Source organism: Ambystoma mexicanum, unplaced genomic scaffold (genome assembly GCF_040938575.1).
Source record: "Ambystoma mexicanum isolate Mex_15411 unplaced genomic scaffold, UKY_AmexF1_1 Mex_scaf5, whole genome shotgun sequence".
Classification (NCBI taxonomy): domain Eukaryota; kingdom Metazoa; phylum Chordata; class Amphibia; order Caudata; family Ambystomatidae; genus Ambystoma; species Ambystoma mexicanum.
This window is the reverse complement of record NW_027182466.1, coordinates 954,810-1,026,898: the sequence shown is the minus strand read 5'-3', so window position 1 is coordinate 1,026,898 and position 72,089 is coordinate 954,810.

Here is a 72,089-nt window from a genome sequence, read left to right as displayed (position 1 = left end):
ATGAGATGGGAATATCCAACTCCTTCCCATTCCAATCCTGAGACCCTTCCGATAGCAGAGATGTGATATCTCAATGCTTATACCAAACCTGAGATCCTTCCTATAACATGAGATGTGATATCCAACTCCTTCCCATTCCAATCCTGAGACACTTCCTATAGCATGAGATGTGATATCTCACTGCTTATACCAAACCTGAGACCCTTCCTATAGCATGAGATGTGATATCTCAATGCTTCTAATATCAAACTTGAGACCCTCCCTATAGCATGAGATGTGATACCCAAGTCCTTCCCATTCCAATCCTGAGACACTTCCTATAGCATGAGATGTGATATCTCAATGCTTCTAATACCAAACCTGAGACTCTTCCTATAACATGAGATGGGATATCCAACTCCTTCCCATTCCAATCCTGATTCCCTTTCGATAGCAGAGATGTGATATCTCAATGTTTATACCAAACCTGAGACCCTCCCTACGGCATGAGATGTCATATACAACTCCTTCCCATTCCAATCCTGAGACCCTTCCTATAGCATGAGATGTGATATCCAACTCCTTCCCATTCCAATCCTGAGACCCTTCCTATAGCATGAGATGTGATGTCTCAATGCTTCTAATACCAAACCTAAGATCCTTCCTATAACATGAGATGTGATATCCAACTCCTTCCATTCCAATCCTGAGACCCTTCCTATAGCATGAGATGTGATATCTCAATGCTTATAACAAAACCTGAGACCCTTCCTATAGCATGAGATGTGATATCCAACTCCTTCCCATTCCAATCCTGAGACCCTTCCTATAGCCTGAGATGTGATATCTCAATGCCTCTAATACCAAACCTGAGATCCTTCCTCTAACATGAAATGTGATATCCAACTCCTTCACTTTCCAAACCTGAGAGCCTATCTATAGCATGAGATGTGATATCCAAGTCCTTCCCATTCCAATCCTTAGACCCTTCCTACAGCATGCAATATGATATCTCAATGATTTTAATAAAAAACCTGAGACCCGTCCTATAACATGAGATGGGATATCCAACTCCTTCCCATTCCAATCCTGAGACACTTCCGATAGCAGAGATGTGATATCTCAATGTTTATACCAAACCTGAGACCCTTCCTATAACGAGATGTGATATCCAACTCCTTCCCGTTCCAAACCTGAGACCCTTCCTTTAGCATGAGATGTGATATCCAGCTCCTTCCCATTCCAATCCTGAGACACTTCCGATAGCATGAGATGTGATATCTCAATGCTTCTAATATCAAAACTGAGACCCTCCCTATAGCATGATATGTGATATCTAAGTCCTTCCCATTCAATCCTGAGACCCTTCCTATAGCATGAGATGTGATATCTCAATGCTTATCCTTGATTCCTGTGGTAAATTGATTTCCTTTGCAGGCCGACTCCTGTCACGAATGCCTTGTCTGCATGCATTCTCTCCTGGCCATTCTCTCACCGTGGCTATTTGCCTACCCCCTTCCTCTCTCAGTGGATGGACTTCTCCATCCTAGCCTCCTACCACTCAACTCCGCCTACTTGGAGAATTCAACATGAACCTGTATGCTTCCTGACCTGGACTTTTACGAGATCTGCAACTCTTCATGTCGCTGGCCCTACACACTGCAGGGAATACTCAGGATTTTCTGATCTCAGACCTCCCCCTCTGTAACCCTCTCAACAATCCTCTCCCGTGGTGATCAAGTTCTCATCTCCAAAGAAGGCTAACTGCCAGCTGTTCCTCCTCAGAGGAGTTCTCCCTTTCTGTCCCTGCTCCCTGCACCGTTTCGCGTTGCAAACACTCGCTTCCCTGCTCTCTGGTTTAGACGCCTTTCCTTCTCAGAGGCCTTCTTCCTTTCTGCCCTTTTCGCGTTGCAAGTACTCGCTTCCCAGCTCTCTGGTTTAGACGCGTGTTCCCTGCCTTCTCTCCTCTTCCCGCTGCCTTCAAATCAAAAAATGAGCTCCAAAAGATACACAGTGCTCAGAATGCTCTATAACACCCATTATTCAACATATAGCCGTAACCCGCTAGACGTATTGAAACGTGCTGTAAACTAGCAAAAACAGCTAGAAAATGTACTTTCCTCGTGTTTTTGTAAATGCTAATTCTGATGGGTTCCCATGTATGTACTGTCCGTGCGTTTGTTGTCGAATCCTGAAGTTTTTAACCACTGTTCTCCCATACAAGGGGGGGTCAACGTCTACTGCTGTTCACAGGCTGAATGTATACGGCTGAAATCTTCAAGGCATTATCAGGTTTCCTGACTGTTTTGGAACGTGTATTTGCCATCTGTTAATGCAGTCGCCCTGTGTTCATCGTCCCTTCTACTTTACAGGCTGCACTCCCCTGGTGATCACATTCTCCTCTCCAGAGCAGGCTGACTACCAGCTGCTCCTCCTCATAGGCGTTCATCCTTTCTGTCCCTGCTCCCTGCACCGTTTCGCGTTGCATGTACTCGCTTCCCAGCTCTCTGGTTTAGATGCGTGTTCCCTGCCTTCTCTCCTCTTCCTACAGCCTTCCAATGAGCTCCACAAGATACAGTGTTCAGAATGCTTTATAACTCCCATTATTCAACATATAGCTGTAACCCGCTAGACGTATTGAAACGTGCTAAAAACGAGCAGAAACAGTTAGAAAATGTACTTTCCTCGCGTTTTGCTAAATGCGAATTCTGGTGGATTCCCATTTTGTACTCTGTTCGTGCGTTTATTCAGTCGAATCCTGGTCTTTTGAACCACTCTTCTCCCATACAAGGGAGGGTCAAAATGTGTTGTTCACAGGCTGAATTTATACTGCTGAAATGCTCGCTTCCCTGCTCTCTGGTTTAGACGCGTGTACCCTGCATTTACCAAAACGCGAGGGAAGTACATTTTCTAGCTGTTTTTGCTAGTTTTTAGCACGTTTCAATACGTCTAGCGGGTTACAGCTATATGTTGAATAATGGGGTTATAAAGCATTCTGAACACTGTATCTTGTGGAGCAAATTGGAAGGCTGTAGCAAGAGGAGAGAAGGCAGGGAACACGCATCTCAACCAGAGAGCTGGGAAGCGAGTACATGCAACGCGAAACGGTGCAGGGAGCAGGGACAGAAAGGATGAACACCTATGAGGAGGAGCAGCTGGTAGTTAGCCTGCATAGGAGAGAAGAATGTGATCACTAGGGGAGTGCAGCCTGTAAACTAGAAGGAACGATGAACAAAGGGCGACTGCATTAACAGATGGCAAATACACGTTCCAAAACAGGAAAGCTGATAATGCCTTGAAGATTTCAGCCGTATACATTCAGCCTGTGAACAGCAGTAGATGTTGACCCCCCCTCCCTAGTATGGGAGAACAGTGGTTAAAAACTTCAGGATTCGACACAAACGCACGGACACAGTACATACAACATGGGAACCCACCAGAATTCGCATTTACAAAAACGCGAGGGAAGTACATTTTCTAGCTATTTTTGCTAGTTTTTAGCACGTTTCAATACGTCTAGCGGGTTACAGCTAAATGTTGAATAATGGGGTTATAAAGCATTCTGAACACTATCTTGTGGAGCTCATTGGAAGGCTGTAGGAAGAGGAGAGAAGGCAGGGAACACGCATCTAAACCAGAGAGCTGGGAAGCGAGTACATGCAACGCGAAACGGTGCAGAGAGCAGGGACAGAAAGGGAGAAAGGTGGAACGCCTCTGAGGAGGAGCAGCTGGTAGTTAGCCTGCTCTGGAGAGGAGAATGTGATCACCACGGGAGTGCAGCCTTGAAACAAGAAGGGACGATGAAAACATGCTGACTGGAATAACAGATGGCAAATACACTTTCCAGAACAGTCGGTTTACCCGATAATGCATTGACGATTTCAGCAGTATACATTCAGCCTGTGAACAGTAGATTTTGATCCCCCCCTTGCATGGGTGACGAGTGGTTAAAAACATCAGGATTCGACTGAACAAATGCACGAACAGAGTACAAAATGGGAATCCACCAGAATTCGTATTTACCAAAACGCGAGGAAAGAACATTTTCTAGCTATTTTTGCTAGTTTTTAGCACTTTTCAATACGTCTAGCGGGTTACAGCTATATCTTGAATAATGGGTGTTATAAAGCATTCTGAGCACCGTGTATCTTTTGAAGCTCATTTGTTGATTTGAAGGCAGCGGGAAGAGAGAAGGCCGGGCACACACGTCAAAACCAGAGAGCTGGGAAGCGAGTTGTTCTCTGCAACGCGAAACGATGCAGAGAACAAGCACAGAAAGGAAGAAGGAAAAGCGTCTAAACCAGAGAGCAGGGAAGCGAGTGTTTGCAACGCGAAACGGTGCAGAGAGCAGGGACAGAAAGGGAGAAAGGGAGAACTCCACTGAGGAGGAACAGCTGGTAGTTAGCCTTCTTTGGAGATGAGAACTTGATCACCACGGGAGAGGATTGTTGAGAGGGTTACATAGGGGGATGTCTGAGATCAGAAAATCCTGAGTATTCCCTGCAGTGTGTAGGGCCAGAGACAGGAAGAGTTGCAGATCTCGTAAAAGTCCTGGTCAGGAAGCATACAGGTTCATTTTGAATTCTCCAAGTAGGCGGAGTTGAGTGGTAGGAGGCTAGGATGGAGAAGTCCATCCACTGAGAGAGGAAGGGGGTAGGCAAATAGCCACGGTGAGAGAATGGCCAGGAAAGAGAGAATGCATGCAGACAAGGCATTCGTGAGAGGAGTCGGCCTGCAAAGGAAAGCAATTTACTACAGGAATCAAGGATACTCCCCCTCAAGAATGGTTGGATCTGGGCATGGAGAGGAACTTGTCATCAGGGAGGAAAGTGTCAGAGCTCGAGACAGCGCTGGCCGTCATCCATGTCTCGGTTAGACCAAGGACATCAAGGTCGGGTTCTTCCAGGAAATGGCAGATGTCAGATGAGTGTTAACTGAGTGAGAGTTGAGAGTGGGGAGGGGTACAAATCAGTAATCCTTCCGGAGGTGTAGAAGGAGCCTGACCTAGGGCACATGAGGAAGGAGAGAGGAAAGGAAGCAGAAGAAGGGAGAGAAGACACAGCAGGAGTGCATTATCAATCCGGGAGCTAGGAGTGGTGAGGTTAGACGGGGAGGTCTGAGTCTCAGGATTTGAATGGGAAGTTCGATATCACATATGCTATAGGAAGAGTCTCAGGATTGGAATGGGAAGGAGTTGGATATGATATCTCTTTTTATAGGGAGGGTCTCAGGTTTGGTATTAGAAGCACTGTGATATCAAATCACATCCTATCGGAAGGGTCTCGGGTTTGGTATTGGAAGAAATGAGATTTCAAATCTCAGGCTGTGGGAATGGTCTCGGGTATGGTATTGGAAGGGGTGAAAAATCACATTTCATGCTACAGGAAGGGTCACAAGTTTGGAATGGGAAGGAGTTGGATTTCACATGTACTACGGGAAGGGCCTCAGGTTTGGTATTAGAAGCATAGAGATATCACATCTCATGTTATAGGAAGGGTCTCGATTGGAATGGGAAGGAGTTGGATATCACATCTCATGTTATAGGGAGGGTCTCAGTTTTGATATTAGAAGCATTGAGATATCACATATGCTATTGGAAGGGTCTCAGTATTGGAATGGGAAGGAGTTGGATATCACATCTCATGTTATAGGGAGGGTCTCAGTTTTGATATCAGAAGCATTGAGATATCACATATGCTATTGGGAGGGTCTCAGTATTGGAATTGGAAGGAGTTGGATATCACATCTCATGCTATCGGACGGGTCTCAGGATTGGAATGGGAAGTAGTTGGATATCACATATGCTAAAGGAAAGGTCTCAGGTTTGGAATGGGAAGGAGTTGGATATCACGTCTCATGTTATAGGAAGGGTCTCAGGATTGGAATGGGAAGGAGTTGAATATCACATCTCATGCTAAAGGAAGGGTCATCAGGTTCGGTATAAGCATTGAGAAATCACATCTCTGCTATCGGAAGGGTCTCAGGATAGGAATGGGAAGGACTTAGATTTCACATCTCATACTATAGGGAGGGTCTCAGTTTTGATATTAGAAGCATTGAGCTATCACATCTCATGCTATCGGAAGGGTCTCAGGATTGGAATGGGATGGAGTTGGATATCACATCTCAAGCTATCTCAGGATTGTAATGGGAAGGAGTTTGATATCACATATCAAGCTATAGGAAGGGTCTCAGGTTTGGAAGGGGAAGGATTTGGATCTCACATCTCAAGCTATCTCAGGATTGGAATGGGAAGGAGTTTGATATTTCATCTCAAGCTATAGGAAGGGTCTAAGGTTTGGAAAGGGAAGGATTTGGATTTCACATCTCATGTTATAGGATGGTTCTCATGTTTGGTTTTAGAAGCATTGAGATATCACATCTCATGCTATGGGAAGGGTCTCAGGTTTGGAATGGGAAGGAGTTGGATATCACATCTGATGCTAAAGGAAAGGTCTCAGGTCTGGAAGGGGAAGGATTTGGATCTCACATCTCATGTTTTAGGACGGGTCTCAGGTTTGGTATTAGAAGCATTGAAATATCACATGTCATGGTATAGGAAGGGTCCCAGGATTGGAATGGGAAGGAGTTGGATATCACATTGAATGGGAAGTAGTTTGATATCACATCTCAAGCTATAGGAAGGGCCTCAGGTTTGGAAAGGGAATGATTTGGATTTCACATCTCATGTTATAGGATGGTTCTCATGTTTGGTTTTAGAAGCATTGATATATCACATCTCATGCTATCGGAAGGGCCTCAGGTTTGGAATGGGAAGGAGTTTGATATCACATCTCATGTTAGAGGTAGGATCTCAGGTTTGGTATTAGAGGCATTGAGATATGACATCTCATGCCATCAGAAGGGTATCAGGATTGGAATGGGAAGGAGTTGGATATCACATCTCATGCTAAACGGAGGGTCTAAGGTTTGGAAGGGGAAGGATTTGGACATCACATCTCATGTTATTGGAAGGATCTGAGGTTTGGTATTAGAAGCATTGAGATATCACATCTCATGCTATCGGAAGGGTCTCAGGTTTGGTATAAGCATTGAGATATCACATCTCTGCTATCGGAAGGGTCTCAGGATTGGAATGGGAAGGATTTGGATATCACATCTCATGTTATAGGAAGGGTCTCAGGTTTGGTATTAGAAGCATTGAGATATCACATCTCATGCTATAGGAAGGGTCTCAGGAATGGAATGGGAAGGACTTGGATATCACATCTCATGATAAAGGAAGGGTCTAAGGTTTGGAAGGGGAAGGATTTGGATATCACATCTCATGTTATTGGACCGGTCTCAGGTTTGGTATTAGAAGCATTGAGATATCAAGTCTCATGGTATAGGACGGGAGTTTGATATCACATCTCATGCCATGGTATGGGTCTCAGGTTTTGTAGAAGCATTGGGATATCACATCTCATGCTATCGGAAGGGTATCAGGATTGGATTTGGAAGGAGTTGGATATCCCATCTCATGCTATAGGAAGGGTCTCAGGTTGGAATAGAAGGAGTTGGATATCACATCTCATGTTATAGGAAGGGTCTCAGGATTGGAATGGGAAGGACTTGGATATCACATCTCATGTTATAGGAAGGATCTCAGGTTTTGTATTAGAAGCATTGAGATATCACATCTCTGCTATCGGAAGGGTCTAAGTATTGGATTGGGAAGGAATTGGATATCCCTTCTCATGCTATAGGAAGGGTCTCAGGTTGGAATGGGTAGGAGTTGGATATCAGATCTCATGTTATAGGAAGGGTCTCAAGATTGAAATGGGAAGGATTTGGATATCACATCTCTTGCTATAGGAAGGGTCTCAGGTTTTCTATTTGAAACATTGTGATATGACATCTCATGCTATAGGAAGGGTTTCAGTATTGGAATGGGAAGGATTTGGATATCACATCTCATGCTAAAGGAAGGGTCTCAGGTTTGGAAGGGGAAGGATTTGGATATCATATCTCATGTTATAGGACGTATCTCATGTTATAGGACGGGTCCCAGGTTTGGTATTAGAAGCATTGAGATATCACATCTCATGGTATAGGAAGGGTCTCAGGATTGGAATGGGAAGGATTTGGATCTCCCTTCTCATGCTACAGGAAGGGTCTCAGGTTGGAATGGGAAGGAGTTGGATATCACATCTCGTTATAGAAAGGGTCTCAGGATTGGAATGGGAAGGAATTGGATATCACATCTCTTGCTATAGGAGGTGTCTCAGGATTGGAATGGGAAGGAGTTGGATATCACATCTCATGTTATAGGAAGGGTCTCAGGATTGGAATGGGAAGGAGTTGAATATCACATGTCATGCTAAAGGAAGGGTATCAGGTTTGATAGAAGCATTGAGATATCACATCTCATGCTATAGGAAGGAACTCAGGATTGGAATGGGAAGGAGTTGGATATCACATCTAATGCCATAGGAAGGGTCATCAGGTTTGATATAAGCATTGAGATATCACATCTCTGCTATCGGAAGGGTCTAAGGATTGGATTGGGAAGGAGTTGGATATCACGTCTCATGTTATAGGAAGGGTCTCAGGTTGGAATAGAAGGAGTTGGATATCACATCTCATGTTATAGGAAGGGTCTCAGGATTGGAATGGGAAGGACTTGGATATCACATCTCATGTTATAGGAAGGATCTCAGGTTTTGTATTAGAAGCATTGAGATATCACATCTCTGCTATCGGAAGGGTCTAAGGATTGGATTGGGAAGGAGTTGGATATCACGTCTCATGTTATAGGAAGGGTCTCAGGTTGGAATAGAAGGAGTTGGATATCACATCTCATGTTATAGGAAGGGTCTCAGGATTGGAATGGGAAGGACTTGGATATCACATCTCATGTTATAGGAAGGATCTCAGGTTTTGTATTAGAAGCATTGAGATATCACATCTCATGCTATAGGAAGGGTCTCAGGATTGGAATGTGAAGGATTTGGATATCACATCTCATGCTAAAGGAAGGGTCTCAGGTTTGGTATAAGCATTGAGATATCACATCTCTGCTATCGGAAGGGTCTAAGGATTGGATTGGGAAGGAATTGGATATCCCTTCTCATGCTATAGGAAGGGTCTCAGGTTGGAATGGGTAGGAGTTGGATATCACATCTCATGTTATAGGAAGGGTCTCAAGATTGAAATGGGAAGGATTTGGATATCACATCTCATGCTAAAGTAAGGGTCTCAGGTCTGGAAGGGGAAGGATTTGGATATCATATCTCATGTTATAGGACGTATCTCCTGTTATTGAGGTATCACATCTCATGCTATAGGAAGGGTCTCAGGATTGGAATGTGAAGGATTTGGATATCACATCTCATGCTAAAGGAAGGGTCTCAGGTTTGGTAGAAGCATTGAGATATCACGTCTCTGCTATCGGAAGGGTCTCAGGATTGGATTGGGAAGGAGTTGGATATCCCTTCTCATGCTATAGGAAGGGTCTCAGGATTTGAATGGCAAGGAGTTGGATATCACATCTCATGCCATAGGAAGGGTCTCAGGTTTGGTATAAGCATTGAGATATCACATCTCTGCTATCGGAAGGGTCTCAGGATTGGAATGGGAAGGAGTTGGATATTCCCATCTCATGTTATAGGAAGGGTCTCAGGTTTGGTATTAGAAGCATTGAGATATCACATCTCATGCTATAGGAAGGGTCTCAGGATTGGAATGGGAAGGACTTGGATATCACATCTCATGCTATAGGGAGGGTCTCAAGTTTGATATTAGAAGCTTTGAGATATCACATCTCATGATATCGGAAGGGTCTCAGGATTGGAATGGGAAGGAGTTGGATATCACATCTCATGATAAAGGAAGGGTCTAAGGTTTGGAAGGGGAAGGATTTGGATATCACATCTCATGTTATATTACGGGTCTCAGGTTTGGTATTAGAAGCATTGAGATATCAAGTCTCAGAGTATAGGAAGGGTCTCAGAATTGGAATGGGAAGGAGTTGGATATCACATCTCAAGCTATAGGAAGGGTCTCAGGATTGGAATGGGAAGGACTTGGATATCACATCTCATGCTATAGGAAGGCTCTCAGGTTTGGAAGGGGAAAGAGTTGGATATCACATTTCATGTTAGAGGTAGGATCTCAGGTTTGGTATTAGAGGCATTGAGATATCACATCTCATGCTATCAGAAGGGTCTCAGGAATGGAATGGGAAGGAGTTGGATATCACATCTCATGCTAAAGGGAGGGTCTCAGGTTTGGAAGGGGAAGGATTTGGATATCACATCTCATGTTATAGGAAGGATCTCAGGTTTGGTATTAGAAGCATTGAGATATCACATCTCATGCTATCGGAAGGATCTCAGGTTTGGTATTAGAAGCATTGAGATATCACATCTCATGCTATCAGAAGGGTCTCAGGATTGGAATGGGAAGGAGTTGGATCTCACATCTCATGCTAAAGGGAGGGTCTCAGGTTTGGAAGGGGAAGGATTTGGATATCACATCTCATGTTATCGGAAGGATCTCACGTTTGGTATTAGAAGTATTGAGATATCATATCTCATGCTATAGGAAGGGTCTCAGGATTGGAATGGGAAGGAGTTGGATATCACATCTCATGTTATAGGAAGGATCTCAGGTTTGGTATTAGAAGCATTGAGATATCACATCTCATGCTATAGGAAGGGTCTCAGGATTGGAATATGAAGGATTTGGATATCACATCTCATGCTAAAGGAAGGGTCTCAGGTTTGGTAGAAGCATTGAGATATCACGTCTCTGCTATCGGAAGGGTCTCAGGATTGGATTGGGAAGGAGTTGGATATCCCTTCTCATGCTATAGGAAGGGTCTCAGGATTTGAATGGCAAGGAGTTGGATATCACATCTCATGCCATAGGAAGGGTCTCAGGCTTGGTATAAGCATTGAGATATCACATCTCTGCTATCGGAAGGGTCTCAGGATTGGAATGGGAAGGAGTTGGTGTGAAGACGGATTTCTGAACTCTGACCTGGTGGCGCAGAAGTTCAGAAGGCCAACCTAATTACTTGGAACAGGGTAACCTCTGGACGAGCCAGACCAATCAAGGTAGCGATCGTGGCGGTCAAGACTAGATCTCAAGAGGGGTGAGGGTGACTGAAAGCCCGCAATGAGCACACAAAGCAAGAGCGCTTGCAAACTACTCCAAACAGTTGTTATATCAAAAATAGATACACATTTATTTTAAGGCCTTTAAAATAATGACCGTAGCGAGAAAATCACAATATCACAATATTAAACCAACACATACCATATCAACACAATATATATACAAATACACAGTCGCAAGCGTTTAAAGCACGAAATATGTAGTCCACCTGAAAGGAAAGGAAAACAGGCAGTGCGATAACGCTTTAGACTCAGTTCGCCTTCAGAGGCACCTGTTCCTGCTATTCCAAAGGTCGAAGCACCAGTACAGGCCTTCTGGTTCGATCCAAGGAGGAAAGGGCTTCACAGGACGACAGCAGTGCACAGGAGGATTCCTTCAGCGGGTCACCAGCGATTCCTCGGTCCAGCCTCTTGGTTGCAGGATACTTGGCTCCTGTATTCCTTCGTTCGGGAGAACTCAGGAGATCGACATGGTAGTGGTGTTTCCAGCTCCCTCTTATCCACGGTTCCCTTCGCGCCAAAACGGAGGGGAGCCAATGGGAGATCCGCTCATCAACACACATACCATACGTGGACCAATCACGGACCACGGTGGTCCCAGGCATTCACACCACCCTAGACTCTCTGGCACCCAGGATGTGTATTGGGACCAGACATCCCAGCCCACACCCTGGAGGCACACAAACGACATGTAGAAGCCCGCGAAAGCAACCACGTTTCGCGGGAAAGTACATGCCCAAATAAGGAAGGCCCCGGGTCGCCCGACCTGGGGAAGGTGAAGGGAGCAAGACGGTCAGCGCACAGGACAAAGGAGCCTCGTGGTCTGGCCATCTGAACCTGCCAGCTACTGAAACTAACGTGGAGAAGCCTGGGTCTGCTTGCTTCGGGGACCGGTGAGTAGTTTAGCTAGGATCTGGTCGCCCTCCTGCAGTATCCCATTGCTTTTCCCTGCTGTGTAAAAACAGCACCCTTTTGGCCGTACTCGCGCTCTGCTTCTGCCCGCTGTGGAGGCTGCGCTTGAGTTGCGGAACCTGTTCTCCTTCTGCTGTGCACTAACCCGAACTGCCTGACTTCCTCCGAAGAGCTTCCCCTTTTGCCCGTTGGCACCGGCGTGGCAGGTACTTTGAGCACAAGGCTCCACTCTTCGCAGGGCTCGGACTTCCATCTAGTTAGGTGCCTCTGAAGGCGAACTGAGTCTAAAGCGTTATCGCACTGCCTGTTTTCCTTTCCTTTCAGGTGGACTACATATTTCGTGCTTTAAACGCTTGCAACTGTGTATTTGTATATATATTGTGTTGATATGGTATGTGTTGGTTTAATATTGTGATATTGTGATTTTCTCGCTACGGTCATTATTTTAAAGGCCTTAAAATAAATGTGTATCTATTTTTGATATAACAACTGTTTGGAGTAGTTTGTAAGCGCTCTTGCTTTGTGTGCTCATTGCGGGCTTTCAGTCACCCTCACCCCTCTTGAGATCTAGTCTTGACTGCCGCGATCGCTACCTTGATTGGTCTGGCTCGTCCAGAGGTTACCCTGTTCCAAGTAATTAGGTTGGCCTTCTGAACTTCTGCGCCACCAAGTCAGAGTTCAGAAATCCGTCTTAACACCAACTCCTTCCCATTCCAATCCTGAGACCCTTCCGATAGCAGAGATGTGATATCTCAATGCTTATACCAAACCTGAGACCCTTCCTATGGCATGAGATGTGATATCCAACTCCTTGCCATTCAAATCCTGAGACCTTTCCTATAGCATGAGAAGGGATATCCAACTCCTTCCCAATCCAATCCTGAGACCCTTCCGATAGCAGAGACGTGATATCTCAATGCTTCTACCAAACCTGAGACCCTTCCTTTAGCATGAGATGTGATATCCAAATCCTTCATATTCCAATCCTGAGACCCTTCCTATAGCATGAGATGTGATATCTCAATGCTTCCAATACCAAACCTGAGATCCTTCCTATAACATGAGATGTGATATCCAACTCCTTCCCATTCCAATCCTGAGACCCTTCCTATAGCATGAGATATGATATCTCAATACTTCTAATACCAAACGTGAGATCCTTCCGATAACATGAGATGTGATATCCAAATCCTTCCCCTTCCAAACCTGAGACCCTCCCTTTAGCATGAGATGTGAGATCCAACTCCTTCCCATTCCAATCCTGAGACCCTTCTGATAGCATGAGATGTGATATCTCAATGCTTCTAATACCAAACCTGAGATCCTTCCGATAGCATGAGATGTGATATCTCAATGCTTCTAATACCAAACCTGAGATCCTTCCTATAACATGAGATGTGATATCCAAATCCTTCCCCTTCCAAACCTGAGACCCTCCCTTTAGCATGAGATGTGATATCCAACTCCTTCCCATTCCATTCCTGAGACCCTTCTGATAGCATGAGATGTGATATCTCAATGCCTCTAATACCAAACCTGAGATCCTACCTCTAACATGAAATGTGATATCCAACTCTTTCCCCTTCCAAACCTGAGAGCCTTCCTATAGCATGAGATGTGATATCCAAGTCCTTCCCATTCCAATCCTGAGACCCTTCCTATAGCTTGAGATGTGATATCCAACTCCTTCCCATTCCAATTCTGAGACCCTTCCTATACTCTGAGACTTGATATCTCAATGCTTCTAATACCAAACCTGAGACCCGTAATATAACATGAGATGTGATATCCAAATCCTTCCCCTTCCAAACCTTAGACCCTTCCTTTATCATGAGATGTGATATCCAACTCCTTCCCATTCCAATCCTGAGACCCTTCCGATATCATGACATGTGATATCTCAAAGCTTCTAATATCAAACTTGAGACCCTCCCTATAGCATGAGATGTGATATCCAAGTCCTTCCCATTCCAATCCTGAGACCCTTCCTATAGCATGAGATGTGATATCTCAATGCTTCTAATACCAAACCTGAGACCCTTCCTATAACATGAGATGGGAATATCCAACTCCTTCCCATTCCAATCCTGAGACCCTTCCGATAGCAGAGATGTGATATCTCAATGCTTATACCAAACCTGAGACCCTTCCTATGGCATGAGATGTGATATCCAACTCCTTGCCATTCAAATCCTGAGACCCTTCCTATAGCATGAGAAGGGATATCCAACTCCTTCCCAATCCAATCCTGAGACCCTTCCGATAGCAGAGACGTGATATCTCAATGCTTCTACCAAACCTGAGACCCTTCCTTTAGCATGAGATGTGATATCCAAATCCTTCACATTCCAATCCTGAGATCCTTCCTATAGCATGAGATGTGATATCTCAATAACAGGAGATACGTCCTATAACATGAGATATGATATCCAAATCCTTCCCCTTCCAAACCTGAGACCCTTCCTTTAGCATGAGACGTGATATCCAAATCCTTCCCATTTCAATCTTGAGACCCTTCCTATAACATGAGATGTGATATCCAACTCCTACCCATTCCAACCTGAGACCCTTCCTATAGCATGAGAAGGGATATCCAATTCCTTCCCAATCCAATCCTTAGACCCTTCCGATAGCAGAGATGTGATATCTCAATGCTTATACCAAACCTGAGACCCTTCCTTTAGCATGAGATGTGATATCCAAATCCTTCACATTCCAATCCTGAGACCCTTCCTATAGCATGAGATGTGATATCTCAATGCTTCTAATAGAAAACCTGAGATCCTTCCTATAACATGAGATGTGATATCCAAGTCCTTCCCATTCCAATCCTGAGACCCTTCCTATAACATGAGATGTGATATCCAACTCCTTCTATTCCAACCTGAGACCCTTCCTATAACATGAGACGTGATATCCAACTCCTTCCCAATCCAATCCTTAGACCCTTCCGATAGCAAAGATGTGATATCTCAATGCTTATACCAAACCTGATGACCCTTCCTATGGCATTAGATGTGATATCCAACTCCTTCCCATTCCAATCCTGAGTTCCTTCCTATAGCATGAGATGTGATATCTCAATGCTTCTATCAAACCTGATACCCTTCCTTTAGCATGAGATGTGATATTCAACTCCTTCCCATTCCAATCCTGAGACCCTTCCTATAACATGAGACGTGATATCCAACTCCTTCCCATTCCAATCCTGAGACACCTCCTATAGCAAGAGATGTGATATCCAATTCCTTCCCATTCCAATCCTGAGACCCTTTCTATAACGAGATGTGATATCCAACTCCTTCCCATTCCAACCTGAGACCCTTCCTGTAGCATGAGAAGGGAGATCCAAATCCTTCCCATTCCAATCCTGAGACCCTTCCTATACCATGAGATGTGATATCTCAATGCTTCTAATACCAAACCTGGGACCCGTCCTATAACATGAGATACGTCCTATAACATGAGATATGATATCCAAATCCTTCCCCTTCCAAACCTGAGACCCTTCCTTTAGCATGAGATGTGATATCCAAATCCTTCCCATTCCAATACTGAAACCCTTCCTATAGCATGAGATGTCATATCACAATGTTTCTAATAGAAAACCTGAGACCCTTCCTATAGCAAGAGATGTGATATCCAAATCCTTCCCATTTCAATCTTGAGACCCTTCCTATAACATGAGATGTGAAATCCAACTCCTACCCATTCCAACCTGAGACCCTTCCTATAGCATGAGAAGGGATATCCAATTCCTTCCCAATCCAATACTTAGACCCTTCCGATAGCAGAGATGTGATATCTCAATGCTTCTAATACAAAACCTGAGATCCTTCCTATAACATGAGATGTGATATCCAAGTCCTTCCCATTCCAATCCTGAGACCCTTCCTATAACATGACATGTGATATCTCAATGCTTCTATCAAACCTGATACCCTTCCTTTAGCATGAGATGTGATATTCAACTCCTTCCCATTCCAATCCTGAGACCCTTCCTATAACATGAGACGTGATATCCAACTCCTTCCCATTCCAATCCTGAGACACCTCCTATAGCAAGAGATGTGATATCCAATTCCTTCCCATTCCAATCCTGAGACCCTTTCTATAACGAGATGTGATATCCAACTCCTTCCCATTCCAACCTGAGACCCTTCCTGTAGCATGAGAAGGGAGATCCAAATCCTTCCCATTCCAATCCTGAGACCCTTCCTATACCATGAGATGTGATATCTCAATGCTTCTAATACCAAACCTGGGACCCGTCCTATAACATGAGATACGTCCTATAACATGAGATATGATATCCAAATCCTTCCCCTTCCAAACCTGAGACCCTTCCTTTAGCATGAGATGTGATATCCAAATCCTTCCCATTCCAATACTGAAACCCTTCCTATAGCATGAGATGTCATATCACAATGTTTCTAATAGAAAACCTGAGACCCTTCCTATAGCAAGAGATGTGATATCCAAATCCTTCCCATTTCAATCTTGAGACCCTTCCTATAACATGAGATGTGATATCCAACTCCTACCCATTCCAACCTGAGACCCTTCCTATAGCATGAGAAGGGATATCCAATTCCTTCCCAATCCAATACTTAGACCCTTCCGATAGCAGAGATGTGATATCTCAATGCTTCTAATACAAAACCTGAGATCCTTCCTATAACATGAGATGTGATATCCAAGTCCTTCCCATTCCAATCCTGAGACCCTTCCTATAACATGACATGTGATATCCAACTCCTTCTATTCCAACCTGAGACCCTTCCTATAGCATGAGATGGGATATCCAACTCCTTCCAAATCCAATCCTGCCACTTTCCAGAGGCTTGTGAATCATGTGTTGAATGGGTTGGACGAATTCTGTCTTGCATATCTGGACGATATAGCAGTTTTCAGTGCCACCTGGGAAGACCATGTGAAACACCTCGGGATTGTGCTCCAGGCTCTTCAGAAAGCCCACTTGACCATAAAGGCTAGTAAATGCCAGATTGGACAAGGCTCAGTGGTTTACCTTGGACATGAAGTAGGTGGAGGGAGGATACAGCCTCTACCCAGTAAAGTACAAGCAGTACAAGACTGGCCTACCCCCACTACGCAAACCCAAGTGAGAGCCTTTTTAGGACTCACGGGGTATTACCGCAATTTTGTGGCAGACTATGGTACCATAGCTGCCCCTCTGACTGCCCTCACAACTCTGAAGAAACCCAAGAAGGTAACTTGGACCGACGAGTGTGAGAAGGCCTTCAAAGGCTTAAAAGACTCCTTGTGCCAGGCCCCTGTCCTAAGGGCCCCTGATTATCAAAGACCTTTTATCGTGCAGACGGATGCCTCTGACACTGGGATAGGAGCTGTACTATCACAAGTAGATGAGAAGGGTAAGGAACACCCTATCGGTTTTATTAGTCGCCAGCTTAAGGACAGAGAGCTCAGATGGTCCACGGTAGAGAAAGAATGTTTCTCTGTTGTGTGGGCCCTAAGGAAGCTGAGGCCCTACCTCTATGGGACCCACTTCACTGTGCAGACTGACCATAAGCCGTTAAAGTGGCTAATGAACATGAAGGGAGAGAATCCAAAGTTGCTCAGGTGGTCCATAAGTCTACAAGGCTTCGACTTCACTATTGAGCATAGGCCAGGTGTCCAACATAGCAATGCTGATGGGTTGTCCAGAATGTTTTACCGACCTGAACAAGAGACTCATCCAGGGGTGGATTAGTTCCCCCTGTCCATAGTCTGGGAGGGGCGAGTGTTAGGAAAGATTTCGTAATTGTAGGGAATTTTCCTTCCATGTGGCAACCCCTAAACTTTTTGCTATTGTTTTTAACCTTATTCCTGACTTTGCCAGAGAAGTGCAGCCTTCTGCCGCACTCCTCTGGGCTTTCGCTCCTTTTCTTACGGGGAAACTGACATGCCCTTAAGACAGCCAGTACCGGGGAACGCTGTTTCCCGTAGTTTCTTTTATCGTGTTGCGGCTTTAGTGCAACATGACACAAGAGGGCACTGTAAGCTAAGTTACAGCTCTCTTGGGTCTCTAGCCTTCTACAGGCCCTAGATACTCTTTTAGGATGGTATTTTGATCGGTACAAGTCATTCAGGGACTGGAATGGTGGCAGCGATCGTTTTGTTTATTTTGAGCTCCTTTTGGCGTTCTGAGCACGTTTTTCGCACTGAACCCAAAATGGTGGCCTGGCTCCCAAAATGGTCAGTCCACGAGGCTCCTTTGTCCTGTCCACTGACCGTCTTGCTCCCTTCACCTTCCCCAGGTCGGGCGACCCGGGGCCTTCCTTATTTGGGCATGTACTTTCCCGCGAAACGTGGTTGCTTTCGCGGGCTTCTACATGTCGTTTGTGTGCCTCCAGGGTGTGGGCTGGGATGTCTGGTCCCAATACACATCCTGGGTGCCAGAGAGTCTAGGGTGGTGTGAATGCCTGGGACCACCGTGGTCCGTGATTGGTCCACGTATGGTATGTGTGTTGATGAGCGGATCTCCCATTGGCTCCCCTCCGTTTTGGCCCGAAGGGAACCGTGGATAAGAGGGAGCTGGAAACACCACTACCATGTCGATCTCCTGAGTTCTCACGAACGAAGGAATACAGGAGCCAAGTATCCTGCAACCAAGAGGCTGGACCGAGGAATCGCTGGTGACCCGCTGAAGGAATCCTCCTTTGCACTGCTGTCGTCCTGTGAAACCCTTTCCTCCTTGGATCGAACCAGAAGGCCTGTACTGGTGCTTCGACCTTTGGAATAGCAGGAACAGCTATTCCCGGCGACTTCATCAACTCCTGCCAAGTAAGCCTTCGGAAGTGTCTCTGGGCCATCCAGTTGACTGACCAGCTTACAAGGGAGTCCTGCTCTGTAACTGCCGCCAGGTTGTGTTGTATTTCGAGCCTTTGTCACTCTCCCACGCTTCGTACGCTTGGCGTCCCCAGGTCTGAAGGGAGGAGTGTACATTTGGCTTGAATACACACGGCCGCTCCGTTGTCCTGCTGCGGCAACAAACTGTGCTGGTTTCGTCGATTGGGACGTCTTTTTGTTCTACACGACTACGAGGCGTTCCCTGCTCTTCTGAACCTGCCAGCTGCTGAATCTACGTGGAGAAGCCTCGGTCTGCTTGCTTCGGGGACCGGTGAGTAGTTTAGCTAGGATCTGGTCGCCCTCCTGCAGTATCCCATTGCTTTTCCCTGCTGTGTAAAAACAGCACCCTTTTGGCCGTACTCGCGCTCTGCTTCTGCCCGCTGTGGAGGCTGCGCTTGAGTTGCGGAACCTGTTCTCCTTCTGCTGTGCACTAACCCGAACTGCCTGACTTCCTACGAAGAGCTTCCCCTTTTGCCCGTTGGCACCGGCGTGGCAGGTACTTTGAGCACAAGGCTCCACTCTTCGCAGGGCTCGGACTTCCATCTAGTTAGGTGCCTCTGAAGGCGAACTGAGTCTAAAGCGTTATCGCACTGCCTGTTTTCCTTTCCTTTCAGGTGGACTACATATTTCGTGCTTTAAACGCTTGCGACTGTGTATTTGTATATATATTGTTTTGATATGGTATGTGTTGGTTTAGTATTGTGATATTGTGATTTTCTCGCTACGGTCATTATTTTAAAGGCCTTAAAATAAATGTGTATCTATTTTTGATATAACAACTGTTTGGAGTAGTTTGTCAACGCTCTTGCTTTGTGTGCTCACTGCGGGCTTTCAGTCACCCTCACCCCTCTTGAGACCTAGTCTTGACCGCCGCGATCGCTACCTTGATTGGTCTGGCTTGTCCAGAGGTTACCCTGTTCCAAGTAATTAGGTTGGCCTTCTGAACTTCTGCGCCACCAGGACAGAGTTCGGAAATCCGTCTTAACACATGAGATGTGATATCCAACTCCTTCCATTCCAATCCTGAGACCCGTCCCATAGCATTAGATGTGATATCTCAATGCTTATACCAAACCTGAGACCCTTCCTATAGCATGAGATGTGATATCCAACTACTTCCCATTCCAATCCTGAGACCCTTCCTATAGCATGAGATGTGATATCTCAATGCTTCTAATACCAAACCTGAGATCCTTCCTCTAACATGAAATGTGATATCCAACTCCTTCCCTTTCCAAACCTAAGAGCATATCTATAGCATGAGATGTGATATCCAAGTCCTTCCCATTTCAACCCTTAGACCCTTCCTACAGCATGCAATATGATATCTCAATGATTCTAATAACAAACCTGAGACCCGTCCTATAACATGAGATGGGATATCCAACTCCTTCCCATTCCAATCCTGAGACACTTCCGATAGCAGAGATGTGATATCTCAATGCTTATACCAAACCTGAGACCCTTCCTATAACATGAGATGTGATATCCAAATCCTTCCCGTTCCAAACCTGAGACCCTTCCTTTAGCATGAGATGTGATATCCAGCTCCTTCCCATTCCAATCCTGAGACACTTCCGATAGCATGAGATGTGATATCTCAATGCTTCTAATATCAAAACTGAGACCCTCCCTATAGCATGATATGTGATATCTAAGTCCTTCCCATTCCAATCCTGAGACACTCCCTATAGCATGAGATGTGATATCCAACTCTTTCCCATTCCAATCCTGAGACCCTTCCTATAGCATGAGATATGATATCTCAATACTTCTAATACCAAACGTGAGATCCTTCCGATAACATGAGATGTGATATCCAAATCCTTCCCCTTCCAAACCTGAGACCCTCCCTTTAGCATGAGATGTGATATCCAACTCCTTCCCATTCCAATCCTGAGACCCTTCTGATAGCATGAGATGTGATATCTCAATGCTTCTAATACCAAACCTGAGATCCTTCCGATAGCATGAGATGTGATATCTCAATGCTTCTAATACCAAACCTGAGATCCTTCCTATAACATTAGATGTGATATCCAAATCCTTCCCCTTCCAAACCTGAGACCTTCCCTTTAGCATGAGATGTGATATCCAACTCCTTCCCATTCCATTCCTGAGACCCTTCTGATAGCATGAGATGTGATATCTCAATGCCTCTAATACCAAACCTGAGATCCTACCTCTAACATGAAATGTGATATCCAACTCTTTCCCCTTCCAAACCTGAGAGCCTTCCTATAGCATGAGATGTGATATCCAACTCCTTCCCATTCCAATCCTGAGACCCTTCCTATACTCTGAGACTTGATATCTCAATGCTTCTAATACCAAACCTGAGACCCGTAATATAACATGAGATGTGATATCCAAATCCTTCCCCTTCCAAACCTTAGACCCTTCCTTTATCATGAGATGTGATATCCAACTCCTTCCCATTCCAATCCTGAGACCCTTCCTATAGCATGAGATGTGATATCTCAATGCTTCTAATACCAAACCTGAGACCCTTCCTATAACATGAGATGGGAATATCCAACTCCTTCCCATTCCAATCCTGAGACCCTTCCGATAGCAGAGATGTGATATCTCAATGCTTATACCAAACCTGACACCCTTCCTATGGCATGAGATGTGATATCCAACTCCTTGCCATTCAAATCCTGAGACCCTTCCTATAGCATGAGAAGGGATATCCAACTCCTTCCCAATCCAATCCTGAGACCCTTCCGATAGCAGAGACGTGATATCTCAATGCTTCTACCAAACCTGAGACCCTTCCTTTAGCATGAGATGTGATATCCAAATCCTTCACATTCCAATCCTGAGACCCTTCCTATAGCATGAGATGTGATGTCTCAATGCTTCTAATACCAAACCTGAGATCCTTCCTATAACATGAGATGTGATATCCAACTCCTTCCATTCCAATCCTGAGACCCGTCCTATAGCATGAGATGTGATATCTCAATGCTTATACCAAACCTGAGACCCTTCCTATAGCATGAGATGTGATATCCAACTACTTCCCATTCCAATCCTGAGACCCTTCCTATAGCATGAGATGTGATATCTCAATGCTTCTAATACCAAACCTGAGATCCTTCCTCTAACATGAAATGTGATATCCAACTCCTTCCCTTTCCAAACCTAAGAGCCTATCTATAGCATGAGATGTGATATCCAAGTCCTTCCCATTCCAATCCTTAGACCCTTCCTACAGCATGCAATATGATATCTCAATGATTCTAATAACAAACCTGAGACCCATCCTATAGCATGAGATATGATATCCAAGTCCTTCCCATTCCAATCCTGAGACCCTTCCTATAACATGAAATGTGATATCCAACTCCTTCCCATTCCAACCTGAGACCCTTCCTATAGCATGAGATGGGATATCCAACTTCTTCCAAATCCAATACTGATACCCTTCCGATAGCATGAGATGTGATATCCCAATGCTTCTACCAAACCTGAGACCCATACTATGGCATGAGATGTGATATCAAACTCCTTCCCATTCCAATCCTGAGACCCTTCCTATAGCTTGAGGTGTGATATCCAACTCCTTCCCATTCCAATTCTGAGACCCTTCTTATACCATGAGACTTGATATCTCAATGCTTCTAATACCAAACCTGAGACCCGTCCTATAACATGAGATGTGATATCCAAATCCTTCCCCTTCCAAACCTTAGACCCTTCCTTTATCATGAGATGTGGTATCCAACTCCTTCCCATTCCAATCCTGAGACCCTTCCGATATCATGAGATTTGTTATCTCAATGCTTCTAATATCAAACTTGAGACCCTCCCTATAGCATGAGATGTGACATCCAAGTCCTTCCCATTCCAATCCTGAGACCCTTCCTATAGCATGAGATGTGATATCTCTATGCTTCTAATACCAAACCTGAGACCCTTCCTATAACATGAGATGGGATATCCAACTCCTTCCCATTCCAATCCTGAGACCCTTCCTATAGCATGAGATGTGATATCTCAATGCTTATACCAAACCTGAGAGCCTACCTATAGCATGAGATGTGATATCCAAGTCCATCCCATTCCAATCCTGAGACCCTTCCTATAGCATGAGATGTGATATCTCAATGCTTATACCAAACCTGAGACCCTTCCTATAACATGAGATGTGATATCCAACTCCTTCCCGTTCCAAACCTGAGACACTAACAATAGCATATGTGATATCCAACTCCTTCCCATTCCAAACATGAGACCCTTCCTATAGCAAGAAAGTAATATCCAACTCCTACCCATTCCAATCCTGAGATCCTTCCTATAGCAAGAGATGTGATATCCAAATCCTTCCCATTCCAATCCTGAGACCCTTCCTATAACATGAGATGTGATATCCAACTCCTTCCCATTCCAACCTGAGACACTTCCTATAGCATGAGAAGGGATATCCAACTACTTCCCAATCCAATCCTGAGACCCTTCCGATAGCAGAGATGTGATATCTCAATGCTTATACCAAACCTGAGACCCTTCCTATGGCATGAGATGTGATATCCAACTCCTTGCCATTCAAATCCTGAGATCCTTCCTATAGCATGAGAAGGGATATCCAACTCCTTCCCAATCCAATCCTGAGACCCTTCCGATAGCAGAGACGTGATATCTCAATGCTTCTACCAAACCTGAGACCCTTCCTTTAGCATGAGATGTGATATCCAAATCCTTCACATTCCAATCCTGAGACCATTCCTATAGCATGAGATGTTATATCTCAATGCTTCTAATACCAAACCTGAGATCCTTCCTATAACATGAGATGTGATATCCAATTCCTTCCCATTCCAAACCTGAGACCCTTCCTATTGGATGAGATGTGATATCCAACTCCTTCCCATTCCAACCCTGAGACCCTTCCTATAGCATGAGATGTGATGTCTCAATGCTTCTAATACCAAACCTGAGATCCTTCCTATAACATGAGATGTGATATCCAACTCCTTCCATTCCAATCCTGAGACCCGTCCTATAGCATGAGATGTGATATCTCAATGCTTATACCAAACCTGAGACCCTTCCTATAGCATGAGATGTGATATCCAACTACTTCAAATTCCAATCCTGAGACCCTTCCTATAGCATGAGATGTGATATCTCAATGCTTCTAATACCAAACCTGAGATCCTTCCTCTAACATGAAATGTGATATCCAACTCCTTCCCTTTCCAAACCTAAGAGCCTATCTATAGCATGAGATGTGATATCCAAGTCCTTCCCATTCCAACCCTTAGACCCTTCCTACAGCATGCAATATGATATCTCAATGATTCTAATAACAAACCTGAGACCCGTCCTATAACATGAGATGGGATATCCAACTCCTTCCCATTCCAATCCTGAGACACTTCCGATAGCAGAGATGTGATATCTCAATGCTTATACCAAACCTGAGACCCTTCCTATAACATGAGATGTGATATCCAAATCCTTCCCGTTCCAAACCTGAGACCCTTCCTTTAGCATGAGATGTGATATCCAACTCCTTCCCGTTCCAAACCTGAGACCCTTCCTTTAGCATGAGATGTGATATCCAGCTCCTTCCCAATCCAATCCTGAGACACTTCCGATAGCATGAGATGTGATATCTCAATGCTTCTAATATCAAAACTGAGACCCTCCCTATAGCATGATATGTGATATCTAAGTCCTTCCCATTCCAATCCTGAGAACACTCCCTATAGCATGAGATGTGATATCCAACTCTTTCCCATTCCAATCCTGAGACCCTTCCTATAGCATGAGATATGATATCTCAATACTTCTAATACCAAACGTGAGATCCTTCCGATAACATGAGATGTGATATCCAAATCCTTCCCCTTCCAAACCTGAGACCCTCCCTTTAGCATGAGATGTGATATCCAACTCCTTCCCATTCCAATCCTGAGAACCTTCTGATAGCATGAGATGTGATATCTCAATGCTTCTATACCAAACCTGAGATCCTTCCGATAGCATGAGATGTGATATCTCAATGCTTCTAATACCAAACCTGAGATCCTTCCTATAACATGAGATGTGATATCCAAATCCTTCCCCTTCCAAACCTGAGACCCTCCCTTTAGCATGAGATGTGATATCCAACTCCTTCCCATTCCAATCCTGAGACTCTTCTGATAGCATGAGATGTGATATCTCAATGCCTCTAATACCAAACCTGAGATCCTACCTCTAACATGAAATGTGATATCCAACTCTTTCCCCTTCCAAACCTGAGAGCCTTCCTATAGCATGAGATGTGATATCCAAGTCCTTCTAATTCCAATCCTGAGACCCTTCCTATAACATGAGATGTGATATCCAACTCCTTCCCATTCCAACCTGAGACCCTTCCTATAGCATGAGATGGGATATCCAACTCCTTCCAAATCCAATCCTGATACCCTTCCGATAGCATGAGATGTGATATCCCAATGCTTCTACCAAACCTGAGACCCATACTATGGCATGCGATGTGATATCAAACTCCTTCCCCTTCCAAACCTTAGACACTTCCTTTATCATGAGATGTGATATCCAACTCCTTCCCATTCCATCCCTGAGACCCTTCCGATATCATGAGATGTGATATCTCAATGCTTCTAATATCAAACTTGAGACCCTCCTTATAGCATGAGATGTGATATCCAAGTCCTTCCCATTCCAATCCTGAGACCCTTCCTATAGCATGAGATGTGATATCTCAATGCTTCTAATACCAAACCTGAGACCCTTCCTATAACATGAGATGGGAATATCCAACTCCTTCCCATTCCAATCCTGAGACCCTTCCGATAGTAGAGATGTGATATCTCAATGCTTATACCAAACCTGAGATCCTTCCTATAACATGAGATGTGATATCCAACTCCTTCCCATTCCAATCCTGAGACACTTCCTATAGCATGAGATGTGATATCTCACTGATTATACCAAACCTGAGACCCTTCCTATAGCATGAGATGTGATATCCAACTCCTTTCCATTCCAATCCTGAGACCCTTCCTATAGCATGAGATATGATATCTCAATGCTTCTAATATCAAACTTGAGACCCTCCCTATAGCATGAGATGTGATATCCAAGTCCTTCCCATTCCAATCCTGAGACCCTTCCGATAGCATGAGATGTGATGTCTCAATGCTTCTAATACCAAACCTGAGATCCTTCCTATAACATGAGATGTGATATCCAACTCCTTCCCATTCCAATCCTGAGACCCTTCCTATAGCATGAGATGTGATATCTCAATGCTTATACCAAACCTGAGACCCTTCCTATAACATGAGATGGGATATCCAACTCCTTCCCATTCCAATCCTTAGACCCTTCCTACAGCATGCAATATGATATCTCAATGATTCTAAAAACAAACCTGAGACCCGTCCTATAACATGAGATGGGATATCCAACACCTTCCCATTCCAATCCTGAGACACTTCCGATAGCAGAGATGTGATATCTCAATGCTTATACCAAACCTGAGACCCTTCCTATAACATGAGATGTGATATCCAACTCCTTCCCGTTCCAAACCTGAGACCCTTCCTATAGCATATGTGATATCCAACACATTCCCATTCCAAACATGAGACCCTTCCTATAGCAGGAATGTAATATCCAACTCCTTCCCATTCCAATCCTGAGACCATTCCTATAGCATGAGATGTGATATCTCAATGCTTCTAATACCAAACCTGAGATCCTTCCTATGACATGAGATGTGATATCCAATTCCTCCCCATTCCAAACCTGAGAACCTTCCTACAGCATGCGATGTGATATCTCAATGCTTCTAATACCAAACCTGAGACCAGTCCTATAACATGAGATTGGATATCCAACTCCTTCCCCTTCCAAACCTGAGACCCTTCCTATAGCATGAGATGTGATATCCAACTTCTTCCCATTCCAATCCTGAGACCCTTCCTATAACATGAGATGTGATGTCTCAATGCTTCTAATACCAAACCTGAGATCTTTCCTATAACATGAGATGTGATATCCAACTCCTTCCCATTCCAATCCTGAGACCCTTCCTATAGCATGAGATGTGCTATCTCAATGCTTATACCAAACCTGAGACCCTTCCTAAAGCTTGAGATGTGATATCCAACTCCTTCCCATTCCAATCCTGAGACCCTTCCTATAACATGAAATGTGATATCCAACTCCTTCCCATTCCAACCTGAGACCCTTCCTATAGCATGAGATGTGATATCTCAAGGCCTCTAATACCAAACCTGAGATCCTTCCTCTAACATGAAATGTGATATCCAACTCCTTCTCCTTCCAAACCTGAGAGCCTTCCTATAGCATGAGATATGATATCCAAGTCCTTCCCATTCCAATCCTGAGACCCTTCCTATAACATGAAATGTGATATCCAACTCCTTCCCATTCCAACCTGAGACCCTTCCTATAGCATGAGATGGGATATCCAACTCCTTCCAAATCCAATACTGATACCCTTCCAATAGCATGAGATGTGATATCCCAATGCTTCTATCAAACCTGAGAACCATACTATGGCATGAGATGTGATATCAAACTCCTTCCCATTCCAATCCTGAGACTCTTCCTATAGCTTGAGATGTGATATCCAACTCCTTCCCATTCCAATTCTGAGACCCTTCCTATACCATGAGACTTGATATCTCAATGCTTCTAATACCAAACCTGAGACCCGTCCTATAACATGAGATGTGATATCCAAATCTTTCCCCTTCCAAACCTTAGACCCTTCCTTTATCATGAGATGTGATATCCAACTCCTTCCCATTCCAATCCTGAGACCCTTCCGATATCATGAGATTTGTTATCTCAATGCTTCTAATATCAAAATTGAGACCCTCCCTATAGCATGAGATGGGATATCCAACTCCTTCCCATTCCAATCCTGAGACCCTTCCGATAGCAGAGATGTGATATCTCAATGCTTATACCAAATCTGAGACCCTTCCTATAGCATGAGATGTGATATCCAACTCCTTCTATTCCAACCTGAGACCCTTCCTATAGCATGAGATGGGATATCCAACTCCTTCCAAATCCAATCCTGCCACTTTCCAGAGGCTTGTGAATCATGTGTTGAATGGGTTGGACGAATTCTGTCTTGCATATCTGGACGATATAGCAGTTTTCAGTGCCACCTGGGAAGACCATGTGAAACACCTCGGGATTGTGCTCCAGGCTCTTCAGAAAGCCCACTTGACCATAAAGGCTAGTAAATGCCAGATTGGACAAGGCTCAGTGGTTTACCTTGGACATGAAGTAGGTGGAGGGAGGATACAGCCTCTACCCAGTAAAGTACAAGCAGTACAAGACTGGCCTACCCCCACTACGCAAACCCAAGTGAGAGCCTTTTTAGGACTCACGGGGTATTACCGCAATTTTGTGGCAGACTATGGTACCATAGCTGCCCCTCTGACTGCCCTCACAACTCTGAAGAAACCCAAGAAGGTAACTTGGACCGACGAGTGTGAGAAGGCCTTCAAAGGCTTAAAAGACTCCTTGTGCCAGGCCCCTGTCCTAAGGGCCCCTGATTATCAAAGACCTTTTATCGTGCAGACGGATGCCTCTGACACTGGGATAGGAGCTGTACTATCACAAGTAGATGAGAAGGGTAAGGAACACCCTATCGGTTTTATTAGTCGCCAGCTTAAGGACAGAGAGCTCAGATGGTCCACGGTAGAGAAAGAATGTTTCTCTGTTGTGTGGGCCCTAAGGAAGCTGAGGCCCTACCTCTATGGGACCCACTTCACTGTGCAGACTGACCATAAGCCGTTAAAGTGGCTAATGAACATGAAGGGAGAGAATCCAAAGTTGCTCAGGTGGTCCATAAGTCTACAAGGCTTCGACTTCACTATTGAGCATAGGCCAGGTGTCCAACATAGCAATGCTGATGGGTTGTCCAGAATGTTTTACCGACCTGAACAAGAGACTCATCCAGGGGTGGATTAGTTCCCCCTGTCCATAGTCTGGGAGGGGCGAGTGTTAGGAAAGATTTCGTAATTGTAGGGAATTTTCCTTCCATGTGGCAACCCCTAAACTTTTTGCTATTGTTTTTAACCTTATTCCTGACTTTGCCAGAGAAGTGCAGCCTTCTGCCGCACTCCTCTGGGCTTTCGCTCCTTTTCTTACGGGGAAACTGACATGCCCTTAAGACAGCCAGTACCGGGGAACGCTGTTTCCCGTAGTTTCTTTTATCGTGTTGCGGCTTTAGTGCAACATGACACAAGAGGGCACTGTAAGCTAAGTTACAGCTCTCTTGGGTCTCTAGCCTTCTACAGGCCCTAGATACTCTTTTAGGATGGTATTTTGATCGGTACAAGTCATTCAGGGACTGGAATGGTGGCAGCGATCGTTTTGTTTATTTTGAGCTCCTTTTGGCGTTCTGAGCACGTTTTTCGCACTGAACCCAAAATGGTGGCCTGGCTCCCAAAATGGTCAGTCCACGAGGCTCCTTTGTCCTGTCCACTGACCGTCTTGCTCCCTTCACCTTCCCCAGGTCGGGCGACCCGGGGCCTTCCTTATTTGGGCATGTACTTTCCCGCGAAACGTGGTTGCTTTCGCGGGCTTCTACATGTCGTTTGTGTGCCTCCAGGGTGTGGGCTGGGATGTCTGGTCCCAATACACATCCTGGGTGCCAGAGAGTCTAGGGTGGTGTGAATGCCTGGGACCACCGTGGTCCGTGATTGGTCCACGTATGGTATGTGTGTTGATGAGCGGATCTCCCATTGGCTCCCCTCCGTTTTGGCCCGAAGGGAACCGTGGATAAGAGGGAGCTGGAAACACCACTACCATGTCGATCTCCTGAGTTCTCACGAACGAAGGAATACAGGAGCCAAGTATCCTGCAACCAAGAGGCTGGACCGAGGAATCGCTGGTGACCCGCTGAAGGAATCCTCCTTTGCACTGCTGTCGTCCTGTGAAACCCTTTCCTCCTTGGATCGAACCAGAAGGCCTGTACTGGTGCTTCGACCTTTGGAATAGCAGGAACAGCTATTCCCGGCGACTTCATCAACTCCTGCCAAGTAAGCCTTCGGAAGTGTCTCTGGGCCATCCAGTTGACTGACCAGCTTACAAGGGAGTCCTGCTCTGTAACTGCCGCCAGGTTGTGTTGTATTTCGAGCCTTTGTCACTCTCCCACGCTTCGTACGCTTGGCGTCCCCAGGTCTGAAGGGAGGAGTGTACATTTGGCTTGAATACACACGGCCGCTCCGTTGTCCTGCTGCGGCAACAAACTGTGCTGGTTTCGTCGATTGGGACGTCTTTTTGTTCTACACGACTACGAGGCGTTCCCTGCTCTTCTGAACCTGCCAGCTGCTGAATCTACGTGGAGAAGCCTCGGTCTGCTTGCTTCGGGGACCGGTGAGTAGTTTAGCTAGGATCTGGTCGCCCTCCTGCAGTATCCCATTGCTTTTCCCTGCTGTGTAAAAACAGCACCCTTTTGGCCGTACTCGCGCTCTGCTTCTGCCCGCTGTGGAGGCTGCGCTTGAGTTGCGGAACCTGTTCTCCTTCTGCTGTGCACTAACCCGAACTGCCTGACTTCCTACGAAGAGCTTCCCCTTTTGCCCGTTGGCACCGGCGTGGCAGGTACTTTGAGCACAAGGCTCCACTCTTCGCAGGGCTCGGACTTCCATCTAGTTAGGTGCCTCTGAAGGCGAACTGAGTCTAAAGCGTTATCGCACTGCCTGTTTTCCTTTCCTTTCAGGTGGACTACATATTTCGTGCTTTAAACGCTTGCGACTGTGTATTTGTATATATATTGTTTTGATATGGTATGTGTTGGTTTAGTATTGTGATATTGTGATTTTCTCGCTACGGTCATTATTTTAAAGGCCTTAAAATAAATGTGTATCTATTTTTGATATAACAACTGTTTGGAGTAGTTTGTCAACGCTCTTGCTTTGTGTGCTCACTGCGGGCTTTCAGTCACCCTCACCCCTCTTGAGACCTAGTCTTGACCGCCGCGATCGCTACCTTGATTGGTCTGGCTTGTCCAGAGGTTACCCTGTTCCAAGTAATTAGGTTGGCCTTCTGAACTTCTGCGCCACCAGGACAGAGTTCGGAAATCCGTCTTAACACATGAGATGTGATATCCAACTCCTTCCATTCCAATCCTGAGACCCGTCCCATAGCATTAGATGTGATATCTCAATGCTTATACCAAACCTGAGACCCTTCCTATAGCATGAGATGTGATATCCAACTACTTCCCATTCCAATCCTGAGACCCTTCCTATAGCATGAGATGTGATATCTCAATGCTTCTAATACCAAACCTGAGATCCTTCCTCTAACATGAAATGTGATATCCAACTCCTTCCCTTTCCAAACCTAAGAGCATATCTATAGCATGAGATGTGATATCCAAGTCCTTCCCATTTCAACCCTTAGACCCTTCCTACAGCATGCAATATGATATCTCAATGATTCTAATAACAAACCTGAGACCCGTCCTATAACATGAGATGGGATATCCAACTCCTTCCCATTCCAATCCTGAGACACTTCCGATAGCAGAGATGTGATATCTCAATGCTTATACCAAACCTGAGACCCTTCCTATAACATGAGATGTGATATCCAAATCCTTCCCGTTCCAAACCTGAGACCCTTCCTTTAGCATGAGATGTGATATCCAGCTCCTTCCCATTCCAATCCTGAGACACTTCCGATAGCATGAGATGTGATATCTCAATGCTTCTAATATCAAAACTGAGACCCTCCCTATAGCATGATATGTGATATCTAAGTCCTTCCCATTCCAATCCTGAGACACTCCCTATAGCATGAGATGTGATATCCAACTCTTTCCCATTCCAATCCTGAGACCCTTCCTATAGCATGAGATATGATATCTCAATACTTCTAATACCAAACGTGAGATCCTTCCGATAACATGAGATGTGATATCCAAATCCTTCCCCTTCCAAACCTGAGACCCTCCCTTTAGCATGAGATGTGATATCCAACTCCTTCCCATTCCAATCCTGAGACCCTTCTGATAGCATGAGATGTGATATCTCAATGCTTCTAATACCAAACCTGAGATCCTTCCGATAGCATGAGATGTGATATCTCAATGCTTCTAATACCAAACCTGAGATCCTTCCTATAACATTAGATGTGATATCCAAATCCTTCCCCTTCCAAACCTGAGACCTTCCCTTTAGCATGAGATGTGATATCCAACTCCTTCCCATTCCATTCCTGAGACCCTTCTGATAGCATGAGATGTGATATCTCAATGCCTCTAATACCAAACCTGAGATCCTACCTCTAACATGAAATGTGATATCCAACTCTTTCCCCTTCCAAACCTGAGAGCCTTCCTATAGCATGAGATGTGATATCCAACTCCTTCCCATTCCAATCCTGAGACCCTTCCTATACTCTGAGACTTGATATCTCAATGCTTCTAATACCAAACCTGAGACCCGTAATATAACATGAGATGTGATATCCAAATCCTTCCCCTTCCAAACCTTAGACCCTTCCTTTATCATGAGATGTGATATCCAACTCCTTCCCATTCCAATCCTGAGACCCTTCCTATAGCATGAGATGTGATATCTCAATGCTTCTAATACCAAACCTGAGACCCTTCCTATAACATGAGATGGGAATATCCAACTCCTTCCCATTCCAATCCTGAGACCCTTCCGATAGCAGAGATGTGATATCTCAATGCTTATACCAAACCTGACACCCTTCCTATGGCATGAGATGTGATATCCAACTCCTTGCCATTCAAATCCTGAGACCCTTCCTATAGCATGAGAAGGGATATCCAACTCCTTCCCAATCCAATCCTGAGACCCTTCCGATAGCAGAGACGTGATATCTCAATGCTTCTACCAAACCTGAGACCCTTCCTTTAGCATGAGATGTGATATCCAAATCCTTCACATTCCAATCCTGAGACCCTTCCTATAGCATGAGATGTGATGTCTCAATGCTTCTAATACCAAACCTGAGATCCTTCCTATAACATGAGATGTGATATCCAACTCCTTCCATTCCAATCCTGAGACCCGTCCTATAGCATGAGATGTGATATCTCAATGCTTATACCAAACCTGAGACCCTTCCTATAGCATGAGATGTGATATCCAACTACTTCCCATTCCAATCCTGAGACCCTTCCTATAGTATGAGATGTGATATCTCAATGCTTCTAATACCAAACCTGAGATCCTTCCTCTAACATGAAATGTGATATCCAACTCCTTCCCTTTCCAAACCTAAGAGCCTATCTATAGCATGAGATGTGATATCCAAGTCCTTCCCATTCCAATCCTTAGACCCTTCCTACAGCATGCAATATGATATCTCAATGATTCTAATAACAAACCTGAGACCCATCCTATAGCATGAGATATGATATCCAAGTCCTTCCCATTCCAATCCTGAGACCCTTCCTATAACATGAAATGTGATATCCAACTCCTTCCCATTCCAACCTGAGACCCTTCCTATAGCATGAGATGGGATATCCAACTTCTTCCAAATCCAATACTGATACCCTTCCGATAGCATGAGATGTGATATCCCAATGCTTCTACCAAACCTGAGACCCATACTATGGCATGAGATGTGATATCAAACTCCTTCCCATTCCAATCCTGAGACCCTTCCTATAGCTTGAGGTGTGATATCCAACTCCTTCCCATTCCAATTCTGAGACCCTTCTTATACCATGAGACTTGATATCTCAATGCTTCTAATACCAAACCTGAGACCCGTCCTATAACATGAGATGTGATATCCAAATCCTTCCCCTTCCAAACCTTAGACCCTTCCTTTATCATGAGATGTGGTATCCAACTCCTTCCCATTCCAATCCTGAGACCCTTCCGATATCATGAGATTTGTTATCTCAATGCTTCTAATATCAAACTTGAGACCCTCCCTATAGCATGAGATGTGACATCCAAGTCCTTCCCATTCCAATCCTGAGACCCTTCCTATAGCATGAGATGTGATATCTCTATGCTTCTAATACCAAACCTGAGACCCTTCCTATAACATGAGATGGGATATCCAACTCCTTCCCATTCCAATCCTGAGACCCTTCCTATAGCATGAGATGTGATATCTCAATGCTTATACCAAACCTGAGAGCCTACCTATAGCATGAGATGTGATATCCAAGTCCATCCCATTCCAATCCTTAGACCCTTCCTACAGCATGCAATGTGATATCTCAATGATTCTAATACCAAACCAGAGACTCTTACTATAACATGAGATGGGATATCCAACTCCTTCTCATTCCAATCCTGAGCCGCTTCCGATAGCAGAGATGTGATATCTCAATGCTTATACCAAACCTGAGACCCTTCCTATAACATGAGATGTGATATCCAACTCCTTCCCGTTCCAAACCTGAGACACTAACAATAGCATATGTGATATCCAACTCCTTCCCATTCCAAACATGAGACCCTTCCTATAGCAAGAAAGTAATATCCAACTCCTACCCATTCCAATCCTGAGATCCTTCCTATAGCAAGAGATGTGATATCCAAATCCTTCCCATTCCAATCCTGAGACCCTTCCTATAACATGAGATGTGATATCCAACTCCGTCCCATTCCAACCTGAGACACTTCCTATAGCATGAGAAGGGATATCCAACTACTTCCCAATCCAATCCTGAGACCCTTCCGATAGCAGAGATGTGATATCTCAATTCTTATACCAAACCTGAGACCCTTCCTATGGCATGAGATGTGATATCCAACTCCTTGCCATTCAAATCCTGAGATCCTTCCTATAGCATGAGAAGGGATATCCAACTCCTTCCCAATCCAATCCTGAGACCCTTCCGATAGCAGAGACGTGATATCTCAATGCTTCTACCAAACCTGAGACCCTTCCTTTAGCATGAGATGTGATATCCAAATCCTTCACATTCCAATCCTGAGACCATTCCTATAGCATGAGATGTTATATCTCAATGCTTCTAATACCAAACCTGAGATCCTTCCTATAACATGAGATGTGATATCCAATTCCTTCCCATTCCAAACCTGAGACCCTTCCTATTGGATGAGATGTGATATCCAACTCCTTCCCATTCCAACCCTGAGACCCTTCCTATAGCATGAGATGTGATGTCTCAATGCTTCTAATACCAAACCTGAGATCCTTCCTATAACATGAGATGTGATATCCAACTCCTTCCATTCCAATCCTGAGACCCGTCCTATAGCATGAGATGTGATATCTCAATGCTTATACCAAACCTGAGACCCTTCCTATAGCATGAGATGTGATATCCAACTACTTCAAATTCCAATCCTGAGACCCTTCCTATAGCATGAGATGTGATATCTCAATGCTTCTAATACCAAACCTGAGATCCTTCCTCTAACATGAAATGTGATATCCAACTCCTTCCCTTTCCAAACCTAAGAGCCTATCTATAGCATGAGATGTGATATCCAAGTCCTTCCCATTCCAACCCTTAGACCCTTCCTACAGCATGCAATATGATATCTCAATGATTCTAATAACAAACCTGAGACCCGTCCTATAACATGAGATGGGATATCCAACTCCTTCCCATTCCAATCCTGAGACACTTCCGATAGCAGAGATGTGATATCTCAATGCTTATACCAAACCTGAGACCCTTCCTATAACATGAGATGTGATATCCAAATCCTTCCCGTTCCAAACCTGAGACCCTTCCTTTAGCATGAGATGTGATATCCAACTCCTTCCCGTTCCAAACCTGAGACCCTTCCTTTAGCATGAGATGTGATATCCAGCTCCTTCCCAATCCAATCCTGAGACACTTCCGATAGCATGAGATGTGATATCTCAATGCTTCTAATATCAAAACTGAGACCCTCCCTATAGCATGATATGTGATATCTAAGTCCTTCCCATTCCAATCCTGAGAACACTCCCTATAGCATGAGATGTGATATCCAACTCTTTCCCATTCCAATCCTGAGACCCTTCCTATAGCATGAGATATGATATCTCAATACTTCTAATACCAAACGTGAGATCCTTCCGATAACATGAGATGTGATATCCAAATCCTTCCCCTTCCAAACCTGAGACCCTCCCTTTAGCATGAGATGTGATATCCAACTCCTTCCCATTCCAATCCTGAGAACCTTCTGATAGCATGAGATGTGATATCTCAATGCTTCTATACCAAACCTGAGATCCTTCCGATAGCATGAGATGTGATATCTCAATGCTTCTAATACCAAACCTGAGATCCTTCCTATAACATGAGATGTGATATCCAAATCCTTCCCCTTCCAAACCTGAGACCCTCCCTTTAGCATGAGATGTGATATCCAACTCCTTCCCATTCCAATCCTGAGACTCTTCTGATAGCATGAGATGTGATATCTCAATGCCTCTAATACCAAACCTGAGATCCTACCTCTAACATGAAATGTGATATCCAACTCTTTCCCCTTCCAAACCTGAGAGCCTTCCTATAGCATGAGATGTGATATCCAAGTCCTTCTAATTCCAATCCTGAGACCCTTCCTATAACATGAGATGTGATATCCAACTCCTTCCCATTCCAACCTGAGACCCTTCCTATAGCATGAGATGGGATATCCAACTCCTTCCAAATCCAATCCTGATACCCTTCCGATAGCATGAGATGTGATATCCCAATGCTTCTACCAAACCTGAGACCCATACTATGGCATGCGATGTGATATCAAACTCCTTCCCCTTCCAAACCTTAGACACTTCCTTTATCATGAGATGTGATATCCAACTCCTTCCCATTCCATCCCTGAGACCCTTCCGATATCATGAGATGTGATATCTCAATGCTTCTAATATCAAACTTGAGACCCTCCTTATAGCATGAGATGTGATATCCAAGTCCTTCCCATTCCAATCCTGAGACCCTTCCTATAGCATGAGATGTGATATCTCAATGCTTCTAATACCAAACCTGAGACCCTTCCTATAACATGAGATGGGAATATCCAACTCCTTCCCATTCCAATCCTGAGACCCTTCCGATAGTAGAGATGTGATATCTCAATGCTTATACCAAACCTGAGATCCTTCCTATAACATGAGATGTGATATCCAACTCCTTCCCATTCCAATCCTGAGACACTTCCTATAGCATGAGATGTGATATCTCACTGCTTATACCAAACCTGAGACCCTTCCTATAGCATGAGATGTGATATCCAACTCCTTTCCATTCCAATCCTGAGACCCTTCCTATAGCATGAGATATGATATCTCAATGCTTCTAATATCAAACTTGAGACCCTCCCTATAGCATGAGATGTGATATCCAAGTCCTTCCCATTCCAATCCTGAGACCCTTCCGATAGCATGAGATGTGATGTCTCAATGCTTCTAATACCAAACCTGAGATCCTTCCTATAACATGAGATGTGATATCCAACTCCTTCCCATTCCAATCCTGAGACCCTTCCTATAGCATGAGATGTGATATCTCAATGCTTATACCAAACCTGAGACCCTTCCTATAACATGAGATGGGATATCCAACTCCTTCCCATTCCAATCCTTAGACCCTTCCTACAGCATGCAATATGATATCTCAATGATTCTAAAAACAAACCTGAGACCCGTCCTATAACATGAGATGGGATATCCAACACCTTCCCATTCCAATCCTGAGACACTTCCGATAGCAGAGATGTGATATCTCAATGCTTATACCAAACCTGAGACCCTTCCTATAACATGAGATGTGATATCCAACTCCTTCCCGTTCCAAACCTGAGACCCTTCCTATAGCATATGTGATATCCAACACATTCCCATTCCAAACATGAGACCCTTCCTATAGCAGGAATGTAATATCCAACTCCTTCCCATTCCAATCCTGAGACCATTCCTATAGCATGAGATGTGATATCTCAATGCTTCTAATACCAAACCTGAGATCCTTCCTATGACATGAGATGTGATATCCAATTCCTCCCCATTCCAAACCTGAGAACCTTCCTACAGCATGCGATGTGATATCTCAATGCTTCTAATACCAAACCTGAGACCAGTCCTATAACATGAGATTGGATATCCAACTCCTTCCCCTTCCAAACCTGAGACCCTTCCTATAGCATGAGATGTGATATCCAACTTCTTCCCATTCCAATCCTGAGACCCTTCCTATAACATGAGATGTGATGTCTCAATGCTTCTAATACCAAACCTGAGATCTTTCCTATAACATGAGATGTGATATCCAACTCCTTCCCATTCCAATCCTGAGACCCTTCCTATAGCATGAGATGTGCTATCTCAATGCTTATACCAAACCTGAGACCCTTCCTAAAGCTTGAGATGTGATATCCAACTCCTTCCCATTCCAATCCTGAGACCCTTCCTATAACATGAAATGTGATATCCAACTCCTTCCCATTCCAACCTGAGACCCTTCCTATAGCATGAGATGTGATATCTCAAGGCCTCTAATACCAAACCTGAGATCCTTCCTCTAACATGAAATGTGATATCCAACTCCTTCTCCTTCCAAACCTGAGAGCCTTCCTATAGCATGAGATATGATATCCAAGTCCTTCCCATTCCAATCCTGAGACCCTTCCTATAACATGAAATGTGATATCCAACTCCTTCCCATTCCAACCTGAGACCCTTCCTATAGCATGAGATGGGATATCCAACTCCTTCCAAATCCAATACTGATACCCTTCCAATAGCATGAGATGTGATATCCCAATGCTTCTATCAAACCTGAGAACCATACTATGGCATGAGATGTGATATCAAACTCCTTCCCATTCCAATCCTGAGACTCTTCCTATAGCTTGAGATGTGATATCCAACTCCTTCCCATTCCAATTCTGAGACCCTTCCTATACCATGAGACTTGATATCTCAATGCTTCTAATACCAAACCTGAGACCCGTCCTATAACATGAGATGTGATATCCAAATCTTTCCCCTTCCAAACCTTAGACCCTTCCTTTATCATGAGATGTGATATCCAACTCCTTCCCATTCCAATCCTGAGACCCTTCCGATATCATGAGATTTGTTATCTCAATGCTTCTAATATCAAAATTGAGACCCTCCCTATAGCATGAGATGGGATATCCAACTCCTTCCCATTCCAATCCTGAGACCCTTCCGATAGCAGAGATGTGATATCTCAATGCTTATACCAAATCTGAGACCCTTCCTATAGCATGAGATGTGATATCCAACTCCTTCCCATTCCAATCCTGAGACCCTTCCTATAGCATGAGATGTGATGTCTCAATGCTTCTAATACCAAACCTGAGATCCTTCCTATAACATGAGATGTGATATCCAACTCCTTCCCATTCCAATCCTGAGACCCTTCCTATAGCATGAGATGTGCTATCTCAATGCTTATACCAAACCTGAGACCCTTCCTAAAGCTTGAGATGTGATATCCAACTCCTTCCCATTCCAATCCTGAGACCCTTCCTATAGCATGAGATGTGATATCTCAAGGCCTCTAATACCAAACCTGAGATCCTTCCTCTAACATGAAATGTGATATCCAACTCCTTCCCCTTCCAAACCTGAGAGCCTTCCTATAGCATGAGATATGATATCCAAGTCCTTCCCATTCCAATCCTGAGACCCTTCCTATAACATGAAATGTGATATCCAACTCCTTCCCATTCCAACCTGAGACCCTTCCTATAACATGAAATGTGATATCCAACTCCTTCCAAATCCAATACCGATACCCTTCCAATAGCATGAGATGTGATATCCCAATGCTTCTACCAAACCTGAGACCCATACTATGGCATGAGATGTGATATCAAACTCCTTCCCATTCCAATCCTGAGACTCTTCCTATAGCTTGAGATGTGATATCCAACTCCTTCACATTCCAATTCTGAGGCCCTTCCTATGCCATGAGACTTGATATCTCAATGCTTCTAATACCAAACCTGAGACCCGTCCTATAACATGAGATGTGATATCCAAATCTTTCCCCTTCCAAACCTTAGACCCTTCCTTTATCATGAGATGTGATATCCAACTCCTTCCCATTCCAATCCTGAGACCCTTCCGATATCATGAGATTTGTTATCTCAATGCTTCTAATATGAAACTTGAGACCCTCCCTATAGCATGAGATGTGACATCCAAGTCCTCCCCATTCCAATCCTGAGACCCTTCCTATAGCATGAGATGTGATATCTCAATGCTTCTAATACCAAACCTGAGACCCTTCCTATAACATGAGATGGGATATCCAACTCCTTCCCATTCCAATCCTGAGACCCTTCCGATAGCAGAGATGTGATATCTCAATGCTTATACCAATCCTGAGACCCTTCCTATGGCCTGAGATGTCATATACAACTCCTTCCCAATCCAATCCTGAGACCCTTCCTATAGCATGAGATGTGATATCTCAATGCTTATACCAAATGTGAGACCCTTCCTATAGCATGAGATGTGATATCCAACTCCTTCCCATTCCAATCCTGAGACCCTTCCTATAGCATGAGATGTGATGTCTCAATGCTTCTAATACCAAACCTGAGATCCTTCCTATAACATGAGATGTGATATCCAACTCCTTCCCATTCCAATCCTGAGACCCTTCCTATAGCATGAGATGTGATGTCTCAATGCTTCTAATACCAAACCTGAGAACCTTCCTACAGCATGCGATGTGATATCTCAATGCTTCTAATACCAAACCTGAGACCAGTCCTATAACATGAGATTGGATATCCAACTCCTTCCCCTCCCAAACCTGAGACCCTTCCTATAGCATGAGATGTGATATCCAACTTCTTCCCATTCCAATCCTGAGACCCTTCCTATAACATGAGATGTGATGTCTCAATGCTTCTAATACCAAACCTGAGATCTTTCCTATAACATGAGATGTGATATCCAACTCCTTCCCATTCCAATCCTGAGACCCTTCCTATAGCATGAGATGTGCTATCGCAATGCTTATACCAAACCTGAGACCCTTCCTAAAGCTTGAGATGTGATATCCAACTCCTTCCCATTGCAATCCTGAGACCCTTCCTATAGCATGAGATGTGATATCTCAAGGCCTCTAATACCAAACCTGAGATCCTTCCTCTAACATGAAATGTGATATCCAACTCCTTCCCCTTCCAAACCTGAGAGCCTTCCTATAGCATGAGATATGATATCCAAGTCCTTCCCATTCCAATCCTGAGACCCTTCCTATAACATGAAATGTGATATCCAACTCCTTCCCATTCCAACCTGAGACCCTTCCTATAGCATGAGATGGGATATCCAACTCCTTCAAAATCCAATACTGATACCCTTCCAATAGCATGTATTGTGATATCCCAATGCTTCTACCAAACCTGAGACCCATACTATGGCATGAGATGTGATATCAAACTCATTCCCATTCCAATCCTGAGACTCTTCCTATAGCTTGAGATGTGATATCCAACTCCTTCCCATTCCAATTCTGAGACCCTTCCTATGCCATGAGACTTGATATCTCAATGCTTCTAATACCAAACCTGAGACCCGTCCTATAACATGAGATGTGATATCCAAATCTTTCCCCTTCCAAACCTTAGACCCTTCCTTTATCATGAGATGTGATATCCAACTCCTTCCCATTCCAATCCTGAGACCCTTCCGATATCATGAGATTTGTTATCTCAATGCTTCTAATATCAAACTTGAGACCCTCCCTATAGCATGAGATGTGACATCCAAGTCCTCCCCATTCCAATCCTGAGACCCTTCCTATAGCATGAGATGTGATATCTCAATGCTTCTAATACCAAACCTGAGACCCTTCCTATAACATGAGATGTCATATACAACTCCTTCCCAATCCAATCCTGAGACCCTTCCTATAGTATGAGATGTGATATCTCAATGCTTATACCAAATCTGAGACCCTTCCTATAGCATGAGATGTGATATCCAACTCCTTCCCATTCCAATCCTGAGACCCTTCCTATAGCATGAGATGTGATGTCTCAATGCTTCTAATACCAAACCTGCGATCCTTCCAATAACATGAGATGTGATATCCAACTCCTTCCCATTCCAATCCTGAGACCCTTATGATAGCATGAGATGTGATATCTCAATGCCTCTAATACCAAACCTGAGATACTTCCGATAGCATGAGATGTGATATCTCAATGCTTCTAATACCAAACCTGAGATCCTTCCTATAACATGAGATGTGATTTCCAAATCCTTCCCCTTCCAAACCTGAGACCCTCCATTTAGCATGAGATGTGATATACAACTCCTTCCCATTCCAATCCTGAGACCCTTCTGATAGCATGAGATGTGATATCTCAATGCCTCTAATACCAAACCTGAGATCCTATCTCTAACATGAAATGTGATATCCATCTCCTTCCCTTTCCAAACCTGAGGCCCTGCCTATAGCATGAGATGTGATATCCAAGTCCTTCCCATTCCAATCCTGAGACCCTTCCTATAGCATGTGATGTGATATCTCAATGCTTATACCAAACCTGAGACCCTTCCTATGGCATGAGATGTCATATACAACTCCTTCCCATTCTAATCCTGAGACCCTTCCTATAGCATGAGATGTGATATCCAACTTCTTCCCATTCCAATCCTGAGACCCTTCCTATAACATGAGATGTGATGTCTCAATGCTTCTAATACCAAACCTGAGATAATTCCTATAACATGAGATGTGATATCCAACTCCTTCCCATTCCAATCCTGAGACCCTTCCTATAGCATGAGATGTGATATCTCAATGCTTATACCAAACCTGAGACCCTTCCTATAGCTTGAGATGTGATATCCAACTCCTTCCCATTCCAATCCTGAGACCCTTCCTATAGCATGAGATGTGATATCTCAAGGCCTCTAATACCAAACCTGAGATCCTTCCTCTAACATGAAATGTGATATCCAAATCCTTCCCCTTCCAAACCTGAGAGCCTTCCTATAGCATGAGATATGATATCCAAGTCCTTCCCATTCCAATCCTGAGACCCTTCCTATAACATGAAATGTGATATCCAACTCCTTCCCATTCCAACCTGAGACCCTTCCTATAGCATGAGATGGGATATCCAACTTCTTCCAAATCCAATACTGATACCCTTCCGATAGCATGAGATGTGATATCCCAATGCTTCTACCAAACCTGAGACCCATACTATGGCATGAGATGTGATATCCAAATCCTTCCCCTTCCAAACCTTAGACCCTTCCTTTATCATGAGATGTGATATCCAACTCCTTCCCATTCCAATCCTGAGACCCTTCCGATATCATGAGATTTGTTATCTCAATGCTTCTAATATCAAACTTGAGACCCTCCCTACAGCATGAGATGTGACATCCAAGTCCTTCCCATTCCAATCCTGAGACCCTTCCTATAGCATGAGATGTGATATATCTATGCTTCTAATACCAAACCTGAGACCATTCCTATAACATGAGATGGGATATCCAACTCCTTCCCATTCCAATCCTGAGACCCTTCCGATAGCAGAGATGTGATATCTCAATGCTTATACCAAACCTGAGACCCTTCCTATGGCCTGAGATGTCATATACAACTCCTTCCCATTCCAATCCTGAGAATCTTCCTTTAGCATGAGATGTGATATCTCAATGCTTATACCAAATCTGAGACCCTTCCTACAGCATGAGATGTGATATCCAATTCCTTCCCATTCCAATCCTGAGACCCTTCCTATAGCATGAGATGTGATATCTCAATGCTTATACCAAACCTGAGAGCCTACCTATAGCATGAGATGTGATATCCAAGTCCATCCCATTCCAATCCTTAGACCCTTCCTACAGCATGCAATGTGATATCTCAATGATTCTAATACCAAACCAGAGACTCTTCCTATAACATGAGATGGGATATCCAACTCCTTCCCATTCCAATCCTGAGCCGCTTCCGATAGCAGAGATGTGATATCTCAATGCTTATACCAAACCTGAGACCCTTCCTATAACATGAGATGTGATATCCAACTCCTTCCCGTTCCAAACCTGAGACACTAACTATAGCATATGTGATATCCAACTGCTTCCCATTCCAAACATGAGACCCTTCCTATAGCAAGAAAGTAATATCCAACTCCTACCCATTCCAATCCTGAGACCCTTCCTATAGCAAGAGATGTGATATCCAAATCCTTCCCATTCCAATCCTGAGACCCTTCCTATAACATGAGATGTGATATCCAACTCCTTCCCATTCAAATCCTGAGACCCTTCCTATAGCATGAGAAGGGATATCCAACTCCTTCCCAATCCAATCCTGAGACCCTTCCGATAGCAGAGACGTGATATCTCAATGCTTCTACCATACCTGAGACCCTTCCTTTAGCATGAGATGTGATATCCAAATCCTTCACATTCCAATCCTGAGACCCTTCCTATAGCATGAGATGTGATATCTCAATGCTTCTAATACCAAACCTGAGATCCTTCCTATAACATGAGATGTGATATCCAATTCCTTCCCATTCCAAACCTGAGACCCTTCCTATTGGATGAGATGTGATATCCAACTCCTTCCCATTCCAACCCTGAGACCCTTCCTATAGCATGAGATGTGATGTCTCAATGCTTCTAATACCAAACCTGAGATCCTTCCTATAACATGAGATGTGATATCCAACTCCTTCCATTCCAATCCTGAGACCCGTCCTATAGCATGAGATGTGATATCTCAATGCTTATACCAAACCTTAGACCCTTCCTATAGCATGAGATGTGATATCCAACTACTTCCCATTCCAATCCTGAGACCCTTCCTATAGCATGAGATGTGATATCTCAATGCTTCTAATACCAAACCTGAGATCCTTCCTCTAACATGAAATGTGATATCCAACTCCTTCCCTTTCCAAACCTAAGAGCCTATCTATAGCATGAGATGTGATATCCAAGTCCTTCCCATTCCAATCCTTAGACCCTTCCAACAGCATGCAATATGATATATCAATGATTCTAATAACAAACCTGAGACCCGTCCTATAGCATGAGATATGATATCCAAGTCCTTCCCATTCCAATCCTGAGACCCTTCCTATAACATGAAATGTGATATCCAACTCCTTCCCATTCAAACCTGAGACCCTTCCTATAGCATGAGATGGGATATCCAACTTCTTCCAAATCCAATACTGATACCCTTCCGATAGCATGAGATGTGATATCCCAATGCTTCTACCAAACCTGAGACCCATACTATGGCATGAGATGTGATATCAAACTCCTTCCCATTCCAATCCTGAGACCCTTCCTATAGCTTGAGGTGTGATATCCAACTCCTTCCCATTCCAATTCTGAGACCCTTCTTATACCATGAGACTTGATATCTCAATGCTTCTAATACCAAACCTGAGACCCGTCCTATAACATGAGATGTGATATCCAAATCCTTCCCCTTCCAAACCTTAGACCCTTCCTTTATCATGAGATGTGGTATCCAACTCCTTCCCATTCCAATCCTGAGACCCTTCCGATATCATGAGATTTGTTATCTCAATGCTTCTAATATCAAACTTGAGACCCTCCCTATAGCATGAGATGTGACATCCAAGTCCTTCCCATTCCAATCCTGAGACCCTTCCTATAGCATGAGATGTGATATCTCTATGCTTCTAATACCAAACCTGAGACCCTTCCTATAACATGAGATGGGATATCCAACTCCTTCCCATTCCAATCCTGAGACCCTTCCGATAGCAGAGATGTGATATCTCAATGCTTATACCAAACCTGAGACCCTTCCTATGGCCTGAGATGTCATATACAACTCCTTCCCATTCCAATCCTGAGACCCTTCCTTTAGCATGAGATGTGATATCTCAATGCTTATACCAAATCTGAGAGCCTACCTATAGCATGAGATGTGATATCCAAGTCCATCCCATTCCAATCCTTAGACCCTTCCTACAGCATGCGATGTGATATCTCAATGATTCTAATACCAAACCAGAGACTCTTACTATAACATGAGATGGGATATCCAACTCCTTCCCATTCCAATCCTGAGCCGCTTCCGATAGCAGAGATGTGATATCTCAATGCTTATACCAAACCTGAGACCCTTCCTATAACATGAGATGTGATATCCAACTCCTTCCCGTTCCAAACCTGAGACACTAACTATAGCATATGTGATATCCAACTCCTTCCCATTCCAAACATGAGACCCTTCCTATAGCAAGAAAGTAATATCCAACTCCTACCCATTCCAATCCTGAGACCCTTCCTATAGCTTGAGATGTGATATCCAACTCCTTCACATTCCAATTCTGAGACCCTTCCTATGCCATGAGACTTGATATCTCAATGCTTCTAATACCAAACCTGAGACCCGTCCTATAACATGAGATGTGATATCCAAATCTTTCCCCTTCCAAACCTTAGACCCTTCCTTTATCATGAGATGTGATATCCAACTCCTTCCCATTCCAATCCTGAGACCCTTCCGATATCATGAGATTTGTTATCTCAATGCTTCTAATATGAAACTTGAGACCCTCCCTATAGCATGAGATGTGACATCCAAGTCCTCCCCATTCCAATCCTGAGACCCTTCCTATAGCATGAGATGTGATATCTCAATGCTTCTAATACCAAACCTGAGACCCTTCCTATAACATGAGATGTGATATCCAACTGCTTCCCATTCCAATCCTGAGACCCTGAGACCCCATGAGATGTGATATCTCAATGCTTATACCAAACCTGAGACCCTTCCTATAGCTTGAGATGTGATATCCAACTCCTTCCCATTCCAATCCTGAGACCCTTCCTATAGCATGAGATGTGATATCTCAATGCTTATACCAAACCTGAGAGCCTACCTATAGCATGAGATGTGATATCCAAGTCCATCCCATTCCAATCCTTAGACCCTTCCTACAGCATGCAATGTGATATCTCAATGATTCTAATACCAAACCAGAGACTCTTACTATAACATGAGATGGGATATCCAACTCCTTCTCATTCCAATCCTGAGCCGCTTCCGATAGCAGAGATGTGATATCTCAATGCTTATACCAAACCTGAGACCCTTCCTATAACATGAGATGTGATATCCAACTCCTTCCCGTTCCAAACCTGAGACACTAACAATAGCATATGTGATATCCAACTCCTTCCCATTCCAAACATGAGACCCTTCCTATAGCAAGAAAGTAATATCCAACTCCTACCCATTCCAATCCTGAGATCCTTCCTATAGCAAGAGATGTGATATCCAAATCCTTCCCATTCCAATCCTGAGACCCTTCCTATAACATGAGATGTGATATCCAACTCCTTCCCATTCCAACCTGAGACACTTCCTATAGCATGAGAAGGGATATCCAACTACTTCCCAATCCAATCCTGAGACCCTTCCGATAGCAGAGATGTGATATCTCAATGCTTATACCAAACCTGAGACCCTTCCTATGGCATGAGATGTGATATCCAACTCCTTGCCATTCAAATCCTGAGATCCTTCCTATAGCATGAGAAGGGATATCCAACTCCTTCCCAATCCAATCCTGAGACCCTTCCGATAGCAGAGACGTGATATCTCAATGCTTCTACCAAACCTGAGACCCTTCCTTTAGCATGAGATGTGATATCCAAATCCTTCACATTCCAATCCTGAGACCATTCCTATAGCATGAGATGTTATATCTCAATGCTTCTAATACCAAACCTGAGATCCTTCCTATAACATGAGATGTGATATCCAATTCCTTCCCATTCCAAACCTGAGACCCTTCCTATTGGATGAGATGTGATATCCAACTCCTTCCCATTCCAACCCTGAGACCCTTCCTATAGCATGAGATGTGATGTCTCAATGCTTCTAATACCAAACCTGAGATCCTTCCTATAACATGAGATGTGATATCCAACTCCTTCCATTCCAATCCTGAGACCCGTCCTATAGCATGAGATGTGATATCTCAATGCTTATACCAAACCTGAGACCCTTCCTATAGCATGAGATGTGATATCCAACTACTTCAAATTCCAATCCTGAGACCCTTCCTATAGCATGAGATGTGATATCTCAATGCTTCTAATACCAAACCTGAGATCCTTCCTCTAACATGAAATGTGATATCCAACTCCTTCCCTTTCCAAACCTAAGAGCCTATCTATAGCATGAGATGTGATATCCAAGTCCTTCCCATTCCAACCCTTAGACCCTTCCTACAGCATGCAATATGATATCTCAATGATTCTAATAACAAACCTGAGACCCGTCCTATAACATGAGATGGGATATCCAACTCCTTCCCATTCCAATCCTGAGACACTTCCGATAGCAGAGATGTGATATCTCAATGCTTATACCAAACCTGAGACCCTTCCTATAACATGAGATGTGATATCCAAATCCTTCCCGTTCCAAACCTGAGACCCTTCCTTTAGCATGAGATGTGATATCCAACTCCTTCCCGTTCCAAACCTGAGACCCTTCCTTTAGCATGAGATGTGATATCCAGCTCCTTCCCAATCCAATCCTGAGACACTTCCGATAGCATGAGATGTGATATCTCAATGCTTCTAATATCAAAACTGAGACCCTCCCTATAGCATGATATGTGATATCTAAGTCCTTCCCATTCCAATCCTGAGAACACTCCCTATAGCATGAGATGTGATATCCAACTCTTTCCCATTCCAATCCTGAGACCCTTCCTATAGCATGAGATATGATATCTCAATACTTCTAATACCAAACGTGAGATCCTTCCGATAACATGAGATGTGATATCCAAATCCTTCCCCTTCCAAACCTGAGACCCTCCCTTTAGCATGAGATGTGATATCCAACTCCTTCCCATTCCAATCCTGAGAACCTTCTGATAGCATGAGATGTGATATCTCAATGCTTCTATACCAAACCTGAGATCCTTCCGATAGCATGAGATGTGATATCTCAATGCTTCTAATACCAAACCTGAGATCCTTCCTATAACATGAGATGTGATATCCAAATCCTTCCCCTTCCAAACCTGAGACCCTCCCTTTAGCATGAGATGTGATATCCAACTCCTTCCCATTTCAATCCTGAGACTCTTCTGATAGCATGAGATGTGATATCTCAATGCCTCTAATACCAAACCTGAGATCCTACCTCTAACATGAAATGTGATATCCAACTCTTTCCCCTTCCAAACCTGAGAGCCTTCCTATAGCATGAGATGTGATATCCAAGTCCTTCTAATTCCAATCCTGAGACCCTTCCTATAACATGAGATGTGATATCCAACTCCTTCCCATTCCAACCTGAGACCCTTCCTATAGCATGAGATGGGATATCCAACTCCTTCCAAATCCAATCCTGATACCCTTCCGATAGCATGAGATGTGATATCCCAATGCTTCTACCAAACCTGAGACCCATACTATGGCATGAGATGTGATATCAAACTCCTTCCCCTTCCAAACCTTAGACACTTCCTTTATCATGAGATGTGATATCCAACTCCTTCCCATTCCATCCCTGAGACCCTTCCGATATCATGAGATGTGATATCTCAATGCTTCTAATATCAAACTTGAGACCCTCCTTATAGCATGAGATGTGATATCCAAGTCCTTCCCATTCCAATCCTGAGACCCTTCCTATAGCATGAGATGTGATATCTCAATGCTTCTAATACCAAACCTGAGACCCTTCCTATAACATGAGATGGGAATATCCAACTCCTTCCCATTCCAATCCTGAGACCCTTCCGATAGTAGAGATGTGATATCTCAATGCTTATACCAAACCTGAGATCCTTCCTATAACATGAGATGTGATATCCAACTCCTTCCCATTCCAATCCTGAGACACTTCCTATAGCATGAGATGTGATATCTCACTGCTTATACCAAACCTGAGACCCTTCCTATAGCATGAGATGTGATATCCAACTCCTTCCCATTCCAATCCTGAGACCCTTCCTATAGCATGAGATATGATATCTCAATGCTTCTAATATCAAACTTGAGACCCTCCCTATAGCATGAGATGTGATATCCAAGTCCTTCCCATTCCAATCCTGAGACCCTTCCGATAGCATGAGATGTGATGTCTCAATGCTTCTAATACCAAACCTGAGATCCTTCCTATAACATGAGATGTGATATCCAACTCCTTCCCATTCCAATCCTGAGACCCTTCCTATAGCATGAGATGTGATATCTCAATGCTTATACCAAACCTGAGACCCTTCCTATAACATGAGATGGGATATCCAACTCCTTCCCATTCCAATCCTTAGACCCTTCCTACAGCATGCAATATGATATCTCAATGATTCTAAAAACAAACCTGAGACCCGTCCTATAACATGAGATGGGATATCCAACACCTTCCCATTCCAATCCTGAGACACTTCCGATAGCAGAGATGTGATATCTCAATGCTTATACCAAACCTGAGACCCTTCCTATAACATGAGATGTGATATCCAACTCCTTCCCGTTCCAAACCTGAGACCCTTCCTATAGCATATGTGATATCCAACACATTCCCATTCCAAACATGAGACCCTTCCTATAGCAGGAATGTAATATCCAACTCCTTCCCATTCCAATCCTGAGACCATTCCTATAGCATGAGATGTGATATCTCAATGCTTCTAATACCAAACCTGAGATCCTTCCTATGACATGAGATGTGATATCCAATTCCTCCCCATTCCAAACCTGAGAACCTTCCTACAGCATGCGATGTGATATCTCAATGCTTCTAATACCAAACCTGAGACCAGTCCTATAACATGAGATTGGATATCCAACTCCTTCCCCTTCCAAACCTGAGACCCTTCCTATAGCATGAGATGTGATATCCAACTTCTTCCCATTCCAATCCTGAGACCCTTCCTATAACATGAGATGTGATGTCTCAATGCTTCTAATACCAAACCTGAGATCTTTCCTATAACATGAGATGTGATATCCAACTCCTTCCCATTCCAATCCTGAGACCCTTCCTATAGCATGAGATGTGCTATCTCAATGCTTATACCAAACCTGAGACCCTTCCTAAAGCTTGAGATGTGATATCCAACTCCTTCCCATTCCAATCCTGAGACCCTTCCTATAACATGAAATGTGATATCCAACTCCTTCCCATTCCAACCTGAGACCCTTCCTATAGCATGAGATGTGATATCTCAAGGCCTCTAATACCAAACCTGAGATCCTTCCTCTAACATGAAATGTGATATCCAACTCCTTCTCCTTCCAAACCTGAGAGCCTTCCTATAGCATGAGATATGATATCCAAGTCCTTCCCATTCCAATCCTGAGACCCTTCCTATAACATGAAATGTGATATCCAACTCCTTCCCATTCCAACCTGAGACCCTTCCTATAGCATGAGATGGGATATCCAACTCCTTCCAAATCCAATACTGATACCCTTCCAATAGCATGAGATGTGATATCCCAATGCTTCTATCAAACCTGAGAACCATACTATGGCATGAGATGTGATATCAAACTCCTTCCCATTCCAATCCTGAGACTCTTCCTATAGCTTGAGATGTGATATCCAACTCCTTCCCATTCCAATTCTGAGACCCTTCCTATACCATGAGACTTGATATCTCAATGCTTCTAATACCAAACCTGAGACCCGTCCTATAACATGAGATGTGATATCCAAATCTTTCCCCTTCCAAACCTTAGACCCTTCCTTTATCATGAGATGTGATATCCAACTCCTTCCCATTCCAATCCTGAGACCCTTCCGATATCATGAGATTTGTTATCTCAATGCTTCTAATATCAAAATTGAGACCCTCCCTATAGCATGAGATGGGATATCCAACTCCTTCCCATTCCAATCCTGAGACCCTTCCGATAGCAGAGATGTGATATCTCAATGCTTATACCAAATCTGAGACCCTTCCTATAGCATGAGATGTGATATCCAACTCCTTCCCATTCCAATCCTGAGACCCTTCCTATAGCATGAGATGTGATGTCTCAATGCTTCTAATACCAAACCTGAGATCCTTCCTATAACATGAGATGTGATATCCAACTCCTTCCCATTCCAATCCTGAGACCCTTCCTATAGCATGAGATGTGCTATCTCAATGCTTATACCAAACCTGAGACCCTTCCTAAAGCTTGAGATGTGATATCCAACTCCTTCCCATTCCAATCCTGAGACCCTTCCTATAGCATGAGATGTGATATCTCAAGGCCTCTAATACCAAACCTGAGATCCTTCCTCTAACATGAAATGTGATATCCAACTCCTTCCCCTTCCAAACCTGAGAGCCTTCCTATAGCATGAGATATGATATCCAAGTCCTTCCCATTCCAATCCTGAGACCCTTCCTATAACATGAAATGTGATATCCAACTCCTTCCCATTCCAACCTGAGACCCTTCCTATAACATGAAATGTGATATCCAACTCCTTCCAAATCCAATACTGATACCCTTCCAATAGCATGAGATGTGATATCCCAATGCTTCTACCAAACCTGAGACCCATACTATGGCATGAGATGTGATATCAAACTCCTTCCCATTCCAATCCTGAGACTCTTCCTATAGCTTGAGATGTGATATCCAACTCCTTCACATTCCAATTCTGAGGCCCTTCCTATGCCATGAGACTTGATATCTCAATGCTTCTAATACCAAACCTGAGACCCGTCCTATAACATGAGATGTGATATCCAAATCTTTCCCCTTCCAAACCTTAGACCCTTCCTTTATCATGAGATGTGATATCCAACTCCTTCCCATTCCAATCCTGAGACCCTTCCGATATCATGAGATTTGTTATCTCAATGCTTCTAATATGAAACTTGAGACCCTCCCTATAGCATGAGATGTGACATCCAAGTCCTCCCCATTCCAATCCTGAGACCCTTCCTATAGCATGAGATGTGATATCTCAATGCTTCTAATACCAAACCTGAGACCCTTCCTATAACATGTGATGGGATATCCAACTCCTTCCCATTCCAATCCTGAGACCCTTCCGATAGCAGAGATGTGATATCTCAATGCTTATACCAATCCTGAGACCCTTCCTATGGCCTGAGATGTCATATACAACTCCTTCCCAATCCAATCCTGAGACCCTTCCTATAGCATGAGATGTGATATCTCAATGCTTATACCAAATGTGAGACCCTTCCTATAGCATGAGATGTGATATCCAACTCCTTCCCATTCCAATCCTGAGACCCTTCCTATAGCATGAGATGTGATGTCTCAATGCTTCTAATACCAAACCTGAGATCCTTCCTATAACATGAGATGTGATATCCAACTCCTTCCCATTCCAATCCTGAGACCCTTCCTATAGCATGAGATGTGATGTCTCAATGCTTCTAATACCAAACCTGAGAACCTTCCTACAGCATGCGATGTGATATCTCAATGCTTCTAATACCAAACCTGAGACCAGTCCTATAACATGAGATTGGATATCCAACTCCTTCCCCTTCCAAACCTGAGACCCTTCCTATAGCATGAGATGTGATATCCAACTTCTTCCCATTCCAATCCTGAGACCCTTCCTATAACATGAGATGTGATGTCTCAATGCTTCTAATACCAAACCTGAGATCTTTCCTATAACATGAGATGTGATATCCAACTCCTTCCCATTCCAATCCTGAGACCCTTCCTATAGCATGAGATGTGCTATCGCAATGCTTATACCAAACCTGAGACCCTTCCTAAAGCTTGAGATGTGATATCCAACTCCTTCCCATTCCAATCCTGAGACCCTTCCTATAGCATGAGATGTGATATCTCAAGGCCTCTAATACCAAACCTGAGATCCTTCCTCTAACATGAAATGTGATATCCAACTCCTTCCCCTTCCAAACCTGAGAGCCTTCCTATAGCATGAGATATGATATCCAAGTCCTTCCCATTCCAATCCTGAGACCCTTCCTATAACATGAAATGTGATATCCAACTCCTTCCCATTCCAACCTGAGACCCTTCCTATAGCATGAGATGGGATATCCAACTCCTTCAAAATCCAATACTGATACCCTTCCAATAGCATGTATTGTGATATCCCAATGCTTCTACCAAACCTGAGACCCATACTATGGCATGAGATGTGATATCAAACTCATTCCCATTCCAATCCTGAGACTCTTCCTATAGCTTGAGATGTGATATCCAACTCCTTCCCATTCCAATTCTGAGACCCTTCCTATGCCATGAGACTTGATATCTCAATGCTTCTAATACCAAACCTGAGACCCGTCCTATAACATGAGATGTGATATCCAAATCTTTCCCCTTCCAAACCTTAGACCCTTCCTTTATCATGAGATGTGATATCCAACTCCTTCCCATTCCAATCCTGAGACCCTTCCGATATCATGAGATTTGTTATCTCAATGCTTCTAATATCAAACTTGAGACCCTCCCTATAGCATGAGATGTGACATCCAAGTCCTCCCCATTCCAATCCTGAGACCCTTCCTATAGCATGAGATGTGATATCTCAATGCTTCTAATACCAAACCTGAGACCCTTCCTATAACATGAGATGTCATATACAACTCCTTCCCAATCCAATCCTGAGACCCTTCCTATAGTATGAGATGTGATATCTCAATGCTTATACCAAATCTGAGACCCTTCCTATAGCATGAGATGTGATATCCAACTCCTTCCCATTCCAATCCTGAGACCCTTCCTATAGCATGAGATGTGATGTCTCAATGCTTCTAATACCAAACCTGCGATCCTTCCAATAACATGAGATGTGATATCCAACTCCTTCCCATTCCAATCCTGAGACCCTTATGATAGCATGAGATGTGATATCTCAATGCCTCTAATACCAAACCTGAGATACTTCCGATAGCATGAGATGTGATATCTCAATGCTTCTAATACCAAACCTGAGATCCTTCCTATAACATGAGATGTGATTTCCAAATCCTTCCCCTTCCAAACCTGAGACCCTCCATTTAGCATGAGATGTGATATACAACTCCTTCCCATTCCAATCCTGAGACCCTTCTGATAGCATGAGATGTGATATCTCAATGCCTCTAATACCAAACCTGAGATCCTATCTCTAACATGAAATGTGATATCCATCTCCTTCCCTTTCCAAACCTGAGGCCCTGCCTATAGCATGAGATGTGATATCCAAGTCCTTCCCATTCCAATCCTGAGACCCTTCCTATAGCATGTGATGTGATATCTCAATGCTTATACCAAACCTGAGACCCTTCCTATGGCATGAGATGTCATATACAACTCCTTCCCATTCTAATCCTGAGACCCTTCCTATAGCATGAGATGTGATATCCAACTTCTTCCCATTCCAATCCTGAGACCCTTCCTATAACATGAGATGTGATGTCTCAATGCTTCTAATACCAAACCTGAGATAATTCCTATAACATGAGATGTGATATCCAACTCCTTCCCATTCCAATCCTGAGACCCTTCCTATAGCATGAGATGTGATATCTCAATGCTTATACCAAACCTGAGACCCTTCCTATAGCTTGAGATGTGATATCCAACTCCTTCCCATTCCAATCCTGAGACCCTTCCTATAGCATGAGATGTGATATCTCAAGGCCTCTAATACCAAACCTGAGATCCTTCCTCTAACATGAAATGTGATATCCAAATCCTTCCCCTTCCAAACCTGAGAGCCTTCCTATAGCATGAGATATGATATCCAAGTCCTTCCCATTCCAATCCTGAGACCCTTCCTATAACATGAAATGTGATATCCAACTCCTTCCCATTCCAACCTGAGACCCTTCCTATAGCATGAGATGGGATATCCAACTTCTTCCAAATCCAATACTGATACCCTTCCGATAGCATGAGATGTGATATCCCAATGCTTCTACCAAACCTGAGACCCATACTATGGCATGAGATGTGATATCCAAATCCTTCCCCTTCCAAACCTTAGACCCTTCCTTTATCATGAGATGTGATATCCAACTCCTTCCCATTCCAATCCTGAGACCCTTCCGATATCATGAGATTTGTTATCTCAATGCTTCTAATATCAAACTTGAGACCCTCCCTACAGCATGAGATGTGACATCCAAGTCCTTCCCATTCCAATCCTGAGACCCTTCCTATAGCATGAGATGTGATATATCTATGCTTCTAATACCAAACCTGAGACCATTCCTATAACATGAGATGGGATATCCAACTCCTTCCCATTCCAATCCTGAGACCCTTCCGATAGCAGAGATGTGATATCTCAATGCTTATACCAAACCTGAGACCCTTCCTATGGCCTGAGATGTCATATACAACTCCTTCCCATTCCAATCCTGAGACCCTTCCTTTAGCATGAGATGTGATATCTCAATGCTTATACCAAATCTGAGACCCTTCCTACAGCATGAGATGTGATATCCAATTCCTTCCCATTCCAATCCTGAGACCCTTCCTATAGCATGAGATGTGATATCTCAATGCTTATACCAAACCTGAGAGCCTACCTATAGCATGAGATGTGATATCCAAGTCCATCCCATTCCAATCCTTAGACCCTTCCTACAGCATGCAATGTGATATCTCAATGATTCTAATACCAAACCAGAGACTCTTCCTATAACATGAGATGGGATATCCAACTCCTTCCCATTCCAATCCTGAGCCGCTTCCGATAGCAGAGATGTGATATCTCAATGCTTATACCAAACCTGAGACCCTTCCTATAACATGAGATGTGATATCCAACTCCTTCCCGTTCCAAACCTGAGACACTAACTATAGCATATGTGATATCCAACTGCTTCCCATTCCAAACATGAGACCCTTCCTATAGCAAGAAAGTAATATCCAACTCCTACCCATTCCAATCCTGAGACCCTTCCTATAGCAAGAGATGTGATATCCAAATCCTTCCCATTCCAATCCTGAGACCCTTCCTATAACATGAGATGTGATATCCAACTCCTTCCCATTCAAATCCTGAGACCCTTCCTATAGCATGAGAAGGGATATCCAACTCCTTCCCAATCCAATCCTGAGACCCTTCCGATAGCAGAGACGTGATATCTCAATGCTTCTACCATACCTGAGACCCTTCCTTTAGCATGAGATGTGATATCCAAATCCTTCACATTCCAATCCTGAGACCCTTCCTATAGCATGAGATGTGATATCTCAATGCTTCTAATACCAAACCTGAGATCCTTCCTATAACATGAGATGTGATATCCAATTCCTTCCCATTCCAAACCTGAGACCCTTCCTATTGGATGAGATGTGATATCCAACTCCTTCCCATTCCAACCCTGAGACCCTTCCTATAGCATGAGATGTGATGTCTCAATGCTTCTAATACCAAACCTGAGATCCTTCCTATAACATGAGATGTGATATCCAACTCCTTCCATTCCAATCCTGAGACCCGTCCTATAGCATGAGATGTGATATCTCAATGCTTATACCAAACCTGAGACCCTTCCTATAGCATGAGATGTGATATCCAACTACTTCCCATTCCAATCCTGAGACCCTTCCTATAGCATGAGATGTGATATCTCAATGCTTCTAATACCAAACCTGAGATCCTTCCTCTAACATGAAATGTGATATCCAACTCCTTCCCTTTCCAAACCTAAGAGCCTATCTATAGCATGAGATGTGATATCCAAGTCCTTCCCATTCCAATCCTTAGACCCTTCCAACAGCATGCAATATGATATATCAATGATTCTAATAACAAACCTGAGACCCGTCCTATAGCATGAGATATGATATCCAAGTCCTTCCCATTCCAATCCTGAGACCCTTCCTATAACATGAAATGTGATATCCAACTCCTTCCCATTCAAACCTGAGACCCTTCCTATAGCATGAGATGGGATATCCAACTTCTTCCAAATCCAATACTGATACCCTTCCGATAGCATGAGATGTGATATCCCAATGCTTCTACCAAACCTGAGACCCATACTATGGCATGAGATGTGATATCAAACTCCTTCCCATTCCAATCCTGAGACCCTTCCTATAGCTTGAGGTGTGATATCCAACTCCTTCCCATTCCAATTCTGAGACCCTTCTTATACCATGAGACTTGATATCTCAATGCTTCTAATACCAAACCTGAGACCCGTCCTATAACATGAGATGTGATATCCAAATCCTTCCCCTTCCAAACCTTAGACCCTTCCTTTATCATGAGATGTGGTATCCAACTCCTTCCCATTCCAATCCTGAGACCCTTCCGATATCATGAGATTTGTTATCTCAATGCTTCTAATATCAAACTTGAGACCCTCCCTATAGCATGAGATGTGACATCCAAGTCCTTCCCATTCCAATCCTGAGACCCTTCCTATAGCATGAGATGTGATATCTCTATGCTTCTAATACCAAACCTGAGACCCTTCCTATAACATGAGATGGGATATCCAACTCCTTCCCATTCCAATCCTGAGACCCTTCCGATAGCAGAGATGTGATATCTCAATGCTTATACCAAACCTGAGACCCTTCCTATGGCCTGAGATGTCATATACAACTCCTTCCCATTCCAATCCTGAGACCCTTCCTTTAGCATGAGATGTGATATCTCAATGCTTATACCAAATCTGAGAGCCTACCTATAGCATGAGATGTGATATCCAAGTCCATCCCATTCCAATCCTTAGACCCTTCCTACAGCATGCGATGTGATATCTCAATGATTCTAATACCAAACCAGAGACTCTTACTATAACATGAGATGGGATATCCAACTCCTTCCCATTCCAATCCTGAGCCGCTTCCGATAGCAGAGATGTGATATCTCAATGCTTATACCAAACCTGAGACCCTTCCTATAACATGAGATGTGATATCCAACTCCTTCCCGTTCCAAACCTGAGACACTAACTATAGCATATGTGATATCCAACTCCTTCCCATTCCAAACATGAGACCCTTCCTATAGCAAGAAAGTAATATCCAACTCCTACCCATTCCAATCCTGAGACCCTTCCTATAGCTTGAGATGTGATATCCAACTCCTTCACATTCCAATTCTGAGACCCTTCCTATGCCATGAGACTTGATATCTCAATGCTTCTAATACCAAACCTGAGACCCGTCCTATAACATGAGATGTGATATCCAAATCTTTCCCCTTCCAAACCTTAGACCCTTCCTTTATCATGAGATGTGATATCCAACTCCTTCCCATTCCAATCCTGAGACCCTTCCGATATCATGAGATTTGTTATCTCAATGCTTCTAATATGAAACTTGAGACCCTCCCTATAGCATGAGATGTGACATCCAAGTCCTCCCCATTCCAATCCTGAGACCCTTCCTATAGCATGAGATGTGATATCTCAATGCTTCTAATACCAAACCTGAGACCCTTCCTATAACATGAGATGTGATATCCAACTCCTTCCCATTCCAATCCTGAGACCCTGAGACCCCATGAGATGTGATATCTCAATGCTTATACCAAACCTGAGACCCTTCCTATAGCTTGAGATGTGATATCCAACTCCTTCCCATTCCAATCCTGAGACCCTTCCTATAGCATGAGATGTGATATCTCAATGCTTATACCAAACCTGAGAGCCTACCTATAGCATGAGATGTGATATCCAAGTCCATCCCATTCCAATCCTTAGACCCTTCCTACAGCATGCAATGTGATATCTCAATGATTCTAATACCAAACCAGAGACTCTTACTATAACATGAGATGGGATATCCAACTCCTTCTCATTCCAATCCTGAGCCGCTTCCGATAGCAGAGATGTGATATCTCAATGCTTATACCAAACCTGAGACCCTTCCTATAACATGAGATGTGATATCCAACTCCTTCCCGTTCCAAACCTGAGACACTAACAATAGCATATGTGATATCCAACTCCTTCCCATTCCAAACATGAGACCCTTCCTATAGCAAGAAAGTAATATCCAACTCCTACCCATTCCAATCCTGAGATCCTTCCTATAGCAAGAGATGTGATATCCAAATCCTTCCCATTCCAATCCTGAGACCCTTCCTATAACATGAGATGTGATATCCAACTCCTTCCCATTCCAACCTGAGACACTTCCTATAGCATGAGAAGGGATATCCAACTACTTCCCAATCCAATCCTGAGACCCTTCCGATAGCAGAGATGTGATATCTCAATGCTTATACCAAACCTGAGACCCTTCCTATGGCATGAGATGTGATATCCAACTCCTTGCCATTCAAATCCTGAGATCCTTCCTATAGCATGAGAAGGGATATCCAACTCCTTCCCAATCCAATCCTGAGACCCTTCCGATAGCAGAGACGTGATATCTCAATGCTTCTACCAAACCTGAGACCCTTCCTTTAGCATGAGATGTGATATCCAAATCCTTCACATTCCAATCCTGAGACCATTCCTATAGCATGAGATGTTATATCTCAATGCTTCTAATACCAAACCTGAGATCCTTCCTATAACATGAGATGTGATATCCAATTCCTTCCCATTCCAAACCTGAGACCCTTCCTATTGGATGAGATGTGATATCCAACTCCTTCCCATTCCAACCCTGAGACCCTTCCTATAGCATGAGATGTGATGTCTCAATGCTTCTAATACCAAACCTGAGATCCTTCCTATAACATGAGATGTGATATCCAACTCCTTCCATTCCAATCCTGAGACCCGTCCTATAGCATGAGATGTGATATCTCAATGCTTATACCAAACCTGAGACCCTTCCTATAGCATGAGATGTGATATCCAACTACTTCAAATTCCAATCCTGAGACCCTTCCTATAGCATGAGATGTGATATCTCAATGCTTCTAATACCAAACCTGAGATCCTTCCTCTAACATGAAATGTGATATCCAACTCCTTCCCTTTCCAAACCTAAGAGCCTATCTATAGCATGAGATGTGATATCCAAGTCCTTCCCATTCCAACCCTTAGACCCTTCCTACAGCATGCAATATGATATCTCAATGATTCTAATAACAAACCTGAGACCCGTCCTATAACATGAGATGGGATATCCAACTCCTTCCCATTCCAATCCTGAGACACTTCCGATAGCAGAGATGTGATATCTCAATGCTTATACCAAACCTGAGACCCTTCCTATAACATGAGATGTGATATCCAAATCCTTCCCGTTCCAAACCTGAGACCCTTCCTTTAGCATGAGATGTGATATCCAACTCCTTCCCGTTCCAAACCTGAGACCCTTCCTTTAGCATGAGATGTGATATCCAGCTCCTTCCCAATCCAATCCTGAGACACTTCCGATAGCATGAGATGTGATATCTCAATGCTTCTAATATCAAAACTGAGACCCTCCCTATAGCATGATATGTGATATCTAAGTCCTTCCCATTCCAATCCTGAGAACACTCCCTATAGCATGAGATGTGATATCCAACTCTTTCCCATTCCAATCCTGAGACCCTTCCTATAGCATGAGATATGATATCTCAATACTTCTAATACCAAACGTGAGATCCTTCCGATAACATGAGATGTGATATCCAAATCCTTCCCCTTCCAAACCTGAGACCCTCCCTTTAGCATGAGATGTGATATCCAACTCCTTCCCATTCCAATCCTGAGAACCTTCTGATAGCATGAGATGTGATATCTCAATGCTTCTATACCAAACCTGAGATCCTTCCGATAGCATGAGATGTGATATCTCAATGCTTCTAATACCAAACCTGAGATCCTTCCTATAACATGAGATGTGATATCCAAATCCTTCCCCTTCCAAACCTGAGACCCTCCCTTTAGCATGAGATGTGATATCCAACTCCTTCCCATTCCAATCCTGAGACTCTTCTGATAGCATGAGATGTGATATCTCAATGCCTCTAATACCAAACCTGAGATCCTACCTCTAACATGAAATGTGATATCCAACTCTTTCCCCTTCCAAACCTGAGAGCCTTCCTATAGCATGAGATGTGATATCCAAGTCCTTCTAATTCCAATCCTGAGACCCTTCCTATAACATGAGATGTGATATCCAACTCCTTCCCATTCCAACCTGAGACCCTTCCTATAGCATGAGATGGGATATCCAACTCCTTCCAAATCCAATCCTGATACCCTTCCGATAGCATGAGATGTGATATCCCAATGCTTCTACCAAACCTGAGACCCATACTATGGCATGAGATGTGATATCAAACTCCTTCCCCTTCCAAACCTTAGACACTTCCTTTATCATGAGATGTGATATCCAACTCCTTCCCATTCCATCCCTGAGACCCTTCCGATATCATGAGATGTGATATCTCAATGCTTCTAATATCAAACTTGAGACCCTCCTTATAGCATGAGATGTGATATCCAAGTCCTTCCCATTCCAATCCTGAGACCCTTCCTATAGCATGAGATGTGATATCTCAATGCTTCTAATACCAAACCTGAGACCCTTCCTATAACATGAGATGGGAATATCCAACTCCTTCCCATTCCAATCCTGAGACCCTTCCGATAGTAGAGATGTGATATCTCAATGCTTATACCAAACCTGAGATCCTTCCTATAACATGAGATGTGATATCCAACTCCTTCCCATTCCAATCCTGAGACACTTCCTATAGCATGAGATGTGATATCTCACTGCTTATACCAAACCTGAGACCCTTCCTATAGCATGAGATGTGATATCCAACTCCTTCCCATTCCAATCCTGAGACCCTTCCTATAGCATGAGATATGATATCTCAATGCTTCTAATATCAAACTTGAGACCCTCCCTATAGCATGAGATGTGATATCCAAGTCCTTCCCATTCCAATCCTGAGACCCTTCCGATAGCATGAGATGTGATGTCTCAATGCTTCTAATACCAAACCTGAGATCCTTCCTATAACATGAGATGTGATATCCAACTCCTTCCCATTCCAATCCTGAGACCCTTCCTATAGCATGAGATGTGATATCTCAATGCTTATACCAAACCTGAGACCCTTCCTATAACATGAGATGGGATATCCAACTCCTTCCCATTCCAATCCTTAGACCCTTCCTACAGCATGCAATATGATATCTCAATGATTCTAAAAACAAACCTGAGACCCGTCCTATAACATGAGATGGGATATCCAACACCTTCCCATTCCAATCCTGAGACACTTCCGATAGCAGAGATGTGATATCTCAATGCTTATACCAAACCTGAGACCCTTCCTATAACATGAGATGTGATATCCAACTCCTTCCCGTTCCAAACCTGAGACCCTTCCTATAGCATATGTGATATCCAACACATTCCCATTCCAAACATGAGACCCTTCCTATAGCAGGAATGTAATATCCAACTCCTTCCCATTCCAATCCTGAGACCATTCCTATAGCATGAGATGTGATATCTCAATGCTTCTAATACCAAACCTGAGATCCTTCCTATGACATGAGATGTGATATCCAATTCCTCCCCATTCCAAACCTGAGAACCTTCCTACAGCATGCGATGTGATATCTCAATGCTTCTAATACCAAACCTGAGACCAGTCCTATAACATGAGATTGGATATCCAACTCCTTCCCCTTCCAAACCTGAGACCCTTCCTATAGCATGAGATGTGATATCCAACTTCTTCCCATTCCAATCCTGAGACCCTTCCTATAACATGAGATGTGATGTCTCAATGCTTCTAATACCAAACCTGAGATCTTTCCTATAACATGAGATGTGATATCCAACTCCTTCCCATTCCAATCCTGAGACCCTTCCTATAGCATGAGATGTGCTATCTCAATGCTTATACCAAACCTGAGACCCTTCCTAAAGCTTGAGATGTGATATCCAACTCCTTCCCATTCCAATCCTGAGACCCTTCCTATAACATGAAATGTGATATCCAACTCCTTCCCATTCCAACCTTAGACCCTTCCTATAGCATGAGATGTGATATCTCAAGGCCTCTAATACCAAACCTGAGATCCTTCCTCTAACATGAAATGTGATATCCAACTCCTTCTCCTTCCAAACCTGAGAGCCTTCCTATAGCATGAGATATGATATCCAAGTCCTTCCCATTCCAATCCTGAGACCCTTCCTATAACATGAAATGTGATATCCAACTCCTTCCCATTCCAACCTGAGACCCTTCCTATAGCATGAGATGGGATATCCAACTCCTTCCAAATCCAATACTGATACCCTTCCAATAGCATGAGATGTGATATCCCAATGCTTCTATCAAACCTGAGAACCATACTATGGCATGAGATGTGATATCAAACTCCTTCCCATTCCAATCCTGAGACTCTTCCTATAGCTTGAGATGTGATATCCAACTCCTTCCCATTCCAATTCTGAGACCCTTCCTATACCATGAGACTTGATATCTCAATGCTTCTAATACCAAACCTGAGACCCGTCCTATAACATGAGATGTGATATCCAAATCTTTCCCCTTCCAAACCTTAGACCCTTCCTTTATCATGAGATGTGATATCCAACTCCTTCCCATTCCAATCCTGAGACCCTTCCGATATCATGAGATTTGTTATCTCAATGCTTCTAATATCAAAATTGAGACCCTCCCTATAGCATGAGATGGGATATCCAACTCCTTCCCATTCCAATCCTGAGACCCTTCCGATAGCAGAGATGTGATATCTCAATGCTTATACCAAATCTGAGACCCTTCCTATAGCATGAGATGTGATATCCAACTCCTTCCCATTCCAATCCTGAGACCCTTCCTATAGCATGAGATGTGATGTCTCAATGCTTCTAATACCAAACCTGAGATCCTTCCTATAACATGAGATGTGATATCCAACTCCTTCCCATTCCAATCCTGAGACCCTTCCTATAGCATGAGATGTGCTATCTCAATGCTTATACCAAACCTGAGACCCTTCCTAAAGCTTGAGATGTGATATCCAACTCCTTCCCATTCCAATCCTGAGACCCTTCCTATAGCATGAGATGTGATATCTCAAGGCCTCTAATACCAAACCTGAGATCCTTCCTCTAACATGAAATGTGATATCCAACTCCTTCCCCTTCCAAACCTGAGAGCCTTCCTATAGCATGAGATATGATATCCAAGTCCTTCCCATTCCAATCCTGAGACCCTTCCTATAACATGAAATGTGATATCCAACTCCTTCCCATTCCAACCTGAGACCCTTCCTATAACATGAAATGTGATATCCAACTCCTTCCAAATCCAATACTGATACCCTTCCAATAGCATGAGATGTGATATCCCAATGCTTCTACCAAACCTGAGACCCATACTATGGCATGAGATGTGATATCAAACTCCTTCCCATTCCAATCCTGAGACTCTTCCTATAGCTTGAGATGTGATATCCAACTCCTTCACATTCCAATTCTGAGGCCCTTCCTATGCCATGAGACTTGATATCTCAATGCTTCTAATACCAAACCTGAGACCCGTCCTATAACATGAGATGTGATATCCAAATCTTTCCCCTTCCAAACCTTAGACCCTTCCTTTATCATGAGATGTGATATCCAACTCCTTCCCATTCCAATCCTGAGACCCTTCCGATATCATGAGATTTGTTATCTCAATGCTTCTAATATGAAACTTGAGACCCTCCCTATAGCATGAGATGTGACATCCAAGTCCTCCCCATTCCAATCCTGAGACCCTTCCTATAGCATGAGATGTGATATCTCAATGCTTCTAATACCAAACCTGAGACCCTTCCTATAACATGAGATGGGATATCCAACTCCTTCCCATTCCAATCCTGAGACCCTTCCGATAGCAGAGATGTGATATCTCAATGCTTATACCAATCCTGAGACCCTTCCTATGGCCTGAGATGTCATATACAACTCCTTCCCAATCCAATCCTGAGACCCTTCCTATAGCATGAGATGTGATATCTCAATGCTTATACCAAATGTGAGACCCTTCCTATAGCATGAGATGTGATATCCAACTCCTTCCCATTCCAATCCTGAGACCCTTCCTATAGCATGAGATGTGATGTCTCAATGCTTCTAATACCAAACCTGAGATCCTTCCTATAACATGAGATGTGATATCCAACTCCTTCCCATTCCAATCCTGAGACCCTTCCTATAGCATGAGATGTGATGTCTCAATGCTTCTAATACCAAACCTGAGAACCTTCCTACAGCATGCGATGTGATATCTCAATGCTTCTAATACCAAACCTGAGACCAGTCCTATAACATGAGATTGGATATCCAACTCCTTCCCCTTCCAAACCTGAGACCCTTCCTATAGCATGAGATGTGATATCCAACTTCTTCCCATTCCAATCCTGAGACCCTTCCTATAACATGAGATGTGATGTCTCAATGCTTCTAATACCAAACCTGAGATCTTTCCTATAACATGAGATGTGATATCCAACTCCTTCCCATTCCAATCCTGAGACCCTTCCTATAGCATGAGATGTGCTATCGCAATGCTTATACCAAACCTGAGACCCTTCCTAAAGCTTGAGATGTGATATCCAACTCCTTCCCATTCCAATCCTGAGACCCTTCCTATAGCATGAGATGTGATATCTCAAGGCCTCTAATACCAAACCTGAGATCCTTCCTCTAACATGAAATGTGATATCCAACTCCTTCCCCTTCCAAACCTGAGAGCCTTCCTATAGCATGAGATATGATATCCAAGTCCTTCCCATTCCAATCCTGAGACCCTTCCTATAACATGAAATGTGATATCCAACTCCTTCCCATTCCAACCTGAGACCCTTCCTATAGCATGAGATGGGATATCCAACTCCTTCAAAATCCAATACTGATACCCTTCCAATAGCATGTATTGTGATATCCCAATGCTTCTACCAAACCTGAGACCCATACTATGGCATGAGATGTGATATCAAACTCATTCCCATTCCAATCCTGAGACTCTTCCTATAGCTTGAGATGTGATATCCAACTCCTTCCCATTCCAATTCTGAGACCCTTCCTATGCCATGAGACTTGATATCTCAATGCTTCTAATACCAAACCTGAGACCCGTCCTATAACATGAGATGTGATATCCAAATCTTTCCCCTTCCAAACCTTAGACCCTTCCTTTATCATGAGATGTGATATCCAACTCCTTCCCATTCCAATCCTGAGACCCTTCCGATATCATGAGATTTGTTATCTCAATGCTTCTAATATCAAACTTGAGACCCTCCCTATAGCATGAGATGTGACATCCAAGTCCTCCCCATTCCAATCCTGAGACCCTTCCTATAGCATGAGATGTGATATCTCAATGCTTCTAATACCAAACCTGAGACCCTTCCTATAACATGAGATGTCATATACAACTCCTTCCCAATCCAATCCTGAGACCCTTCCTATAGCATGAGATGTGATATCTCAATGCTTATACCAAATCTGAGACCCTTCCTATAGCATGAGATGTGATATCCAACTCCTTCCCATTCCAATCCTGAGACCCTTCCTATAGCATGAGATGTGATGTCTCAATGCTTCTAATACCAAACCTGCGATCCTTCCAATAACATGAGATGTGATATCCAACTCCTTCCCATTCCAATCCTGAGACCCTTATGATAGCATGAGATGTGATATCTCAATGCCTCTAATACCAAACCTGAGATACTTCCGATAGCATGAGATGTGATATCTCAATGCTTCTAATACCAAACCTGAGATCCTTCCTATAACATGAGATGTGATTTCCAAATCCTTCCCCTTCCAAACCTGAGACCCTCCATTTAGCATGAGATGTGATATACAACTCCTTCCCATTCCAATCCTGAGACCCTTCTGATAGCATGAGATGTGATATCTCAATGCCTCTAATACCAAACCTGAGATCCTATCTCTAACATGAAATGTGATATCCATCTCCTTCCCTTTCCAAACCTGAGGCCCTGCCTATAGCATGAGATGTGATATCCAAGTCCTTCCCATTCCAATCCTGAGACCCTTCCTATAGCATGTGATGTGATATCTCAATGCTTATACAGAACCTGAGACCCTTCCTATGGCATGAGATGTCATATACAACTCCTTCCCATTCTAATCCTGAGACCCTTCCTATAGCATGAGATGTGATATCCAACTTCTTCCCATTCCAATCCTGAGACCCTTCCTATAACATGAGATGTGATGTCTCAATGCTTCTAATACCAAACCTGAGATAATTCCTATAACATGAGATGTGATATCCAACTCCTTCCCATTCCAATCCTGAGACCCTTCCTATAGCATGAGATGTGATATCTCAATGCTTATACCAAACCTGAGACCCTTCCTATAGCTTGAGATGTGATATCCAACTCCTTCCCATTCCAATCCTGAGACCCTTCCTATAGCATGAGATGTGATATCTCAAGGCCTCTAATACCAAACCTGAGATCCTTCCTCTAACATGAAATGTGATATCCAAATCCTTCCCCTTCCAAACCTGAGAGCCTTCCTATAGCATGAGATATGATATCCAAGTCCTTCCCATTCCAATCCTGAGACCCTTCCTATAACATGAAATGTGATATCCAACTCCTTCCCATTCCAACCTGAGACCCTTCCTATAGCATGAGATGGGATATCCAACTTCTTCCAAATCCAATACTGATACCCTTCCGATAGCATGAGATGTGATATCCCAATGCTTCTACCAAACCTGAGACCCATACTATGGCATGAGATGTGATATCCAAATCCTTCCCCTTCCAAACCTTAGACCCTTCCTTTATCATGAGATGTGATATCCAACTCCTTCCCATTCCAATCCTGAGACCCTTCCGATATCATGAGATTTGTTATCTCAATGCTTCTAATATCAAACTTGAGACCCTCCCTACAGCATGAGATGTGACATCCAAGTCCTTCCCATTCCAATCCTGAGACCCTTCCTATAGCATGAGATGTGATATATCTATGCTTCTAATACCAAACCTGAGACCATTCCTATAACATGAGATGGGATATCCAACTCCTTCCCATTCCAATCCTGAGACCCTTCCGATAGCAGAGATGTGATATCTCAATGCTTATACCAAACCTGAGACCCTTCCTATGGCCTGAGATGTCATATACAACTCCTTCCCATTCCAATCCTGAGACCCTTCCTTTAGCATGAGATGTGATATCTCAATGCTTATACCAAATCTGAGACCCTTCCTACAGCATGAGATGTGATATCCAATTCCTTCCCATTCCAATCCTGAGACCCTTCCTATAGCATGAGATGTGATATCTCAATGCTTCTAATACCAAACCTGAGATCCTTCCTCTAACATGAAATGTGATATCCAACTCCTTCCCTTTCCAAACCTAAGAGCCTATCTATAGCATGAGATGTGATATCCAAGTCCTTCCCATTCCAACCCTTAGACCCTTCCTACAGCATGCAATATGATATCTCAATGATTCTAATAACAAACCTGAGACCCGTCCTATAACATGAGATGGGATATCCAACTCCTTCCCATTCCAATCCTGAGACACTTCCGATAGCAGAGATGTGATATCTCAATGCTTATACCAAACCTGAGACCCTTCCTATAACATGAGATGTGATATCCAAATCCTTCCCGTTCCAAACCTGAGACCCTTCCTTTAGCATGAGATGTGATATCCAACTCCTTCCCGTTCCAAACCTGAGACCCTTCCTTTAGCATGAGATGTGATATCCAGCTCCTTCCCAATCCAATCCTGAGACACTTCCGATAGCATGAGATGTGATATCTCAATGCTTCTAATATCAAAACTGAGACCCTCCCTATAGCATGATATGTGATATCTAAGTCCTTCCCATTCCAATCCTGAGAACACTCCCTATAGCATGAGATGTGATATCCAACTCTTTCCCATTCCAATCCTGAGACCCTTCCTATAGCATGAGATATGATATCTCAATACTTCTAATACCAAACGTGAGATCCTTCCGATAACATGAGATGTGATATCCAAATCCTTCCCCTTCCAAACCTGAGACCCTCCCTTTAGCATGAGATGTGATATCCAACTCCTTCCCATTCCAATCCTGAGAACCTTCTGATAGCATGAGATGTGATATCTCAATGCTTCTATACCAAACCTGAGATCCTTCCGATAGCATGAGATGTGATATCTCAATGCTTCTAATACCAAACCTGAGATCCTTCCTATAACATGAGATGTGATATCCAAATCCTTCCCCTTCCAAACCTGAGACCCTCCCTTTAGCATGAGATGTGATATCCAACTCCTTCCCATTCCAATCCTGAGACTCTTCTGATAGCATGAGATGTGATATCTCAATGCCTCTAATACCAAACCTGAGATCCTACCTCTAACATGAAATGTGATATCCAACTCTTTCCCCTTCCAAACCTGAGAGCCTTCCTATAGCATGAGATGTGATATCCAAGTCCTTCTAATTCCAATCCTGAGACCCTTCCTATAACATGAGATGTGATATCCAACTCCTTCCCATTCCAACCTGAGACCCTTCCTATAGCATGAGATGGGATATCCAACTCCTTCCAAATCCAATCCTGATACCCTTCCGATAGCATGAGATGTGATATCCCAATGCTTCTACCAAACCTGAGACCCATACTATGGCATGAGATGTGATATCAAACTCCTTCCCCTTCCAAACCTTAGACACTTCCTATATCATGAGATGTGATATCCAACTCCTTCCCATTCCATCCCTGAGACCCTTCCGATATCATGAGATGTGATATCTCAATGCTTCTAATATCAAACTTGAGACCCTCCTTATAGCATGAGATGTGATATCCAAGTCCTTCCCATTCCAATCCTGAGACCCTTCCTATAGCATGAGATGTGATATCTCAATGCTTCTAATACCAAACCTGAGACCCTTCCTATAACATGAGATGGGAATATCCAACTCCTTCCCATTCCAATCCTGAGACCCTTCCGATAGTAGAGATGTGATATCTCAATGCTTATACCAAACCTGAGATCCTTCCTATAACATGAGATGTGATATCCAACTCCTTCCCATTCCAATCCTGAGACACTTCCTATAGCATGAGATGTGATATCTCACTGCTTATACCAAACCTGAGACCCTTCCTATAGCATGAGATGTGATATCCAACTCCTTCCCATTCCAATCCTGAGACCCTTCCTATAGCATGAGATATGATATCTCAATGCTTCTAATATCAAACTTGAGACCCTCCCTATAGCATGAGATGTGATATCCAAGTCCTTCCCATTCCAATCCTGAGACCCTTCCGATAGCATGAGATGTGATGTCTCAATGCTTCTAATACCAAACCTGAGATCCTTCCTATAACATGAGATGTGATATCCAACTCCTTCCCATTCCAATCCTGAGACCCTTCCTATAGCATGAGATGTGATATCTCAATGCTTATACCAAACCTGAGACCCTTCCTATAACATGAGATGGGATATCCAACTCCTTCCCATTCCAATCCTTAGACCCTTCCTACAGCATGCAATATGATATCTCAATGATTCTAAAAACAAACCTGAGACCCGTCCTATAACATGAGATGGGATATCCAACACCTTCCCATTCCAATCCTGAGACACTTCCGATAGCAGAGATGTGATATCTCAATGCTTATACCAAACCTGAGACCCTTCCTATAACATGAGATGTGATATCCAACTCCTTCCCGTTCCAAACCTGAGACCCTTCCTATAGCATATGTGATATCCAACACATTCCCATTCCAAACATGAGACCCTTCCTATAGCAGGAATGTAATATCCAACTCCTTCCCATTCCAATCCTGAGACCATTCCTATAGCATGAGATGTGATATCTCAATGCTTCTAATACCAAACCTGAGATCCTTCCTATGACATGAGATGTGATATCCAATTCCTCCCCATTCCAAACCTGAGAACCTTCCTACAGCATGCGATGTGATATCTCAATGCTTCTAATACCAAACCTGAGACCAGTCCTATAACATGAGATTGGATATCCAACTCCTTCCCCTTCCAAACCTGAGACCCTTCCTATAGCATGAGATGTGATATCCAACTTCTTCCCATTCCAATCCTGAGACCCTTCCTATAACATGAGATGTGATGTCTCAATGCTTCTAATACCAAACCTGAGATCTTTCCTATAACATGAGATGTGATATCCAACTCCTTCCCATTCCAATCCTGAGACCCTTCCTATAGCATGAGATGTGCTATCTCAATGCTTATACCAAACCTGAGACCCTTCCTAAAGCTTGAGATGTG